We start from the raw sequence: 60,948 nt of genomic DNA, 5'->3' as shown, positions 1-60,948 counted from the left end.
GACAAATATAAGTATTTAGTTTATTAATTGATGTCAGAATGTAAAGAAGATTTCAAGAAATGTACCAAAAGAAAGTATCTGAAATAAATCTACCTTTAATTGAGATGCGCTAACAAGTGTAATTTAACGCTGTTGAAATGTCTGTTGAACGTTAAACATAAAACCAATTTTACCTCAATGCAACACCCCTCTCTCAAAAGCATTCCACCCAGCCGAATTAATAAAACATCTGAATATCCAAAATTTGCAATGCACAGATTACCTTTCATATCGTATTCGTCCACCACCATCAACGGCGTAATGGTGTCATTGTCCTTGCAAATGTCAAGGTCAACTCCTTCAGATGCCCACATATAAAATCTATAGAAAAGCCGGTCCTCGGGCGAGACTGCGCGGGTTATTGTGCAAGACCTCACAGGAAACAAGCACCAGTTTGTCTGTGTGTTCGAGCGAAACGAGTAGCACACAAAGTTTGAACCAAAATGAACTAAGGTGTTATGTTATACACCCGTAAGCAATGTAAATTCGTATTTCGTATACATTTGAAATTCATGTTTACGGAATATCGGAGTTGACACGTACGATCAAAGTGAAAGTTTCTAGCTTCGAAGTGGTAATTTTCCTGGAGATGACCACGCGAACACTTTCGTGCTAGCTAACTTCACAGAACTATTTTTTGTTTGGTGAGTAGCCTAGTGTGGCTGACTTTGACTTGAAACTTAATTTCAGTTTTAAATTAAGGTAGCTAAGAGTTAAGTTCTCCAACGCATTGCAGTTTGGTGGGCCATCCCGATATCACTTCGGATGCATAGACTTATCCTAAAACTTACTATTCACTTTGTCTTGTTGGTGAGTCATCCGGTGTAGTGCCATGGCAAGCACTCAGCAGTCTGCTGTTGATTTTATAAAAAAAGGACGTGCTCTTCTTGAGAAACGCTTACAGAATCTCTCTTTAGTTCTCAACAAACTGTGTGAATACAATGTGCTGGATAAAGGACAAGTTACTCATATTCAATCCTTCAGTGAGCTATCTGATAGATCCAAACATTTGATAGACCTGCTGATCTATAAAGGTGAGGCCGCCTGCTATGAACTTTTGAAGATTTTGGACTCAACAAGATCTAAAACCTTCCCAAGACCTGGACTACATAACCCAGATTTACATCACTGGATTAGCTGTTTTTCCTTTGGCGATGACGTGCTGACTCAAAGTGACACTGGGAAAGGTAATTCATAGGCTATTTAGATCTAATTGTAGTTTCAACTCATTTAAATTAAAATACTTCGTATACAGGAGCCTATAATGTATTTCAAGACAGCCTACTCCCCTGGTGTTAATATCTTTCAGTTGATTATATGAATAATGTGGGATTTGAGTTTGTGAAAAAGAGGAAACTTCAACGGCGGCCGGGGAGTGGTTTGGATGGATGGGTAGTATAGCACAGTGGCGTAAGGTAGTTACGACGGGCCCCAGTGCATGCTACTATGACGGGCCCTGGTGCACGCTAGTTATGAGACACGCGGGCGAACGCGCACACACACACATACACACACACACAATCACACCATTAGGCGTATATATATATATAACCAACGATGTGTTGGATATTATGGTCGAATTAGTTATTTCGGCTATTGGCTATTATTAACAAGTATTGGGAAAGTAGACAGGTCAAAGAGAAAGCTATCAGAAACATGGATAGCACTCTTGACGGTAACGTAAACAGACGGACAAAGTGCTGAAGCGTTCTTAAAAACTCTGATGAAAGGCACGATTTGGTGCGGCAGCACACACCAGCTTTACCCACATCTGAAAAACACATACACAATCAAACAGGCGCTCGGAGGCGACCTGACTCCGAAATTGTAAAAAAAAAACTTGCTAAATAGGGGGACGACAGCTTGAATGATAGAAACGTTAGTGCTATGTCCCTGTTGTAGTGGTTGGGCGATGATGATATGACAAGGCAAAACGTCTGTCTGACCACTACAACAGGGATATAGCAATAACGTTTCCTACACAACTGCTATAATTCAGGGCCTGTTTTAGAGCAGAGATTGCTCAGCAGTCCTCAGTCTCCAAACTTGCCAAGATGCTGATTGTGGATTATCACTCCGTAACATCCACCTTCGGTGAGGTGTGCACTGCCCTGCTATGGTTTCTGACATCTGTGACAGTGGCAACTGCCGAGTGATCCTTTTCCAAATTGAAACTCATTAAGACCTACCTGAGGGGCAGCATGGAGCAGGAAAGGCTGAAAGGGTTGGCTATCCTGTCCATTGAAAAAGCATATCATGCATCACCACTTTTATGTTTGAAAGGCATCGTTCGGCTCAGTCAGCCTGTCGGTCTTGACGTTCAGATTTTGCGCCTAAACTAGCTATATCGTATCGTCTCGGCACATGATCAAATACAGACTTGACATTGGACAACAATATATATATAATATATATTACCCAGCAATCATCATTTAATATCTGTATATGACAAAAATACCAAAGAAAATAAGAAATTATTAATTTAATTGAATATTTGTTTTAATAGTTTCCATAGTTTATGTAGGATAAGTATATAATTGTGTTATAGATTGCTACTGACTATTTCCCTCCCCTAAAATAATAAAAACCATGACAGATAGATTTGCCATTTCGAGGGCATATATACCATGAGTTAATCTTTTACAATTCATCTTTGATCACAGGCGGTTTACATAGCGACACCGTGAGACAAACACTTCTGAGAAAAGCATTGTGGGCTCGCTTTGCACACGGGCCCCAGTGCAACCGCACTTCCTGAACTGTCTATAGTTACGCCCCTGGTATGGCATGCGGCACCATGAGTTTGTGAAAGACCCAGAGAAACGCAACACAAATATCCGACAATGCAAAATCTTGGACGATTTTGGAACCCGTGCTGGACGCATTTTTTAGGTCTCTAAAAGAGGACATGTCCGGGCAAAAGAGTACGTCTGGTCACATAATGTAAATTAATCTAGATTAAACCTCAAATTGAGATTACTCTGTAGATCTTAAATATAATTTACAAACAAATACCTCAATGTACGAAAACATACACTTTTATGTACAAAGACTTACTTAAATAGAGTCTTGACATTGGACAACAAGATATATATATATTACCCAGCAATCATCATTGCACATCTGTATATGACAAAAATACCAAAGAAAATAAGAAATTACCGTGAGACAATTATTAACATGCATTAATGTAGGCCTACAAACATGTTAGTACGTATGCATATGTACATGTGTGTATGCATGAACGGATTATGAAACCATGGGCCGCTGGTCCTAGACATGTAAAAGGTAAAAGGCCCCCCACCTTTGCGCGTGCCCGCAAAAAATTGTTTGCTCTCAAAACATCACTTAAATGGAATAAAATGTTTTTCAACTCTGAGCTCCTGGGCCCTTGGGCCTGGGCCCAGTAGGCCCGTTCAGTAATCCATCCCTGTGTGTATGTATGTATGCATGTTGATACCATTATTGGGTAGTCTGTCACTTCTATCCTTTTCTCTGTCACTCTCTCTCAGAAACAGACACACACAAACACACACACACACACACACACACACACACACACACACGCACACACACACACACACACACACACACACACATGGGAAAAGTTCAGGGTTAAGTTCCCCTTTGGTACAGATTAGGCTGATTTATTTGTCAGCATGCTGCCTGCCCTTTTCCGTCGATCTCTAAATGTGAATGAATGAAAAAAAGCTACGTACAAGTACACATATCAGGGTTGCACCTCAGGACACTTCACCATAGGTTTTTTCTTTTCTTTTGCTTAGGTGGTGGTCCATGTTTAACTTACCAGCAAGATCTGAAAAGGAAAGCAGTAGAGATTCTTCAAGAAAAATGGCGACACAGTATGAATTTTCTTAAAAATGAAACAAGAGAAAAAACATTCAAATACACGCCACTGGTTTTAGACACAGATGCCAGTGAGGTTATCAAAATCAAGTGCAAGGCTCACAAGAAATCTCGCTCCAAAAAGTTGAAGACCTACATTCCAACAGACCGGAGGAACCTGACCCCTGAGCATTTGCTGATGAACAATGAGAAGAAAATTCTACTCGTTGGTAAACCTGGAATTGGAAAAACAACAGTTGCCCAACAAGTTATGAGGCTTTGGACTGAGCAGGAGGACAATCAGGGAAGATATGTGTTCTACTTTGACGAACCTTTGATGCAAACAATGTCTCACTCTTCAGCTCCAACAACTCTCGCATCCCTTCTTTTTGACAGGTATCTCCAACCTAAAGAGGGAAAGGATGAAATCTTGAGAGATATTGAGGAAAATTCTGAAAATGTCACCATTATTTTCGATGGCATAATGGATGTGATTGGCAACTCTGTGTTGAGAAGGGTGCTGGAGAAAAAGCTTTTGTGTGAGGCTAAGATTTTGACCACATGTAGACCAGAGGCTGAAGCTTCTAGCATTCTCACTGACTGGCCATCCTACAGGGTCGAGGTTCACGGGTTCAATGCTGCCTCCATACATGCATATTTTGAGTGGATGCTGGGTACAGAAAATTATGCAAAATGTAATGCCTTGAACAACCCAGAGCTCTTCAGCCTGTGTCATGTCCCAATGTATGCCTTCATAGTGACTGCATGCATGCCCCTCAGTCCATCAGATGTTTGTAAACATCCATGCACTATAACTGAAATGTATGTGCAGATCTTCCATTATTGCTTGAAAAGAACTGGCAAACAAAATGCAGAGAACATAAACAAGTACATAATGGATAACAAGGGAGACATAAGGTTTCTAGCAACAACCTCTTATCAGTCATTGAAGGCTAAGACAGTCAACATTGAAAAATTAGTCTGCAAAGATAAGGGTGTGCAGCATGCTTTTTTGACATCACTGACATCCAAGGTTTCCTCAGCATCATACACAACTTTTCCAGCATTTCTCCACAACACAATGCAGGAATTTTGGGCAGCTCTTTTCTTGCTGATGGAGCCAGATAACATCAGCAATGCTCTTAGTCAGTGCCACACTGAGGACGGGAAATACCTCAAATACATTTTCCCCTTCTTGTGTGGACTTCTGTCCAAAACCGTGTATGAAAGTATCAGCTGCCTAGTTTCTGAGGAGCAAATACAACACATAACATCTACATATTTCAAAGACATAATGAACACATTCCTTTACACCCTGGATCAGGAGGAAGAAGATGATGCTGACCTTTCAATTGAGGCTGACAATATCCTTTTTATTTGTCAGTGCCTGTATGAGTATCGGTCTCCTGAAGCCTGTTCAGACTTCCTGAACAGAGTTAATAATGATATCGATCTGAGTGATGAAACTCTTGACCCGAATCAGTGCTGTGGTGTGTCCTATGTCATCAGTCAGGCCACCAAACAAAATGTGGAACTGAATCTTGTGAACTGCAGCCTGTCTGAACCGGGCCTAAAAATGATCCTGGGGTGTCTGAATAATCTACATCGCCTCAGGTATGTTGTCTTTTTGCGCTTGGCATGGCCTGTTTACCATGGTTGATCAATAAATATGATGTCACTGAAAACAGTCTTGTGTTTTATAGCATTTCCCCCAGGATCCAGCACTGGATATGGACCATTGCCCTCCATGCTGGACCGGGAACTGACTTTGACAACTTGTTGAGACTGCTTGGATCCAGTATGCACCTAGCAGTCCGAGATCAAGGTGACCAGGAATTGCTTGAGAATGCTCAAACAGTCCTGGCACAGGCAGGATTGGCAAAAGTACAACTCTTTCTGCAGTTGGATCCAAAACATGCTCTCCTGTCTTCATTGCTGGACTTAATTATGGGGAATTTGCCTAAGATTCCACGTATAAGGTGAGTGGTGAAGTCCATTAGTGGAATAATTTCATTGCCATAGATTTGTGGTTGACTAAAATTGATTTCTCCAATGTAATTTTGGCCACTTCCATTTTGTCTTAATGTTAGAGTTTGTAATTGTCAGTTTGTGCTTGCAACAATTTCCATCCTTATAATTACAACAAAGTCACGTACTTGCTACAAACCTTATATTTTAGCCAATTTAGACAAACTGAATCAGCTTCCTCAGGAATTTTAGGACTGTAGGGAGTTCTGGCAGCCTTATCTCTTACACTCAAAAGTTGTACAAACCTAAACCTTGAAGGAAATAAGGGAGGGATCCACACAAACTGTAACAAGTGGATCAGGCATTGCTGGAAAACACTGGTAATGTTGGTTTTGTCATTAATTATTCATTATTCATTATTCAGGTAGTTTGGTTAAATGGGAATCCAACTCTCTAACCTCTGACTCTCGTGGCTTAATGCGAGGTCTATAATTTGTTCTGGTAACAGACACTCATAAGGCTGTTATTATGCTGCATCAGTAGCCTGACGATGTCATACTCATAATTCTAGTGAGTATGAGTCTGATATCGCTCCATTGGGCTGTGATTATGGGGCGTGTTTCAACCGAACCAGGAGAAAAAATGCCTCTTCGCTCAATTGGTTACCTACAACCAATCAGAACAACGTAGTATGTGACCAGGGCCAGCTGATAAACTAAACTTTTACCGGATCCCGTAGGAAGGAAGGCAAAAACATCTTTTCGATTGACAAATGCCTTGATCGCGTTTCTCTGTTCCTCTTTCAAAATGAATGCACTGTCAATGTCTAAATGGACTCGAATCTATACATTTCAGCTCTCCAGCGGCAGCCATGTTTGTTGAAAACGAATTCAACTCGTGTGTTGGTGACGTGCTTGATTACGTTACTGTTGATGATCTGTCCATCATCGTATAAAGCCTGCCTTGACAATTTGATTGGTCCGGCAATTTCTGTCCGAAAATAATTTCTCCCCAATGGAGTAATGCCAGATCGAACTTCCCGACTTCAAATGTTGTGGGCGGGGCTAAGTTCGGTCTGGTATCCAGGCTACTGCATCAGTGCACTTTTGAAAAAATTTAAGAAGACTTTTCAAAAGATGCTTTACTTCTTGTTTTATTAGACAAGTCCTTTTTTCTTCAGAATAGTTTATCCATTGTATTATACATTTTCATTAAATCTTAAATGACAGAGATAGTACCGTGAGTATTGGACCATGGGCCTATTTGGATCATGTTCATGCTTATTTGTGTATTCATAGTTTCAGTTTTTCTGAGGATCAAGCCGTGTCAACAGAATCACGGAAGAAGACGGTGAACTCCGCACAGATGGATCTTTACCTGAAGGGGGCTCTGCTGGAGGTGGAGAAATGTCATGCCTGTGTACAACACCTACTATCAGCGCTGAGATACACACATTCAATTTCTCCTGTGGACCAGAGTGAGTTCATCCAGATGCTGTACTTTCATGCCAAATCGTCCAAAGGCAGGTCCATTCTACCAGCATTACAGCCAGTTTTCCAGTCCCTCCCCACCACTTGGGTGATAGACCTGTCTGAAGGAAAGACATCTCCCATCCTTGAAATAATGAGGCTGCAAACTTGTAAGAAACCGGTTGAGCTGAGGGGACAAACTGAAGACGAGAATGAACTGAAAAATGTCCTTGAATGTCTACCTTTCATTACACAGCTGCGGTAAGTGTTGATAGTTGGTGTACATTGGTGGAAGTGCAGAATGGCAGAAATGGAATATAATATTCATAATTATGTTTTCCATTAGTGTAAATTCACCTGTAACTATGAACCGTTGTGTTTTCCTTAGCTTAGAATGAGCCCTTAGTATCTATACAGGGAGCGGGTCCTCTTCCAAAATGTCCACCATGTTACACTGCCATGTTTCTACAGTAGCCCAGAACAGACAAACCAAAACACTGACACTAGAAAGAGACTTTGTCATTTTTATGGCACCTGATGGCCACCAGAGCTTCTCCTACACGCTTGGAAAGTGAGAGGGATTCAGTTGGTTGCAATCTGCAGCCTCAACGCTAGATGCCACTAAATCATACATACTGCACCTCTATGTCCAGTCAGTCCTAATAAGGAATAGGCATTTCAATCAAAATTGTCATTCTTATTATCAAATACTAATTGGGAATTATTTGACTAATGTTTGAATACTACCTCAACCCCTTCACACAAAAAACCCCCCGCTAAAATGAGGTGCAGTGTCAGGTAATGAATATTTTTTTGGGTGGAGTTATGGTATATGCACTACATTTATACACCTAAAAGCAGCACTTTTCTACTCATAAAGCACTCAAAGCGCTTTATAGATTAATGCCGCAGACTTCTACCCATTAACGCACAGATAAGGTGCAAACAGCGCACATCGGGATCGGTTGGGAGTTCAGTGTCCTGCACAAGGACACTTTGACTGTCAGGGCCGGTGAGGCCAGGTAAAAGTAGTGAACTCAAAAGCAGACAGGAACAGCAGGAACGTTTAAGGTGTTCTTTAATATTGAGAAGCAGTCAGGCAAGACACCCAGTTGGCAACAGAAAAGTCAAAAATCCAAAAGTCACAGCAGAGGTACAGGTAAGGTTCAGGCAAAATCCAGTAGTCAAAAACAGGCAGAGGTTGGTACACAGGTAGGCAAAAATACAGGCAGCGGTACAAAAGGGACTTGGCTTGACTCACGTGGTAACACAGAAAGAGGTTGGCAACAGATTGGCAGATGGGCAAAAGTTTCCAAAACACAAGGCAATAATCAGAGTCCAAAAACAGGCATGGGTCGAGAATAGGCTTGGTTGAACACAGAATCCAAGAAGTAGCGTTCCAACTAGGCTCAGGAAAACGACACGATAATCTGGCACTGAATGCCAGTCCTGGTGTGCTTTTAAAGCCGTGGCAAACAAGGAGAGTGGAGTTAGGTGTGGTGGAGCAGGCACCAGTGATTGGGTGCCTTGCTTGTCAGTCAGGAGACAGGGCAGAGGGACAACCTGGCACGGAGCATACGGAACAGCACTGATAGCCAGATCACAGACTACAGAGGGCGTGAACCAGTATTCGGGATCAAACTAGCAGAACACAGTTCCACACAGATCTTTTTGACAGCTGTAGTAGTTTTTGGCTTTCCATGTTTCTCCTGTTTGAACAGTAACATCCAATCTCACAACATTTTAACTGTGCCTGGTAGTACTCAGACTAACTAATGCCGTTTGGCAAACACCTTTTAGGTGCATTACTGCCACCTTCTGGCAGAAGTAATGTGTTACTTACTACCAGGTGACGGTAAAAACGAGGAGAAATATACATTTAAATACAAGACGATAGTTGCATAAACAATTTTTTTTTTTTTTGCATTGCATTGAATTTATGCCATTAAGACATGTAAGACAAGAGTATGTCAGAACACAAGTTGCATTTAACAGCTGGTTTACAAGAACTGAATGTAACACCACCCCTCTTCCACCCCCTTCCAAATATATCCTCTCCCTACCCTCCCACAGACAACTATTTGATTTTTAAATACTTATCAGGACCCATCCCTAATCTTAAAGTGCCGCAAAGTGTGAAGAATATTAAGTGTTATATGTCCATTACCTCAAGTTAATCTTAAAGTTAAAGTTAGTCTGAGTTCTATGATGCCTGCTTAGCTTGAGTTCTGTGATTTCATTACAGCCAGGTTTCATTCATCTTCACTGATTCACATGTGTTTTGTAGCTAGTTCAAAAGCTTGTTCAAAAAGGTTAAGAAAGTACAAAAAATAGCTCAGATTGTTGTGGTGATTTTTCCACTTAATATTTTATTAATTTTTTAAAATAATTTATTTTGTCAATATGCTTGTAATTCCAGGTTCAATGACTGCATAGCTATCCAAGATGACGACACCTTGGCAGCAATACAAATTCTTGTGAAGCTGTTCACACAAGCAATCTCCATGGGAAAAGATACTCTAAATGCACTGTTGACAACATGTAGCTACTCAAATTTCCCTTTTGCTGGGGAAGATAAGGACATGCAGATGGTATTTCTGTTGACCCTCTTTTCAAACCAAACAGAAGAAGGCCTCCTGCCAGCATTGCTACCCTTATACCAGTCAGTCCCTCCTGTTTGGGTGGTGGACCTTTCAAACGGGAAGATGTCTGTCCTCCTTGAGATTCTCAAACTCCAAGAACTAAAGAGACAAGTAGAACTTAAAGACATGGAAGAGAATGAAGAAGCAGTGGATGAACTCAGGAGTTTTTTGCAGTGTCTTCCATACGTATCACAACTGAGGTAAGTTGCCACACTCCTACAAAAGAAATAGGCAAGATATGTAACAATGTTTTTGGTTGTAGTGGTTATTTTTGTCAAATTGTGAAGAACACTTAGAAAATAGCAATTTCTACATTTTAAATTCATTTTGATTATTGATATCCTTGAAACAGATTGTTACATATCTAATTTTCCCAAAAGCATTTATGAAAAAGAGGTATTTGGCAACTTGCCAATGTAAGAGAAATTATCATGGATAAGTAAATCTGAGAAATTAGGTCACATCACCCAGCCCTAGTTTAACATAAATGTGTTAATTTGTGATTTACCCAACTGACTGTTTTCCAAAAACAGTAACTGTAGTCTGTATTTCCCCAAATTCAGACTTTTCAAGTTTTCAACTTTTGTTATGTTTTAGACTAATTCATTTTTTCTCATCAGTGTACACACACTCTGTTCATCCCCTTAGCAATTCAATTCATTTCAATTGTATTTATATAGCACCAGAACAATACAAATACAATTGTCTCAATGAGCTTTACGAGCCCAGAGCCTGGAACCCCTTAGAGCAAGCACAATGGAAACAGCGACAAGGAAAAACTCCCTGTTAATCAGGAAGGAACCTTAAGCAGAACCACAGCACATAAGGGGGGACCCATCTGCTTGAGGTCGGCCGGGAGGAGATAGGAAGGGGGGATGGGGGAGGGTTGTGTGGTAGAAGGGGCTTAGCAGTGTTTCATCACTTCTGAAAGACCACATGCATAATCCAGTTTATGTCTACCAAGATAACATTTTGGGCTCAATACCAGCATCACACCATGAGTAGCTGATTTTAGAGTAAATGCAATGTTCTTGCTCAGTACACCACCATGCCAGACTACAGTCAGTGTCATTTTGATTGACAGCAGAAATTTCTTAATCCAACTCTACAGTTTCAGCGAGAGCCTCTCTGACTACAGTGCTGCTCGTGATCGAGTCCTAGAGCTGATCACCCTTGCATCCTCAGAGGGTGATGAGTCCCTGAAGATGCTGTCATCAGTGTGCAGCTACCCAACGTTTCCCTTTGCTGAGGAAAATGAAGACAGGCAAAGAACGTTCCTACTGGACCTATACTCTCGTGCAGTATCTGCAGAAAGCAGCGTTATGCCATTTTTAAAATCGGTTTACGAGTCGGCCCCTAATGTTTGGACAGTGGACCTTTCTGATGCAAAGACCCCACTGCTCCTTCGCATACTTAAACTTCAAACAGTGAAGAAGCCAGTGGAATTGAGAGGCTGGTCAGGAAAAGAAGAGGAACTGTCACGTCTTTTGGAGTGCATCCCTTATGTCTCGAAGCTCAGGTGAATACATAACCATCATGGTTAACTAATGTGTCAATAATAGCCAACCGTCATCCATGACATTTCATTGTGGTTTTGAACTGTTCCACTGGATTCAAGTTGCCACAGTGACACTGTTGGTGTTCATGTGTGGATACAAAATGCTGTAGGGATTTTACCATAAACAGTACAAAACAGGCAGATTAACTTCTTATTTATTAAAGGTGGAACGGAGAAATGGCACCTGTTTGTGCCAATTGGCATCTTTCCGCTATCTTTGACAATTAATGATTATGAAAATGCAATATAAATATTAATGCCTTATAAAAACCCAAATCAGTCATGTTTCTGTATGATCTGAACTTAAAGTGAAGCTATCTACCTACTATGTATTTTGTTAAATGTGTTAACTGTGTTAATCACTGTTGTTTCAGAGTCAGTACCAATTTTTTTTACAAAAATCCCAAGAAAACCATCCAAGTCTTTCTTGGCCTTTTCACTCTGGCATCATCATTGGGAGACGAGGCGCATAGAAGACTGTTGTCAGTGTGCAGCTACTCAACCTTCCCCTTTGCTGAAGACGATGGCTATAAGCAGACAGGTTTCCTGTTGGATCTCTACTCACACATTTGCAGCCAACAGACGCAGATGGAAAACAACAAACTCTCGTTTGTTGAGAAGATTTTCCAGACAACCCCTACAATCTGGAAGGTGGACCTCTCTGACGAAAACACATCTGCACTCCTCCAGGTACTGAAACTACAAACAGTGAAGAGACCAGTGGAGCTAAGAGGCTGGCCAGAGGATGAAAACAAGCTCAGGGATTTCCTTCTTTTTCTTCCCAATGTGCCAAAACTCAGGTAAGATTTACACTGGCACCTTAAAAAGCTAAAGTAGGTTTTTTGTATGATTTTTAGTGTATATTTCTTTTGCTTCCCAGCTGTGATGAGAAGTTTCTCCAGTCCCTATCTGAGTTCTTATCTGTGGACAGTCAATGGGATCCAAAGCTTGTCTCTTTGCTCCTGAGACCAACGGGATTTGCCTTTACATTAGCGGGCTTGTTGCCCAGCAGAATCTGTAAGGCAGTGGGAGAAGTTTTGAGCCAAGACCCAGAGGAGAACTTCTCACTCACTCTCATCCCAGAAGCAATTTCCTGGCAAGGAGCTAAGCTGCTTCTCTCCAACGTGACCCATTATAAAAAACTAAGGTGTCTTTTTTAAATATATTTGGACTAGGTGTTGCATAGATTAAGAATATTCCTCCATTATTTAGTTATTATAGAACTGTTGGCTTGTGTCACAAAGGGTGTTTAACCTGCATTTTTCTGGTCAACACCTAATCCTAAAGCATTTGTTAAAAAGCTTGTATGTGCACAGCTAAACAGCGATAATACGTGCAGTTAATGAACAATGATCACCCATTTCGATTTTCTACGTCTGGCTTGGCTTAATGCACGATGATCAAGTGTTTCAAATGAATCACCTGCAGCAACAGTTTATGTTATTTAAAGGATTGAGTCAGTTGTCACTGTCATGTCATTACTTTATCAATCTGCCCACAGCACCTTAGACACCTAACTTAAGGTAGCCATCTGATTACCTGTTTTCTAGTATCTTGGCTTCCATTACCTCATTTTTAAACACTGTGTTAAGTAATGCATGTCATTCGCATGTGTTCCTCATACATTTTGTATTCTAGGATGAATGAAGTCATGACACTGAAAATGGCCAAAATGGCCAGGAGATGTGGCAACTCAGTTATCATTGAAGAACTTCAGCTCATGCTAGACAATCCTGCTCCAGCAGTGACATCACGTTTAGCTTTGCTTCTGAGAGTATGGACCATTAGAGTACTGGATCTGACAAAATGCCAAATTGATGGCCCCTCGCTCATTTGTCTACTGTGTCTCAACAGCTCATTTTCCATACGGTTAGTCAAATGTTATCCGGTGTTGGCACTGAAGTGTTTGTTGTCACTGAAGACTTACGTCTATTATACATCTTTCTTTGTTTTCACTGTTTGCATACATGCTTGTTGATTTATTTGTTTGCTTGTGTGTGCATGTTTTTTTTTCAGAATGTCTCAAGAAACTCTAGAGGAAGTAGTTGAAGCAGTGTACTCAGCCCAGGATGTTGGTCTCACCCAGCTGTTAATGGAGAAGATTGATGGGGATCTGTCACTATGCAGTCTGTCCTGGGATATGCTTCAGTACTTTCTACAGCAGTCCAAAAGACCCATTGCTGTAGACGTTGGGAAAATCAAATGGGATGTGCTCAACATTATGGAAGTTCTACAGTCTCAAAAAGAAATACACTTCAGAGGGTCAGTGGTACAAAATTGAGCATTTGTCACTAGCAATGGAGAAAAAAGGAACCTGTCAGTTATTATAAGCATTTCATAACTACTTTGGTTTCTGCAGAGTAAACAGCCAGTTTGTGAGCGATACCCTGAGAGAGATCTACAAACAACGTGCAGGCCACTTGGTGACTCAGCTGGTGAAGTCATCTTATAACCAGATCAATCTAAGGGAGAAACAACTTGACCCCAGCGACTTTAACGCCTTGCGCTTTGCACTCCACTACAGTGATGGCATCAGACTTGACCTCACCAATGCTATCATCCCACTGGAAGAGCTTGGGAATGTCCTGAAGTTTCTAGACAGAGTGTTGGAGCTTAGGTATGCCTTTCATGTTGTTTGTGCATAAATGAGGGCAAAGTTACACATTTTGTCTGTTGTCTTTTGTAACATAATTTTTGGTGATTTAATGGATGTGTCTTCCTATCAGGGTTGACCAGAAGCTGTTGATCAATCTCATCCATACCAGTGTGGTTTCCATGAACCAGAAGGAGGAAACAGTATCTCTCTTGAGAGCATTGCAATACAAACTGGATTTCTCCAGCCAGGATGAAATCTATCTTAGCACTGCAGACTGCAGGGCTATCTCTCGTGCTATCCGTTGCTCCGTCAGTGACATAGAACTTACCATACGGGACTGCCAAGTGGAGGAGTCTGGAGTGGAGGAACTATTTCCAGTTCTGCACAAAGTAGTTTTCAGGTAGTTCTCCTAAATGGTTCAGCTTTAACACATTATTCGGTCTATGTTTCACAAATTGTTACACAAACATACTTTTCTTTTTTGTGCTAGATTTGATAAAAATCTCCTCAGGCAGTTTCTGTCTGTCACACTGAGCGATTGTGAAATAGACTCAAGGAACCGTGCCTCAGCCATCTTAAAAGCTATTGGGAAGGAGTTAGACCTCAGTCACATTCAGCTGGATGGTCAGCTCTGCACAGCACTGGGGCTGGTCCTGAAGCAGTGTGAAGAACTGTCTAAGCTGGACCTCAGTCACTGCGAACTCACTGATGAATCCCTGGACCACTTACTTCCACATCTGCACAAAGCGCAAATTGTGAAGTAAGTGTTCAAACACTCACAAAATCCCTTCCATAGCTTCAAAGTGTCTGAACTTTTCACCTTTGGCAGTTACAGTTCTTGAAGCTGAAGCATTAAGAAGGTAATATATAGACATATCATTTCATACAAGCACAGATCGGCGTACAGTCAGGATGTGAGCATAGACTAACTTCAATGACATAACAGACAGCCAATGAGGGTGCAATGATTTATAACTAATTGTATTTATAATTGTTTTGTTGCGGCGGAGAGTGTGATGCAAGGCTGAAGGAGCTCAACAATAGAAGCACAAAATGCACACAGCGTACAGTATTTACAGTGCTCATTATCGTGACAGTGTTGATTTGACAATGATTCATATCTTACCTAACAAGTGGAAGTTGGCATTGAAAAATATGTATATATATATATATATATATAATGTTTTTTGCATATGCATACCTGTTAAAGTTCAGTACATATAAAAATGATGTAGCATTGTTTCTCTGCAAATACGATGCCAATCATTTTTTCTGTTGATAAACAGTAATGGTTTTAACTTTGACTTTAGAACTTTCAGGATATAATAGTTTATAACTCTTAAAACACCATATTTGATCTTATATTTGCTCTTTGGGGACTGTAAAGGCCCAGAGAGCTGTAATTAGAGAGGGCTTGTTAATTCGGAGAAGTACTGCTACTTCTAACATACATGACAGTCCCCTCCACCATTACTCCTGGTAAAGATGAGTAAAAAGAGTTTTTTTCTCTTCAAGTCTGGACAACAATAATATAACTGACCAAGGAGCTCAAAGGCTTTATACGGACATGGCAAACATCCACTATACTGGGACAGTCCGGTGAGTATCAGATTGTTTATCAGTTTGTTTTTTGTGCTTTACATTTTATACTACCACTTAACCATACTGTGTTTCTACTTAGCCTCTTTAACAACTCGTTATTGGATATTGAAGCCTTTGTGATGGACAGTCGCTTTGAAATACTGCCATGTCTTGATGAGAATAAGAGAACCATTCAGCAACAAAAACAGAAAATCAAAAGTGATCCATTGAAAGAAAATCCATCTTCCAAGGCTGCTCAAAAGGTAGTGTTTACATTAATTCTACATCTGTATTTTTTACTTTTGTTCTGAAGCATTCTTAACTGATTAGTGATCAAACCTACACATACTGTATGTACACATAAGTACTTTTGCAAGCGTTGTCTTCTTGCTAAATGGCCTTTCAATACCTAGCCTTTCTTTTTTATCAGAGACAAGATTTGATGGAAGAGATTGACCCAGAAGTATTAGTCTGTCATGGCAAGATATCATACAGGTACAACATAAATTTGGACATTTTTATACTCTTCAAGCGAGATGGCATAATTCTGACTGGTTCCCTGTTCCCCTGCCTCCTAGGTTTCAGACATCCACTGGGGGAACATTTCAGTGCAAAGCTACTGGATTGGTGTTTGGACTGAGGAAACAAGCGTGTGTGGAGTACCGTGTAGTCCCCTATGATAGGAATATCCTGTCCAATTTTGAACCTGCAGGACCTCTGTTTGACATCACATGTTCCAAAAGAGACATATGCCAACTTGATCTGCCACACTGTGAAACTGAAGGTGAGTTACTACTGCACCATCTCCTGTAACCACTTAAACCGTAATCTGACACATATTTTTGAGATTAAAGGTTTTCATTATTTTTTATTTTATTATTATATTTAGTATATTATTTGTTATTACTTATGTTTCTTTTTAAACCATCGTCCATGTCTGTTTCATCAGTGGAGGCTATTGGAGACTTGGTTGTGATGCACATCTCCTCAAAAAGATCCAAGATTCTTATACCAACAAAGTTTACACAAACACATGTAGCTGTTCAGGTCCACGGGCTTTGTAAGTTTGGGATCTTGCGGAGCAAGCGCAGAAAACAGCGGCCGTTCGTCCGCTTACTCGGCCAAGTGCTTCTCTTCCTTGAACCCTGCATAACTGATATCGAACACAGGCTTTGGGTGTTCCTGTTGTCTCGAAATGTGCCTCCGTCTGAGGTACAGCAGCTAACCCTTGCCTTTCTATCACTCTTTATTTCTGAGAGAATTGAGCGGTTAGTATTCAACCTGTTTGTAACTATCTGGCACAGATCCAAGAGCAGCAGAAGGAGTATGTCTTCATCAAATCGAGCTCCAACTGTTCTCTAAGACGCAATGGGAAGTACAAGTTGATCTCAGACTCAGCAAGCCACACAGTGCAACCCAAGGTGAATGACTGAGCAGTTCAGGGATATTTCCAAAAGCCTGCCTTATGTTTCATCTACATCATGTGTGCCTGTGTTTGTTTCGTGTGTGTGTGTGTTTGTGTTTGTGGCTGAAAATGTGTGTTTGTACTGTGCGTCTAAAAGCGAGGGTGTCAGAAAATGTGTTGTATAAGCCAAGGTGTTGTGTTATGTATAAGTTAGAATTTCCTCAACAATGACATGTTAATATTATTTGTATCTGTTTTTAGACTTATGTTTTTAAGTCTGTCTCCAATGGTTACCACCACGCAGCATTTGAAGTTTTCTTTGACTGCAATGTGACTGAAATGCGTTTGAAGATTCAAGACAGGCAAAAGTCCAAACAGTCTTGGAATCGTCGTGTGGTTTTCAAGGCAAATTATGGTAGGTTCCACTTCTAGTTGTAGCATACTTCAAATCACAGAATTCTGTTTGATCATATTTTTTCCACTGCAGATAACCAGATCAAAAAAGAGATTCAGCATGATGGACAAGGTGAGTTTCTGCTGACATAAAGTTACAAAACCTATTTTTATAGGTGTGTACAAGTACCATGCTGTTTAATAATGAGACTGTATGAAACAAACATCCAAAAGGAAAAACATGACTTCAACATTATCACAGCCAATAAAGCACAGCATTTTTTTTGTATTCCTCAACTACACAGCAGTATCTCTTTTATGATTACAGAAATGCAACCCAAAACAAGTATAGTTCTAACCTGTTCAACTAGTAAAATTTAGAATTGTATGTTCTTGTATCTAACACAGTAAATTATGGAATTTGCATGTTTATTTCGCCTTGTTTAGGAGGACCTTCACTCACAGAAGGTGATTGGCGGGCTGCTTTATGTGACATCCTGGAAGAGCTGGACGAGGACCAACTCAAGAGGCTGAAGAGCCTAGTGAAGACCCCCGAAGGCCTGCCACCAATTCCCAAGGGTAAACTGGAGAAGGCAAAAGGATCAGATTTGGCAGACCTGTTGGTCGAGAGCTGGGGGTTTCCGGACTCAGTCAAGGCAACTCAGAGCTTTATGAAGAAGCTACCTCGCAATGATTGTGCTGTGACATCCAAGCTAAGACCTTTTGTCGAACAATTTGGCTTTGTACAGAGCCAGATAAAAGTCTAGAAACATTGCAATTAGCCCTGCAATGAATATTCAATATTGGGCTGGGCAAGTTAACTCGTTATTATCGCGTTAACTCATCAATTATTTATCGCCAACAATTATTTTATTGCGCAACGCGCAGGTTTTATTATTTATTTTATTTTGTAAAAGTCTGTTGCTGACTGCTGCGGAACCAGAAAAGAAAATAATTGGCGGATACAAAACATGGAGAAGGGTACGGAGCTTTTACATGGCCATTTTCATTTTAAAGTTCTTCCAGACGGCAGAGTCGACAGAACCAAAGTTATTTGTAACCACTGCCAAGTTGAATTTTCTTATCACCGGAGTACTTCCAGTCTAAAATATCACCTAAATGCAAAACACACAGTTGATACCAGCAAATCATTCAACAAAACAGACAGTGGAGCGAGGCTTTGGCAGACTACGTACACCAAAGTAACTGCCAGCAGTGAACTTTTTGGTGCTTCACCACACTCTAACATTAATGCCCTGGCAGTGGCAATAAGCTTTAGTTTTGTGTTTGTTTTGAAAACATTGTTTAAGTTAAGATTTACACAAAGTATTTATTTTATTTAACTGTTACTATATACAAATGCTGATGTTAAGTGTTTGCACAACAAATGTTATGGCACTTTAGTTCATATGGCAGGACATTTAAAATAACAATGTGAAGTTCTAGGAATTGACAAACTGCACTGAAAGTGTTTTATGGTTTCTCACTCTAAGGGACATTTGGTACTAAACATAGACTGGTCACGCTGCTCCCTGATGAAAGTAAAATGTTTCTGCTGTTACCTCAGAAATGGCCTGTTTTAATGATATGATTGTGGCTCAGGATTTTGTGGCCAGTTTTTTTCTTTTTCATAACGAACAGGATAACATTAATGCCCTGGCAGTGGCAATGAGCTTTAATTTTGTATTTGCTTTGATAACATTGTTTAAGTTGAGATTTACACTCAATATTTTATTTAACTGCTACTGTATTAAAATGCTGATGTTAAAAGTGTTTGCACAACAAATGTTATGGCACTTTCGTTCATATGGCAGAACATAAAAGTGCGCTATACACTACTTTTGAATTCATTATTGGTTTTTGCGTATGCAAATGCAATTTATCAGGGAAATCATGCGATTAATCACGATTAAAACTCATTTTTATATATTTATATTTTGCAAATTGTTTTTAATATGCATATGTACAGTATAGGCACAAGGGGCGGCTTGTCCATAAGGGCGATTGGGGCTACGCACTGCCTAGGGATAAGGAAAAAAAAATGTATAAACGCAATATCCTTGTAAGTCGCATAAATGACGACATGTAAATTTAAATGTATTCATTTTTTTTATGTCGGATTCTACCACTAGACCTTCTGATCTGCCTCTGTATGTCATTGTCGAATCAGGTAACAGTCATTCAGTCAGCCTAAAGTCGTGCTTCAAATGGCCCCGCCCCTTCTGGGGCGATTTGGGGCGAAATGAAAATCGCCCCAGACCTCTCCCATTAAATCCATTTTTTTCACAAAACAGAGCTCTCACTGCATTATATATGGCTCCCGGGAGGGCTCGTCCCTCCATGTCGTGTCATAAGTAATGGACGTAAAAGCCTATACGAAGGTCATACAGCTTTCGACAGAGGCATATTCTGTCAAGATGGCTCCTGTTCAGTGCAACAACTCGATTCGCTCTTTGACAGAAACTCCTCTTTAGTCGGCGTACTAAGATAAATTGACAACAAAACAATTAGGACTTCCTAGACCAAATGTATCCATTCAACAGGTTTCTACAAAGGGAGGGAAATCCTACATCCAAGAATTGGAACGAAAGAAAATCGCGATCGTGAAGTGGCTAACGCGGTCTGTATTTCTATATACCAGTCACTTTTCATAGGTTTCACAGTGTGTTTCACAGTTCGCTTCTTGCACTAACACTGAATACTTTTTTATGTGATGACTTATTTTGCTTTTGTAAGCCAATACTTTCAAGATCAGTCAATAAATATTGTTTGTTTTGACTTATATGTTACCCCTTCTTTATGTTGTTACTGGACATATCATGTGTCCTGTTAAGTTATGTTACATCATACAACATTTGAGACATGTGGATAATGAAAAAATGGGATAATTTAATGTGGAGCCACATCATGTTTGCTTATGAAGGCTCCTGGATTCAACTTTCTTCCATAGCTTTCCACCTGTAACTTGCTACTCTAGCTATGTAGCAAGAGGGGACATATTATATGTGTTGCTCAGTTTGCTGAGTTAATCAGCTAACTTAATGTACCTACTGAATGGGTCGCCTTAATCATTATCAAAAATTAAAATTGCCCCCCCCTGAGGAGCCGCCACTGATAGGCACATATGTGTGAATACGTAAAAGAAAACTATGTAGGCTTTGTAATGTCCATACGTTAAGCATCTAGTCAGATTTTGGTTTCTTTTTTTCTGGTGCTATGTTGATACTGAAGATGATATCGTTATAGATTATATTCAGGTGTTTTTTTTAAATTTTTTTAAGGCAACTGACGGACTTTAGGCCTAATTGTTTTAGGGGATTTCAGGTTGACATTCACATAATATGAGATGTGCTTCACTTGAAAGGGTGTCACCCTCTTCCTTTATATAACGTATATTTATTAGTGCTCAGTCACACAGCATTGTGGGATATTTCAGGTGAATTTGGTTGTTAACGTACATGTTTTCAACTTCAGGATCAAGGCCAGAGACCGTGCCAATCATGCTTACTAATGGCGAACTCAAACTCGTGCCCTACTCCTTTCTAGTGGACCAACTACATCTATGGCAATGCGACGAAAAGGAATGTCAATAATGGGGAAACTGATGAGGGGAGCTTTCAAGCCTCTATGAGAGCGAGCAGACAGTTGGCACTCTGGACATGACCTACAGTATTCTGCTATGTCACTATGAAAACTAGGCCAATAAAAACCTGTTTAAGATTCTTTTCTCAGTCTTTTCCTTGCGTAGATGTCCTGACCAAGGAATGCTATGCACAAGATGTAACAGCTCTAAGCCTCAGGCACAACCAACTGTTCTTTGTCTGGACTCACTCTGTGCATTTTCCCGTTATAAGTGACAAAAACAACACCTCCCTCAATTATGGCTGCACTAGCCTCATCTTGGGTTTTAACAGAGGCAAAGGTAGAGCTAAGGGTTGGGTCTTCCTGCAAAAATGTAGGCACAAGGACTTTACTGCCCTCTAGTGGTGGAAAGGAAGGACTCTCCAGCACAGTAGAATTATTTTTGTTTACCACTTGTTTGTATACCCATTGTTCTTTCCCTTCTACCCGTGGTTAAGGACTAAGTGGAGCTTGTGTATTGGTATTTTGTGTTTGATGTAATGTCACAATGCCTTTTTTTTAGGTTGTATAGCCTTTTTCACTCTGGCAGGGGGACTGCCAATGGAAACTAGCCTTTTGGCTATAATTGGGTGCATTTGCATTTTAATGTTCATGAATGTACACTGTCCCTCTTGATCAAATAAAGATAACTTACTAACTTACTTACAGAAGTACCCACAACTTTAGCTCTACGTTTCTCTGCCTTAGCCTTCTTAGGTTTGCCACCTTGACAACTATATGGTAATTCTGACCAATAATCAGGGTCTGTTTTCTCTCTGGCCTGTGCCCTAGTTAAAACATAACCAGACGCTGTACCTGTATCTGTAAGGACTAGCGAATCCTGGCCTAGAATCACTGGGTACGGGCATTTATCCAACAGCCCTACGGTTAACAAGTACTTTTGACCATTAATAACAATGTGGACCTCGGCTTAAAATCAGACTTCAAACAGGACTTCACAACAAAAGATTGACTACTACCTGAGTCAACTAATGCCTGCAGTGTCTTGCCTCCTATCTTGACGGGGACAGTTACATCAGCTGGGGTGAATGATAAGTGTTTACTAGGGCCAACTAGGGTCGTGTGGACCCAACTGGTAGCCCCGTCTGGACTGCCTGGCGGCCACGAAGGTCTCCACCAGGTCCGCCACTTCAGCCGAGGTTTGCGGGGTGCATTCCTTCACTCATACCTGTAGCTCTTGGTTCATCATGCCCAGGAACTGCTCCAGTACGATCAGGTCACAGATCTGGTCCTTCGACTTAATCTCTGGATCCAGCCACTTCTCCAGGAAGTCTTTGAGCCGAGCGTGGAGCTCCTTCGTCGTCTCTCCCTCCAGGATAGTCTTGGAGCGGAAACGCTGACGATAGGTCTCAGCTCTGATCTCCAACTTCCGGGGTATGGCTTGCTTCACTGAGATAATCATGGCTTTCTTCTGCGTTCATCGCTACAAAAGCAGGTCTGGCCTTACCTTTTAACAAGGGCACGAGACACAATGCCCAAGTATCAAAGGGCCACTGACTGGCTGCCACGAGCCTTTCGAACGTCGTCAGATAGTGCTCTATATCTTCGTCCTCGTCATACGGGGACATTCTTGGGGGTTTCATCCCCTGATGGAGGTTGCGAGATGTGGCTAGGCCGATGGCCGTGGAGTTCAGGGAGCTCTGTAGTCCGGGCGCTGGTTTATACATTGTAAAGTGTGGTTATTTTAACAGATGAAACAATGAGTATGGATGTTTATAAACTGTAAAGAGGTGTAATGGTTGAAAATAGCGCTAGTATAATTCACCGTTGTGTATGATGTTAATGAGATCTTAAACAGCAACGCGAATAACAGAGGTTTGTATGATGAATTACCTGGTTAACACACATTTAAACACTGCATACGGGCACGGATAACAAACATGAAACACACACCGGCAAACATTTGCCTTCAGTCTCTGTCTGGAATGGAGGCAGCGCATCGCTGCCATGACGGTAGTCACAGTGCTATACAAATAAAGTTTATTATTATTAGTATTATTATTATTATAAAAAATTTCGTCGGAGGGCAATACGGATCCTTATTGACCGGTGTGGAGGGCAATACGCGGGTGGTATGACTACGCATTAGCCAATCAGAACGCTCGTACTGCTGGCATTGGCAACGGGTTTTGTGCTTCCAATTCACATCTGTCATATCATTCCGCAAGTAGTCCGTTCACTTCATAGATATTGTAAGTAGACGATGGGTTGACTCAAAAACGATCCGCATACGGATGTAATTCTAGAATGTTGATTGGTTAAGATGAGTTACCAGGCAGGAACGGAAAACACCATTTATTTGATTGGCTAATACCAGGACCTCTACTTTTCCCGCTGAGCTGCAACGTCGTTTTCCTGACATTTAATGTGGTGTCACGTTTAACGTTGCTGTTCAACATTAATAGCAACTGAATTACACGTGTGTTAGGTGTAATCTGTAGCGTTAAATAACATAAACTGAGAGTGATTGATAAAGGATTTATGTTACACATCACAAACACACATAATCGATGGGTTTTTTGTGTGAAAGTTATTTAATTGGTTAGCTTAAATTACAGTATCTTACATAGGCTGACATGGCTACGATAGCTAACTAGATAGCTACTGTACTGTGTTTGGTTAGCTCAAGCTAGCACTCTTACAAACACACATACATACACACATACATACACATTGGTTAGCTTAAATGACAGTAATTTATGCAAGCTGACTAAGTTTGGAAGACTTGAAAACTTCAAGACCTGAAGACAAAAGATCCTTTTTGAAGACAAAAGCCTCTGTTGAAGTTACCTAAACTTCATCAGCAGATTACACATCCCCATCCAGCTAAGGTAAGTTGATTTACTTGCATTACAAATAACCTCAGGTAATGTTACAAGTCGCCAACAGCGAGCCTTCCCTTTAGTAGTGCTATATGCTTAGTTACCATGCTATTAAATAGAGGACCTTCACTTTTAATTTCGTGACATTTTTCTTACAAGTAATGTTAGCCCACAGTAGCATAGCCTGCTGTCAAACGCTTCTGGTCAGTGCGCATTTGGCACGAATCAGTCACGTTAAATGCAGCGATCAGGGATTGAAATCTCCCGGTGCTATTGCAATAGTTTCGATGTTTTTGCTCTTTTTCACGATGTGTTAATGACATTGTACATTGTAGCATAGCCTGCTGTCAAACAGTTGTGGGCAGTGACTGAGGGAAAATAAAGCACTAGGTTGCGCTGCGCGCCAAAACTTTATGGATGACATTTAGCACGTTAAATGCAGCGATCAGGGATTTAAATCTCATGTTTTTATGTACATGTACATTTACAGACTTTCTATGTGTTCATCAAACTAATGCTGTCATGTTCTCTCTCCCTCTTCTCGTTTGTGACAGTGTGCTACGTTGTGTTTTGTGTGTTTGTGAAGTGTAAGTGACATATTGTGTTATATTTAGACATCCTTGAGAGATGGAGAGTTTTGCACGTCTGGACGCTATATTTTATTACCTTGCAAATGGTTCCCACCAACTAGGAAGTAGTAGGATACAGATGTCTTCTGTCGGTAGAGCAGCAAAGCAGTATGTGTTAGATATGGGTATGTTGTACTATGTTAATTCAGGTAAGAGACGTCTGGTTGTACGTACCCCTGAGGAGAGGGACAGGGTACTGTATGAGTGCCATGACAGTGCAGCCACTGGAGAGCACCCTGGTGTACAGAAGACTGCACAGAAGGCAGTGCAGCATTTTTATTGGCTGACTTTGAAAAAGGATGTAGAGGATTGGGTTGGTTCCTGTGAGCCATGTCAGAGGCATGACAGAATTAAGACTGTAGCACCTACGCTACACCCTATTAAGGTCCAGGGTCCCGGGCAGGTCATGGGAGTTGATTTAATTGGGCCGCTCAAAACGACATCCATGGGTTACATCCATATCATAAGTTTTACTGATTTGTTCTCCAAGTGGGTCATGGCTAGGCCTCTGAGAGGCAAGAACGGTCCAGGGGTAGGACTTATGGTGACACAAACTGTTTTGGCACAGGGTGGTGTCAAAAAGATTATCACTGATATGGGAAGAGAGTTTGTTAATGACTGTAACAAAGCTCTTTTTGAAACCTTTGGGATAGAGCATGCTGTAACTTCAGCCTACCACCCGCAGCGCAATGGGCAAGATGAGCGCTCAAACCAGAACATTAAGCGCCATCTTGCAAAGTACTGTAATGAGGAGCGGAATGACTGGGACGTCTATCTGCAACACGCTGTTTATTCGATAAACACCTCGAAGCAGCGTTCCACAAAGGTGAGCCCATATTTTGCAATTTATCGGGTTCATCACGGCAGCAGCGCCGATCCAAAGGTAGATGACTTTGAGATCGCGAACAGTGAAGAGACGCTGCAGAGGAACGTTGGGCTGGACCGTTTAAGGTGGAGTCCATGACAGCCAAAAGAGTGTCCAGATTGGTTGACAGGTTGAATGTTTGCCATTTGAAGCCATATGTTCGTCGAACAGACACGCCCAAAGATGTCGGCATCGCTTCTGATGTCCAGGAATTGAGTGTATTGTGCGACATCTCGATGGAAGCTGTAGGTGCTGAATGTAGGTATTTCTTCATTTATACATCTCCACATATGTACTGTCAAGTTCAATGTAGAGTGTTGAATGTGTTTTATGTTCCTTTTTCCTAAAAGGTGCAGATGTTGATCACACATTGGAAGTTGTCGTGCCACGTTTCGCGACTTAGACAGTCTGGCAGGCCCAGAGTTCAACTGGCTGACCGATGATGTAAGTAAAACTTAGAAATACATTTTTATTTTACTTTTTTCCTATCATGTTGTCATCAAATTTCTTTTTCTTTCTTGTAGATTGTGAATACGTGCGTTGCAGTGATTGCTGCAGATCACAAACAACGTTCCACTGTAAGTAGTTTCTATTTTCTCTCTAGTCTGACAACTTACCAGTATCTGTTATTGTTTTGTAGAAGTTTACTCTGGGTTTTTTTTGTTTTCACAGGACAAAGCCGTGTTCCACGCCCTTACCACAGACGCATACACGTTGTGGTGTCGTGACTGGACAGCACATAGTTGTGTTACGGAAAGAACTTTAAGCTGTATCAATGGCATTAAGCCAGATGGCGTGGTGCTACTGCCCCGTCTCGTTGGTCTGCGTTAAAATAAAGCTTTACAGGTTTGGTCAGCGGACACCTGGGGTTAAATGCGTTGTACTGTAGCTTTACAGGTTCGGTTAGATAAGGTAAAGTTGTGCCCTGCTGCTGGCGTTCCCTAGTCAATGCCAGTCACTTGGAGTTAGACATGCCTTGCTTCTGTCACCGGTCACATGGGTTAGACTTTGTCTTACAGGTGTGGTTAGCGCACACCTGGGGTTAGAAAGATGTGCCTTGTTTTTACTGTCTTACAGGTGTGGTCAGCGAGCAGTGCGTGCGTTGCGCTTGTAGGAAGTCCTTTACGGTTCCCAAGTGCGGCGTGCTATCTGTCAGCGCACACCTGGGGTTAGACGTGCGTCACAGGTTGTATTTACTGTTTTTTGTAAGGGGACAGGTAAGTTTGGTTCTCTCTCCATTTTCCCCTTTAAATGTATGTTATATGTATACCATGTTCTATGTATGTCCCTGTGAAGTTTGTATGTCTGTCACATATGTCTGTTATACACATTTGTTATTTAAAAGTATCTAAGCATCCTTTTCTTTTTCATTAACCTTGTGTGGAGGCTATCCTATCAGAATCAGAATCAGAATCAGAAAGGTTTTTACTGCCAAGTAGGTTTTCACCTACGAGGAATTCTTTGTGGTACAATGGTGCAAACAATAAACATACACAATAAACAATAAACAATACACATATTAGGTTACAGCAGGAGTGTGCAAAAAAGGGATTAGAGTCCGTGTTGGGGGGCGGGGGTCCCGGGCCTTGTTGATGAGGCCAACCGCAGACGGGAAGAAGCTGCTCAGGTGGCGTGAGGTTTTGGTCCTGATGGACCGCAGCCTTCTGCCGGAGGGGAGTGGCACAAGGAGTTTGTGTCCAGGGTGGGAGGGATCAGCCATAATCTTCCCTGCACGCCTCAGGGTCCTGGATGCATACAAATCCTGGAGAGATGGCAAATTGCAGCCAATCACCTTCTCCGCAGAACGAATGACACGCTGCAGTCTGCTTTTGTCTTTGGCAGTGGCAGCAGCGTACCAGATGGTGATGGAGGAGGTGAGGATGGACTCAATGATGGAGGTGTAAAAGTTCACCATCATTGCCTTTGGCAGGTTGAATTTCTTCAGCTGCCGCAGGAAGTACATCCTCTGATGTGCCTTTTTGGTGAGGGAGATGATGTTTAGCTCCCACTTGAGGTCCTGGGAGATGATGGTGCCCAGGAAGCGGATGGACTCCACACTGTCAACTGGGGCGTCACTCAGGGTGATGGGGTTGGGAGGGGCTGGGTTCTTCCTGAAATCGACAACCATCTCCACTGTTTTCAGTGCGTTGAGCTCCAGATTGTTCTGTCCACACCAGGTCACCAGATGGTCAATCTCCCACCTGTAGGCAGACTCATCACCACCAGAGATGAGCCCAATGAGGGTGGTGTCGTCCGCGAACTTGAGGAGCTTGACGGACTGGTGACTGGAGGTGCAGCTGTTGGTGTACAGGGAGAAGAGAAGAGGGGAAAGAACGCAGCCTTGAGGGGAACCGGTGCTGATGGTCCGGGGGTCAGAGACATGTTTTCCCAGCCGCACGTGCTGCCTCCGGTCAGACAGGAAGTCTGTGATCCACCTGCAGATGGAGTCAGGCACACTCAGCCGGAGAAGCTTGTCCTGTAGCAGAGCCGGGATGATAGTATTGAAGGCAGAGCTGAAGTCCACAAACAGGATCCTGGCATAGGTTCCTGAGGTGTCCAGGTGCTGGAGGATGGAGTGAAGGGCCATGTTTACTGCATCGTCTACAGACCTGTTAGCTCTGTAGGCAAACTGGATGGGATCCAGTAGAGGGTCAGTGATGGCTTTGAGATGCCGCAACACAAGCCGCTCAAATGACTTCATCACAACAGAGGTCAGAGCAACGCCTCAGTGTGGACGGCGTGTGTTCCCCGCCATCCACACCTTTCCCTAATTGAGTAATCACACCTGTAGATATACCCAATTTCCTGTGACGAGCCACACCCAGTGCAATACTCGCCCAAGTGGCTAAAATAAGTAACATTAAAATAAACCTAACTAAAAGGTGGATAGAAATGGCTCCTACACCTTGTCTTGTCTTGTCTTGTCTTGTCCTGTCTCACTAACACCCCACCCATAACCTGTACCTTGACGTGGTGAGTGGGCTTTCAACTAAACAGGTCTTGTTTTGAATGGTGTTAGTAATCATGTTTTTAAAACAAGTATATGCTTTGCAGTATATTTCCACAGGTCTACTGAATGGAACACATCAAGACTCAATTAATTTAGACTGACCACAGCATACAAGACACTGCACCTGAAGACAGGAACCTATCTCCCTGCAATCACCCGACACTGAATGTCTTGCATCAAATAAAAAAAAAAAACATACACTGTCATAGTTTTTTCAATGTTTGCTATTGAATTGTATTTAAATTCGTTCAGATGTTGTTTATCATGTGTGTGCATATACATCTGCACCCTAGTGTAATTACTGCACTTGGTTTGGAAAATGTATTTATTGCTAGCTCTACTGATGGCTGTAATGTGTAAGTACTCAGCTGTCAGTCAAAGTTCAGAGCAGTTATGTGACACTGTCAAGATTATGTCACTAAATAAATAGATTGGTTTCAAAGACGTTAATTGGGAACCTTTTTTAGAACCTAGTTTCTATCACCAATGTTTTCTATACCTCTGTAAAACTGTTGACTGGTTGTAACTAACATTACAAACAAATTGCGAGGAAGGTTGCTCTTTTCTTCGCAAACATTTGTTGTTTGCCATTCTCGGAAACTGATTTCAATAACCTGTAGTATGCATAGGAGTTCAGGGGGCTTAGCATTTCTAGGTTGCTGCATTGATATGCTATATTGTCTTGGATATATTTTGCATTTGTGCATAGTGTTACATACAGTTAGTGTAGCAACTTCGTGACATGAGGAGTAGACGTTCAAGGTAAGAGACGTGTTTATTAATGAATTAAACCCGATGCGACCAAGATAGGATGTCAACAGGTTGACTACCAGGCTAAGCTAACGCATCGTTTAGCTACGTTAGCTTGCTGCTATGTATTTTCCACGGTTGAAAAGTTCGGTGAACAAGTCGGTTGTTTGTTTAGCCGTATGACTTCGTAAAAATTCGGTTAACAAAACAGTTGAGTATTAAAACTTATAACTTCACAGAATTAAAATAAAAAAATAAAACGATCGTTTAAAAGTCAGGCAAACGACGTTGTAGCTCAGCGAAAAAATAGAGGTCCTGCTAATAGCCAGTTCCTGCCTGGTAACTCATCTTAACCAATCAACATTCTAGAATTACATCCGTATGCGGATCGTTTTTGAGTCAACCCATCGTCTACTTACAGATATATATAAAGGCTAGATGTCTCGTCCGCGTTGCCAGCCAACGGAGTCGAACGTCCGCACATGGCGGCCATCTTGCCCCAGGCAGCTCGCTCACCCATAACATTGTGTTGGTAGTGGTAGCTATGTACTTTTTAAATAACCATAACTTGTTCAATTTTCAACCGATTTTTAAACGGGTTGGTTTGTTATAAACGTCAGATATGTAGTTATGACACTGCATACTTATGAATAATTATGTTATTTTCTTAAAAATATCCCAAAAGCATCCCGAATTATAACCATGTTAATAACGTTTGTAAGAAACCAAACCATTTGTAAATCCGTTGAAAATTGAGCAAGTTATGGTTATTTAAAAAGTACATACCACTACCAACACAATGGTATGGGTGAGCGAGCTGCCTGGGGCAAGATGGCCGCCATGTGCGGACGTTCGACTCCGTTGGACGAGACATCTAGCCTTTATATATATCTATGGTTCACTTAACGAAACTGAAATGACTTGAAGTCAGCAAGTAATGGGTTGCTACGCAACACCTGAAACTTTAAAGTTCTATTTCGCGTGATTAACTGAAACTGGTTTTTCTCAGTGGAATTCACGAAATGGCAACAAAATCATTAAAAGAGGAATGACTTCTATTGTTTTGGCAAGTAACCGTATAATAAGCGGGATAATGTATAGTCCGCCGGTCACTATCAGAAAATTCCCTATACTGACCAGCGGATTATACATGATCTCTTACATTGCCTTTACTGACTTATGAAGGTCAGCATGCTCTTCCCTTATTTGATTTGTGTTTTCTTATCTTGTTCATGTTGAAGAATGATTTCTCAGTTGCTGCACAATGAACGGTATTTGCAGAGTATAGTAATCTTGTTCATTGATGACAATATTTCGACCATCTTTCTGTTGAAGTCTGGACAATAATATGTATACTATTATAACTGACCAAGGAGCTCAAAGGCTTTATACGGGCATGGCAAACATCCACTATACTGGGACAGTCCGGTGATCAGTTTGTTTTTTGTGCTTTACATTTTATACTACCACTTAACCATACTGTGTTTCTACTGTACATTTTATACCACCACTTAACCATACTGTGTTTCTACTGTACATTTTATACCACCACTTAACCATACTGTGTTTCTACTGTACATTTTATACTACCACTTAACCATACTGTGTTTCTACTTAGCCTCTTTAACAACTCGTTATTAGATATTGAAGCCTTTGTGATGGACAGTCGCTTTTAAATACTGCCACGTCTTGATGAGAACAAGAGAACCATTCAGCAACAAAAACAGAAAATCGAAAGTGATCCATCAAAAGAAAAAGCATCTTCTAAAGCTGCTCAAAAGGTATAACCCAAACTTGTAAATTAAGTGTTTACATTCATTCTTCAGTTGTATTTTTCACATGTGTTCTGAAGCATTCTTAACTGATTAGTGATCAAACCTACTTACTCAACCTACTCAAACCTATTACCTTCTTGCTAAATGGCCTTTCAATACCTAGCCTTTCTTTTTTATCAGAGACTAAATTTGATGGAAGAGATTGACCCAGAAGTATGAGTCTGTAATGCTAAGATATCATACAGGTACAACATAAATGTGGACATTTTTATACTCTTCAAGCGAGATGGCATAATTCTGACTGATTCTCGGTTCCCCTGCCTCCTAGGTTTCAGACATCCACTGGGGGAACATTTCAGTGCAAAGCAACTGGATTGGTGTTTGGACTGAGGAAGCAAGCATGTGTGGAGTACCATGTAGTCCCCTATGATAGAACTTATCCTGTCTAATTTTTAACCTGCAGGACCTCTGTTGGACATCACATGTTCCAAAAGAGAAATATGCCAACTTCATCTGCCACACTGTGAAACTGAAGGGGAGTCATAACTGCACCATCTTCTGTAACCACTTAAACCTTAATCAGACACCAATTTCTAAAATGTAAGGTTTTTATTATTTTTATTTCATTATTATTTTTAGGATATTATTTGTTATTACTTAAGTTTATTATTTAAACCATGGTCCATGTCTGTTTCATCAGTGGAGGCTATTGGAGACTTGAAGTAGTTAAATGTGTCTGAATCATACTAATACATTTGCTTGCATAGCTACCTGTGGAGCATGATGCACAGAGCTAATGTAACTACAATACATCTTTAATTATCAATGATTGCAGGGGAGTCTTGCGGTGTGGTTCCATTGGCCAGAGGAGAGGCCAGAACAATGAGATTAGACCTGAGGCTCCATGAGCCGAGCCTGATGAGGCACTAATGCTTTCAGGGCTTTCAGCGCTCACTAGGGAGACACAGAGAGGACCGCCAGTCAAAGACAGAAAGTGGTTTGGGGGTGTTGGTGATACTGACGGGGAGAGAGGGAGATTTTGTGAAGTATGGGTGAATACTAGACATAGGAGAAAAAATCGATACAGTGGAGCATTGTGATATTTTCCGCCTGTCTATGTAGCTGGTTATGAAAGTAAGTAAGTAAGATATGCTATGGGCTGCATTTTGAGTGCTTCAACACGACACAAAGATGTTGCCTATAATCAGTGGCGATTTTAGCCTGAAATTTCTGGTGGGGCAATTTTGTATGACGTCATGTCACCGTCACAAAAATAGAGGTAGCTGATTATTATAAACAGTAATAATACTAATAATAATAAAACTTTATTTATATAGCACCTTTCATGCAAAAGAATGCAGCTCAAAGTGCTTTACAGCAAATACATAACGTGCACAAAGACATGACATACACATAAAAATAGACATCAAAGAAACATAAAAACTCAGATATAGTGCCAAAAATAAATAAATAATAATGATATGATAATAATAATTATTCAAATTATAAAATTGAATACATAAAATGCATAGCATAAGATAGAAACTAAAACTGCAGAGATATATTTAATCTAACCCCTTAATATCACAAGTAGATCAAAGTATTTAAATTAAATTAAAAGTATTTATATATATATATAAATGATACTGTTCATGATACTGTATATACTTCGCACTATATATATATATATATATATAGTGCGAAGTGGTAGCTAGTTAAAGGCTAATGCAGTGGTTCTTAATGGTCCTCTCTGAACGTTACCTAAACGTAAATGTGTATGGTTCCCTTCACAGCCGGGGGACGTTCTGCAGGACGTTCCAAGAAGTCTGGGAAACGTTTTCTAGACGTCCTGGGGACGTTATTTAAGGACGTTAAAAGGACGCACCGCGAACGTAGCAGGGACGTTGGGGGTAACGACCGTTTTATCAAAGCTAAATGTGCTTTTGACGACCTTTAGTCGCCTTATATTCATGAGTCATTTAGCAGACACTTTTATCCAAAGCGACGTACAAGGAAACTGTATTTTCAGGAGCAGTTAGGGGTGTCACTGCCCGATCGTAGTCGCTACCCGATCGTAGTCGCGCATGCTCAGACACAAACGGTTTACGGCATGAGGCTCAACATCAACATAATATGGATATTATCCAAGTCGCGGATCCTCTCGTTCACCCTCAACGTGTATAATGCATGCAGATCTGACCCGGTTAGCAGCCGTGCCTCGCAGTATGATTCAACAGATTAAAGATCTGAATGCGTCAGAATGTTCTGTTCTTCTTACAGCGCTCATCCCTGTCTCCCTTTCGCTCTCTCTCCCCTTCTCTCTCTGCACAAACACACACACTCACTTTCAGGGTGCTATCAGGCTCCTAAGTGCCAGCAGTCTGAGTCTGAGCATGCGCGACTACGATCGGGTAGCAACTACGATCGGGTAGGGACAAGGGGTCTAGTGTCTTGCTCAAGGACACTTACAAACTTGGTAAGGAGGAGTGGGAATCGAACCTATAGGTCAAGAGTTTTGATGGAAAAGTACCATCGGATTGGGTGAAAAAGTAAGAACTTCCACAACCTAATAAAAATGTTAGAAACACAAACAACTGATAGGACTTTGCTGTACTTATCTATGACAGATTTGTGATCTGTTGTCTGGCATTCTTTGTTGATTCTTTTTTGTATAACAAATGATCGTATCATTTATTCTTTTTTTTTTTAGATTCATTGATAGCCTTGAGAATCAGGATCCCCTAAAGACATATTATCAGGTCAGGTTGGGGGACATGACATCGCTTCAGTTGCCTCTGTGAGTGTCTATATTCACATGTTCACATATTCACATATTTCATGTATGTAATGAGATTCAGGCTTTGTCACTGTTCAGTTTGACTGAGGTTTTGGTGTATGGATTCTTGTAGGCGTGTGGTGATGAGAGCTGGGGTGACTGGCGTCTCCATCTTGCCATAGTTTTAGTGCACTCTGTCTGGTTTGGTTGTCGCCAGGAGACTGTAGTGAAGATGGGAGAAACCCTGGGTATGAACCTACATAAAAAAACATCTTCAGCATTGATTTCAAAATTATATTTTCATACAAAGGTTATAATTTCAATAAGATATATTGTCTCTCCCCCAACCTCACAGCATCTAAAGGACTGGCACCTGCTGCCCACTTTTGTCAGATGGTGCTAGAGTTGGAACCTGAGCACATCAGTAAGACTTCTCTCACTGATCCGGTCACAAAGTGGATGGAGGTCCTGAGCAGGCTACATTGGGAGCTTGACCCTAAGGTCACACAGGACCCTGAGGTACTTCTACCGGACTCAGAAAACTCGACTGATGTTACACTTCACTCACCATTCCTATGATGAAACTTTCCCTCAGTCTGTTAGTGAGGAATGGATTGCACCTCTCCCTGAGGATGAATGCAACCAGCTGATTGGACCTGTTCCACCACCTTTGAATCAAGAGATGAGGGAGGAGCTAAATGCTGTGTTACCTGAAAGCCCACACCAGTCACAGCTTGAAGGGAAGGATCAGGGAAATGCTCCTACTGAGACCAGGCAGAAAGCTTCCAAGGAGGTTCGCATCTACAACAGTATACCTGACAACTCAAGTGATTTTATGCTTGCATCATGTGTTGGTGTTGGTGTGATGTCACTGAAGCATATATATATTAATTTTTTTGTTTGTCTCAAAAATCTTGCTTTAGATGTTTCGGATACTTCGGGTGCTTTGGTAGAAAGGAGATTGAGTAGGTCTTTTTCCCAAACATCTGAGCAGGTAAGGATGTTTTTTTTAATTATAATTATTATAGTCTTTTGAAGATATTCCTTTGGTGTTCTTTGGGTTCATTTTGGAGAACTTAACAGTTTGTTTACATCATTCTCTCTCCTCAGGTTGTTCCAAAGTTTTACTTGGGTATGAAAACATGAGTGTAAAACCGCATAGGCCACCAAGCCAGAGCGGAAAAAATGTGAAATGTCTATTATCATTACGACTGGACATTAATTCATTGGGTCTCAAATAATTTAAGTGGCATGCAAGATTGTCCCATTGTTTTTCAACGGGATGCATGTGTTGCTATATTGTCCAGTCTCAACTGATTTTCTGCATCCTGCTATAATATTCTTCAACAATCACTTGGAGCCTTGTTGAATTTAAGTTGTTGTGACATGAACTTCAACTTGCTAGAAAATAATATTCAGTTAGTTGCAAACATGCAAATATCTGATATGTGATAAATTATTTGTGAGAGAGAGATATGATTTTAGATTGACGCTAGGGCGTCCATCTGGCTGCTACAAGGAGGACGAGCGCTTCCTGCAGACCATAATGGACGCCAACAACGTGATTATGGGTGAATAGTTTTCACTACTGGCCGTGGGCTGATACAGCTTATGGAAAAGTAGATGCTGAACAGAGGAGGTTTCTGTAAAGGAGAAGCAGTTTCACCAACAAAAAGGTGGTTATTATCCTGCCACAATTCAACTTCCTAATAGTATAACAATCTGTGAAACAGCGCCATTCTCACCTGAGGTGAAACGATGAACTTCAATGAATCACTGTTTCACTACCATAGATATTTTTTTTATTACTTTCCATGTAAATATAGCATTGCTGAATCAGGTACTCTCTTTTCCTCCTTCTGTTTTTTTATCTCTGTAATATTTTTTTTTCTCTCTCTCTCTCTATCTCTCTCTCTCTCCCTCTATCTCCCTCACCTCCTTTTTGTTTGCCTCCTCAATAATTTCTCCTCTTCACAACTCCTCCTTGTTGTCCCTACTCTCTGCACCTTAGTTTCTTCATCTTCTTCTCCTTGTTACTCTGCTCATGTATTCTATCATTTCTCATTATTCCTCTCAACACCTTTACTTTAATAACTTCCTTCATTTTTTCGTTTTCCATTCGGTGGTCGATTGTTGTTCCTCAGTTTAAACTTTCTTGTTGGATAAAAGCGTCTAAATAAATAAATAGGAATGAATGTAAATGTCAAATCTATCCATGTCTTTCCCTTGAAGCTGCTGCTGGCGGGTGCGGTGCGTATTGCAGATAAGCTGAAGTCGGGGAAGTCGGTGGTGGCTGGGAGCGCACGCGGTTCCCACGGTTTCTGGTTGTCACCCACTGTGTGTGTGTGTGTGTGTGTGTGTGTGTGTTTGTTTACATTAATACGTTGTTATGTATCATAATGTTTCTCTATCTCTGTATATGTTTTAGCGTGTGTGACATTTTTGATTTTATACTTCTGAATTATTTTAATATGCGTATAAGTGTTTTATTTGCTGATAAATTGTCCCATTTTTCCATTGTAATTTATAATATAAATTATTTTACATCCTTTATCCATTGTATGCCCTCTGTTGTGTCTTATGTCCTCGTTTATTATTATTATAAACCCACTGATAATAATGTAAAAACATCAAGGAAGTTGCACATGTGTTGTGACGCAATTACATAGACTAGGCCTATTATGACGCAATTACACGAAACATAAATTGATCGATACAAGCTTATTTCTGACACTAAACAGATAATAGTACCCAGGGCGCATCGGTTCAGATAATTCTTAGTTGATATCGCTTACGCACAATACTGTAGCCCATATTTATTTCGTAGAACGGACAAGGCAAATATGGAAGAGAGCACTGGTTCTGTTGTGGCTTCAAACTCTGACTTCCTATTCGAGGATTTTGTTGAGGGGGTGCTGCAGTCCTCCGCAATTGCAATTGCCATTGGACAGGTAGACAGCCAAATATCTGCCACCTCTGGGGCCGCTGCCTCAGTCATCTCTGAGGGGCGACGGAGCCCTCAAACGCGGGAGTACAAAATTAAGGTGGCGTGGGGTGATCCCCAGTCTCATCTGTCCCCGGAGATTTATCCGACACCTACACCAACACCGGCCGTGGATGGAGATGAGGCGTCGGATTTGTGCGGCTCCTCGTCCAGCCAAGGATTTGGACGGAGCGAATGTTCCTTCCCCTTCGCCCATTGCCCTGTTGTGGAGGAATCTTTTCGCCAGATCAAAAGCGCTCCTCTTGAGATATATCCCCATATGGCGAACGAGGCCACACAACGCCCGAGATCTGCGAGCTGCTGCTCGAAGTCGAGCCAGACGTTGTTCAGCATCCCGGAGGAGAAACACACTGATTCAGTGGATGTGCTGCTGCCGTTCAGAGAGGCTGTTTGTCCAGAAAATGAGTTGCCCTCTGATATTCCTGACAAGGACTCGGTCGTGCAGACCATGGGGGACCAGAAACGTGTTTCCTTTTGGAAAAAAATATGGTCCCGGGTCAGGAGGTCTAAGCGCAGACAAGCTAAAGACTCTCCACTTCCAAATTCTGAGGTCAGTAGGCTACACTTTTCATTCCAATATCATTCTTATTTTAGTAATGCGCCTAAATGTAAAAAGAAAATGTGAGGATGATTCTAATTTGTATGCATATTTTATTCTCAGGGCACGGATGGCATTTCAACAAGTTGCTGTTTTCCCTATTTGGCCTTTCTCAAGCTTCTCTTTAAATAGCTTCAAAATAAATCCACCTTTTGTTCTTCAAATTGTTTGTCTCATTTTTGTTATTGCATCAAATACGTCCTGAAAATCAATATGCACATCACTGCAAATTATCATTTATCACACAGTAGTGGGGTGCGCTATTACAGTATATACATAATAATTCATATCAAATCATATAGAAGCTGGGGCGGACTGGCCATCGGGGATACCGGGGGAATCCCCGGTGGGCTGACAGGGTTGGGATGGTCCAAAATACCGGCCCACTCCGCTCACCAAACGGCCCTTCCCTCTAACATCGCCGGCACCTACGTTATTCTATGCTACACAGAACACATATTATTGACTCTATTTCCAAAAACTGCTTGATTTCACTAACTGGAATTTATACTACTCCTTGCGATCTGTATTCACACTCATGGTGCTTAGTTTTCGAAACTATTCTGAAGTGTCTTCTTTACTCATCTAATGTCTTCCGTAAGTCTAACTTTGTTTTAGGCGTTATTAAATGTCAATCGCTCTAGCCTACTCAACACTTGCATCACTCGCTCTCAGACACCCCTACACACACACACACACACACACACACACAATCACACACCCAGCATGCAACACTGCTGATACCACTGATGTTCACACCCCATCGTATGTTCTGTACTGTTCATTTCTACAATATAGTGGGCGGCTTGTCCATAAGGGCGATTGGGGCGACGCACTGCCTACGGGAAAAGGAGTTGTTTTTTTCTGTCGGATTCTACCACTAGACCGTCTGATCTGCCTCTGCATGTCATTGTCGAATCAGCCAACAGTCACTCAGGCAACCATAGACATAGTATACTGATAGACATAGTATAAATAATTATTTTCTGCATCAAATACAAATAAAGTCATAAATGTTATAAAATGCAGTTTTCTGGATTTGTTTGTTGATATTCTGTTTCTCACTGTTAAAATACACCTACTATTACAATTATAGATCACACATTTCTTTGAAGTGGTCAAACTTGCGAAATCGGCAGGGGTTCAAATACTTATTTTCCCCACTGTAGTTGGTTTTGACTTATATGTTGCCCCCTTCTTTATGTTGTTATTGGACATATCATGTGTCCTGTTAAGCTATGTTACATCAAACAACTTTTGAGACATGTGGATAATGAAAAAGTGGGATATTTTAATGTGGAGCCACATCATGTTTGCTTATGAAGGCTCCTGGATGCAACTTTCTTTCATAACTTTCCACCTGTAACTAGCTACTCTAGCTATGTAGGTAGAGGGGAAATATTTATGTTGTGTGCTGCCATCTAGTGGACAAAAAGGTATTACTGTATGAGTTAATCAGCTAACAACAAATTGATACAATTGTCTTGCTTAATGTAACTATGAATGGGTCGCCTTAATCATTATCAAAAATATTCCCCCCCCTGAGAATTTTTTCCAGGAGCCGAGACTGGTTCCTACTAATTCTACCCTCTGATTCCAGTTTCTTTATTGTGTGGTCTTTCTCTGCTGACATTCATTCCTTAAGGCTCTGTAGTTATAAATATAACCATCTGATACTAGCCCAGAGTTAAGCATATTCATCTAGAAAACTATACCTACCTTGGAGTGTTACAATAGCCAGTACAATAGCCAGTGTCCATCCAGTCAAATTGGTGGATCCAAATGTTATTAAACAAAACATATATGATGTAATCTCTTTGTAATCATCCAAAATAATGTTAAGTGTGTGGGTAATTTTCAAAATAGGTGACCGACTGGTCGATACGTGCGATGCATTGAGTGGGCAACTCGCTGTGTATTGAGTGGGCCGGTCTGACAGTAACTCCCGGGCCACTTTTTTCCCCCAGTCCGCCCCTGTATAGAAGTGTCTACCTCATTACAGCATTTCAGAATATGGTTTTGAATTCATATAGTTTTAGCTCCTGTACACTTCATGAAAATCTATTGATACCTCTGTTTGGGTGATTGACTGTCACTTTCAGTTCAATCATTCGGAGACTTAAAATCCTAATCTCCATTAAATCCAGCTATTTGGCCAATTTAAATGCTATCATTCAGATTTATTCTCCCCTCTTGACAAATTCGTTCCTCTGATGAATGTCGGTTGACTTTGCCTTCTCGCCACAGCAAGACGAAACATATAATTTGTAGTATCTTGGTGGTTGTCCCTTATAATGTATTAAATACATGTATATTATTTTATAATACATCCTTTGTCCATTGTGCCCTCTGTTGTCTCTTATCCCCTCATTTGAAATGCTTCTTTAAAAAAACTATGGCCTTCAGTCAGGAAGTTTAAAAGTAGCCAAACCACTCCAAGACAAGACAATCCACTTACACTTACGTGGTCAGAATTGATAGTTTTGATTCCAATATCATTCTAAACCTTATAGCCTAATTCGTTTTAAATTGTATGCATCATTTATTCACAAGACAAGGATGAGATTGCAACAAGTTGTTGCTTGCCATATTTGGATTTCCTCAAACCCCTCCTCAAATAACTTTACAGTAAACATGAAAGGGTTTTTCCCTCAACTATGTTTCATTTTGGTTATTGCATCGAACGTGTCCTGGAAATGGATGTGAGTTGGCTATGTGTTGTCTCTAACAATACATTTACAAGCATTGAGTTCAAAATTTGTGTTTGAGTATGTGGTTTTGGTAAAGCATTTTAGTTAACAGTTACTTACTATGTAGGCAATTATAAGGAAATGAGAAAAGCTGCTAGTTTGTGGCATACTGAGTTAGCTGCTCATATGACTTATTCAACTTAAAAAATTACTTCAGGTCATATTGACAATAGACAGTTACTCAATCATGGAAGAGTGGTGCTCTATGAGAAGAGTGCTGTTATATTAGTAATTAGCCTATTAGTAGTCTTCATCTTTAGCCAACTTTTTATTCGGATTTTGCAGATGAGGTGTTGGAGTCACGATCACCTCTATGATGTGCAGAGTGCAGGCCTCCTTGTAATTCCAAGAATATCAAAAACCACAGTAGGAGGCAGAGCCTTTAGCTACCGAGCCCCCCTCCTCTGGAACAATCTCCCTGCCTCCATCCGAGATGCAGACACCCTACCTATATTCAAATCAAGACTAAAGACATTCCTCTTTAGTGCATCCTATAGCCACAAGTAATTGCGTCAACAAACCCATCACCTGCTGGGCCAGCCAGTCAGCAAGCATAACTAGACATAACTGAACACATACATTTTTAAATAAAAAAAAAACGTATATCACTGGGCTACAGACAGCGTATGTTGTACCCTGCAACCCTAACAAAGCTTACGACTAAAATCTCCATAAGTACCAAACCAAACTAATTGCTAAATGGCAGCATAACTAAACATAACTAATGCTAAACCAAACTAAATGCCAAACCAAACTAAATGCTAAATGCCAGCATAGCTAAACACATCTAAAACACATGCAATACCCCCCTAATCAACATAACTGGGCTACAGACAGCGTATGTTGTACCGTGAAGGAGTGCGGAAGATCCCGGGTACAGCACACGGCGCGTATTGCGACTGTCACCAGCCAACTAAATACTAAATAAAATCCCCATACACCCAGCCAGGCAGCCTCTCTCTCTCCCTCTCCCTCTCCTTTCTTATCACATTGCTAATGCCTATAATAACCCACTCACTCTGTTCCTTTTCTTTCTCTCCTAATCTAGACTATCTTCGCCATGGGACGCTGCTGTAGTCTCTCCACCCGGTCTACCTGCAGAAACCCTCGACCAATTGCACCCACCGCCACCGCACTGCCGTACACTTACTCTACCTCATACCCTATGCTAGCATTTATATACAATATATATTATTGCCACCATCGACATGTTTCTGTTCCTACTCCCCTTACTCCTGTAATAGTAACCCTATCAGCACAGTGTATTTACCACTGGATGTCTGTATATATATTATGTACATCTACCAAATGCAGGCTATGTACAACACCTGTTGTTTCCCTTCCCCTTCTACCACACAACCCTCCCCCTTCCCCCCTTCCTATCTCCACCCGGCTGACCTCAAGCAGATGGGTTCCCCCTTATGTGCCGTGGTTCTGCTTAAGGTTCCTTCCTGACTAACAGGGAGTTTTTTCTTGCCCGTGTTGCCATTGTGCTTGCACTAAGGGGGTTTCAGGCTCTGGGCTCTGTAAAGCGCCTAGAGACAATTGTATTGTTATGGCGCTATATGAATAAAATTGAATTGAATTGAATGTGACATCGCGGCAGAGGGACGCTCAGGTTTTGAAGCAAAAAATGAAGGTGGTATTTGATGATCATCTCAGATACATACAACTGATGTCTGTTGATGGGATTGGATATCAGTCGGATGCACCCTGACCTTGACATTGAATTTGGCAGTGGTGGATAACTTCATGCCTTTTAATGGCCAGTCAGGAGGGTGATCATTTTTTGAAAAGCTTACTTTCTGTCTTCACTACAATAGCAGGGGCACAGCTACTATTTTGGGCCCTATATAAAAAAAAAATATTGGGCCCCCAAACCTAGACCTTCCACGTAGGCTGCAGTTGCTGTAAGCGCACCCACAAAACCAACTTGACAACCCAAACCTTGATAATGTACCTATGTAGGCTGGTAGCTCTAGTGTAGTCTAGTGTTAACTATCTAATACCCCATATACTGTACTCCTAGCAGCCCACTGCCAATGACCACTGATGAGTTGTCAGAGGTACATGAAAGGCATCTCTCAGTGTTATTTTCTAGCAAGAAAATCCAACAGTACTTTTGGCCAATGTGTTTCTTTTGTTTCTCCTGTATAGTTTGTCAAACGGCAGCAAACACCTCTGTAAAATGCTGTCTCAGGCTACTGACAGACTACTATAGACCACTATATACCCTGCTACTACTATTACTCACCACTGGGGGTCAGTATTTACTTACCCAGAGAACTAGGATCCTAGTTCCTCAACTTGTCTCCTTCATTCATTGATGCACTATATGCAGTTGAATTTGCTGTACTTGACGATCAATTTATATAAGATTATATGATGCATTAAAAGAAACATGCAGTGTAAATGTAAATTTAATCGAGAAATCTATTAAATGAAAACAGTGAATGAAACTCAGTATTCACTAACTTCAAATTACAAATAAATTGAAGTACGATAATGAAAATCATCAGAAGAAATGTAAACTAAATAAGGGTGGTGTATAGGGTGTATAGTAGCTATATATTATAGTGGGTGGAAACTATACATTTGTTCTGTCCTTTGGCTTCATGGATTACTCTGTGAGTACCCTATATTATCACTGAAATACTGCTCACCATAGACATATATAACGATATTCTCATATATAACGATACAACGATACTCTGACAATATTCAAATATGCTGTGCATATATAGAAATACAGCATTTTCATTTTCAACGTCTGCCTTAATTGTGGTGTAGCAAGAAAGATCATGTTACACAAACTTGTTAAACTTGTTTGGTGCCACCGTCCGCCGAGCCACACCGATCATCAGTTGGCATCTTCTCGGGTGTACTCTGCGCAACATTTTCTTCTTCACACGTATTAAAAATCCCGAGACCCTTTTTAAACAAATGTCACAATGTCCAAGGACAATAAGTACCCACAGATAAAAAAAAACATGAAGGAACTACAGCATAACTACGACCCGGAAATAAAGAAAGGATTGAGGAGGGAGGGGGGAACAACCATAGACATATATAACTATATGTATATAACTTTATATGTCTATGCTGCTCACCTCCTTTTCCTAGATAAATGTTGATAATGCTGAAGCTGCATCTGTGCATAACAAGGCAGACCTGATTAGTAAACTAGCAGTTAGCTAGTCAGCATGTAGTTAGCTAGCTCTAGCAAGAGTGCATGCTAGCTACCTAGCTAACTAGCTACATATTCACTGGGCTACATTTGTTGCACTTGCCTAATTATCTGTGGAGTTAAAGTAATCACAACACCACTGCACACTGACACTGCACTAACTTAGCTAGTTAGTTAGGTAGATTATCAATGCAGTGGTTAAGTCATAATAGTAGCTAATGTTGGCAAGGTAACTTCATGGGCAGCTAATGAATGGTCGATCAATAAACACAGCTTTCTTTGGGAGTGACTATTGGCCACTTTTTACTCTCTCGCCTTTCTGTTCTCTCTCTTTACTCTCTTTGCAGACGACATGTCACAGCTTCTGACAGTTTACATAAGCTATCTGGAAAAATGGAGAAACATACAACACTTTTGGTTTTATTGGTAAACTGCAAGTCGATAAATTCATAATATTAATGACAGTAATTGCTGTGATAGCGAAAGGCCTATTGGGAAGTGGAAAAAAGTGAATAAAAACAAATGACAAAGGATGACTTTCAGTCAGTTTATTAGATTTCACCATAATGATCTCTTCCAGTAATGTATTGCCAGTGAGCTACAGTGGAGAGGTTAGTAAAGATCTGTGTCGCTAAAAACCTTTATAGCAGAATAGAAACGGCATACTCTCCTAAAGGTGGAGATTGTTACAAGATTGCACCTAGTACCATCATAAGCCCTGTGTGTGTGTGTGTGTGTGTGTGTGTGTGTGTGTGTGTGTGTGTGTGTTAGTAAGAGAGTGAGAGTGATGGTGTGTGTGTGTGTGTATGTGCACAAATGCAAAAATGCATGAGCCTGTTAAGTGTAGGTGTTTGCCTGTGAGTGTGTATTAGTTCTCCAAAGGCAGTCTTCATGCTAGTAAACAGGGACTGGAGAATGATGTTCGGGATGCTGTAGAGTAGGTCTATTCAGATCTAATGCCATGATACACTTGACAATGTTTTGGTCAGGACATAAAGCCTCTACGTGTCAGGAACAAGCATTCTTCTCTATACATCTTATATTAATGTTGCTCCATTTGCTCCTAAATGTGCAAGACGGGTACTTGCAAATTGCTTACAACACTGCCAAGTGTAAACTGGCCTCAAGGTTGACAGTAGGAGAAAATCATTCAAGCTGTTCAATATGCAGCCTTATATTACAGTTGACTGGTCAATGGAGTGTCTGTGTGTGTGGGCATGTAATTGTGTATGGCATTGTGGTGTTGGGGCAAAATGGCATTTCACTGGCAGCGCATCACCCAGGACCAGAAAATCAATTATCCAAGCCTTTGAGGATTAAAAGAAAGAAAACCCAAAGCTATCCAGTAAGAGAACCAACCGTCAGTAGCTACCAAGCTAGGAAAAAGTCCAAAAACATGCATGTCTGTACAGTTCTGTGCACACCATTGCGTATACAATCAGTGAGGTGTTGCGGCCTCTGTCCAGTCATCATCACGGAGCCACATTTCGAAACCACGGAAACTACAACCAACCTCGAACACAAGTTATTCCACCGAACCAGTCCCGACTCAGAAATGCAGTTACATGGCAGGGTTAACAAAAGGTACCAAACAAATGAATTTGTAACAGTCTTGCTTTTTGTTCATCAGGATGTGTTCTATGTGTCTGGATTGAAGCCATTCTCATGTGATATGGTACAAGAGATGTTGAGTATTGTCAAGACACTTCACAACATTTCAAAATTGTCACAGGTCACAACAGCTTTGTCTAAATAGGTGGTATTTTTGGTAATGCCACAGACCATTTTACTACCGGCTCCATTTCAGGATCGCCAAACATACACAAAACATCTCCATAACTTCACATCGGCATAAACAGAGAAAGAAGGCCAAAAGTGGACAAACGGAGAGGCAAATCTGGTCATTGTTTCTACTTTGGTGTTGTTGATTTATTTTATTCTAGAGCAGCACCAATATATGCTACATCAGACTGCAGAACAAACTACTCAACTGATACCAACAATCATGCAAAGAAGTGGAAATGGACCTTCAAAATGGCCAACAGTTGCAAGAGTTACATTCGGTAAACATTCAGTTTCATGGGCTAGATCTAGCACATTCATAGTAGGCAGCTCTCGTGCTGTTGGCACCCACTAGTACTTCATTCCCCCGGCATGAGTTGGCTGAGTAAGGCTTTCTAGGGGAGAGGCGGTGCAGTGTTGGAAATAACAGCATCGACGGGCAAACGGAGGTCAGCAGAAGGTGCACCTTATTGGCTATGGTCATGTTCCCATGCCCTGAAACAGTCTTCTGTCCACCCATTTAAAAGGACTGAAGCACCACGGTCATCTGAGGGATAATGGTTCTGTCCTGTGGTGGTCATTTGCCATTTACTATTTACTACTATTTGCCATGATGGCTACTTAAATGTCAAAAGACAGCCCAAGTGGTGAAAGATTTGATGGTATGTCCAATCTACTAATAAAAAGCTTCTTAGGAAAAAAAAAACATTTCATGTGCCTGAGAGGTGTTTTTTTTCAGATTTTTAGCAAATTCAAACCCAGAGCAGAACAGGGGACTGTTTCAGTGAACCGGAGAACAGACCAAGGAGCTGTCGAGTGAGCACTGGTTACAGGCGAGAGGCTACAGGTGTCTGGCAAGACTAGACAGGACGAGGCGTGGTAAGGCCTAGAGTCAGGTGAGGCAAAAGGCGCCACGAAACCGAAACGGGTGCAGCAGAGTCCCAAGCAGGACAAAAACAGTTGTCCAAAGGTGAACAAAAAAACCTCAATTAAAAAACATTATACGAAACAACCAACACAAATGCTAAGTTCAGTTATGACAAAGCCACTCCATCCCCTGGTCTAAGAGGGAAAGGGGAAGGACAAAGTGAAACACAAACACTTTCAGAAACATATACACACACACGGTTATACAAAGTGGGTATATAAGGACACGTAAAAACACAGCGATTCGAGTAAAAACCCGTAGATACTCACACTGCGATATACAAGCATAACAATCCCTAACCTCCTACCCAAGCATCCAGCCGCAGCTGAAAACCAGAGTGGTCTGAATAAGAGAGTACTGAACATAATTAAGACTTCAATAATAGCTTCTATGTGGTACCGTACACTAACACTGACAACAACTCCAGTCTCTACATTGTTTATTCTGTTACGTTAACTTCATATTCACAGGAAACTCTATAACTTCACATTCAAGATTGCCTCTCTCCGTTTGGGGAGAGGTGCTCTATCACAGACATCTGAATAGAACTAATAAACAAAATGTTCACCAAGTCCAACGACCTCCCTTGCGCCATTTTTTTCTTAATTTTTATCCATACCAAAAGCAAATCATACCAAGCAGCTGTGGGTTCGTATTCAAAGTTTACGTTTTCGATTGTTTATCTCCCATTTTCACTTTTATTTCTAAATCAATTAGAAAAAAATGTGTGTCGTCTATGACACAGAAACCTTCAACCACTGCAACAACACTCTGTAAAAGCGAGGCAAATATATACAGCCCATGTAAAAACCTTATAAACACAATAGGGGTAAGAGTTACAAAAGGGGGAAATCTAATGGAATCTTTCGTTTTCTTTTGAACAAGTAAAACCCAAACGAAATAAGTGCACTTCCATCAACAACCAGTCAAAAGCCTCTCTTACAGCATGTGCTTGCGGAGGTGCCACGCAGGAGTCAGATCCTAATTATTGGCTAAAGTTTTTAAGCTAACTGAGCGAGTGGTATTCTCTTTTATGATTATCCAAACTTTTTGGTTCTCATTCAAAGTCCAATTTGCTGGTTGTTCACGTTTGTAAATTACAGCAAGGTGCTAATTTTGACATATTGTTTCATAGAAAAAACACACATAAGATAAAATAAAATAAAAACAATGACAGTTAAGAGTAAGTGTTACCCTTATCATCTCTTCAAATGAAACTTAACTTAAAAATCATGCTCATCTTCATTGTCTTTCAGGTGGTTAATTAGGTTAATAACATTGTAAACAGGCATTGTTAGTGGTGTTCAGAGTTAAGAGGGCAAAATAAATAAAGATATATGTACATAACGTTTGGGTAGGTGAGACAGGGGCCGATGGTAATTCATTGGGGGAGGTTTGTTTTCATTTGTGGAGAGGGGTGATACCGTACACATGTCACCATGGAGCAGTGCAAGTTATTTCCCTCTTGTGGTGGTTGCTGGTACTGCAGTTTAGACAACATTTTCCTCTGTGGGAGGTTCTGCGTTGGGGGGCTGAAGAAGAGTCTGTTGCACTAGAATCATAGAGAGAACCAAGTTAAATTCCTGCCTAATATCACTGCCAAAGGTTCCTTGTCTGTGGCTCTACTTGTGAAAGTGAATTATAAATGGAAAACAAGTCAATGATGAGCTCAATTAGTTTCTCTGTATGTCCTGAGGAGTCTTCATTAAGCTTTGGCATCTGGATTTTGCAACTGATCCACCCGTTACTGCTGACACACACCTTTAGATATTCGACACCCCAACAATAGGCCATAATGTCCTCACCCAACCTGTTCCCACACAAAGAGCTGCTGGCCAGTGATTAATTACCCTTGTACCCCGGCCCCTCACCCCACTATCCACCCCACGGTTACTGAACACCTCAGGTCTGATTAGACCCACTACCACTAAACACAGTTTCTTGTACAATCATTACTGAGTGTCAAAAACTGAGTGCCATCGTTGCACATTTAAACCAATGACTGTGGTTATAGAGCATCCATCTATGTTCTGGTGATACTTTACACTCTTTTAAAGTCTTGGTGTGAATCAGCACTCACTCATCCAATAAGGATGAAAGACAGCAGTAGTCTAAGGTCTAGTTACAGTAAGCGCCCTTGTGGCTGGAAACTGGTAAGAAAAATATGAGCAGGGTAAGCAAGTGAGTGAAACTTCCTTCTTCCTCCGTTTTTAATTAAGTTTCCTTGAGCAAAGCACTTAACACCTAACTGCTATAGAGAACGAACGTTGGATAACTGACCGTAAAGGGCAGCTCTTACGTATGAACGTGTGTCAACAGTACAAATGAAGCAGAGTGCACCAAAGTGTCAGCCTTTTTCTGGACATCTGCATTAAGTAAGTTTGTTTTTGCAGTTCTTTAGTTCTCTTTACCTTGGGGCTCCGTAGACACAACAGCGTCTGGATTTTCTGCCTTCACCATGTCAGTATTCAAGCTCTCTGTGAGAGAGGACAATATGAGGATGAGACAGAGTCAAGCCAAAACAGCCTGCCAGATCATTATTTAATATCTTCTCATATTCTACCCACAGCTTTTCCCATCTTTTTCTTTTACGCCTTCTTCTAGTTAAAACATTATGGGCCTTAATTTCATTGGGCAACAAGCACCGCAAATGGGCTTCGTGCATCAGCAACCAAGCATTGAGAATAGGTGAGGATACCTATATTTGCTAATTTCATTGATGTGAAGCAGGGCACAGTCAAGCATAAATGGGTTGAGTAATTAGTAGAGGTGGCAAAGAAGTTATTTCTTTATCAGCCAATTACAATGCTTCAACCGTACCTTATTAACGTTCACACGGAGATCAGTAATTGTTCTACATTGCAGCAAACAACACTTTTCCGGTTGTGAACGGAGCGGTTTACACCAGAGGAGACAGGGAAATTATTTCACGGAACAGGTGTTGCTTTGAAGGAACTCATGTATGCATGGAACTCCCACGGCTGTGTGCGGACAGCCCCCAGCATTGCGCTGTTTGCGCATAGAATCTTGCTCATGTTATGAAATTAGCAAAAGGATTTTTCCAAGTCATTAAATTTGCTTTAGGTCATGCTTGGCTTTTAAAGTGTTGCCAGCTGCATCAATGAAATTAGAGTCCTATGTGTATATGCTCTCAAAAAGAAGGAAATATTTCACATAAAAGCAGTGAAGGCTCAGACAACTGATTCAATATTAATGATTAAACATTAATCAGTCATCAGTGATAATGTTTTTACATTTTACATTTCCCTGGGGAAAAGCATCAAGAAGACAAGTACACTGGACTTACGCTGTATGGAAAAGCATAACTTCTTCTTCTGGTAGGATATGTAGCTGGTGACTGCGCCAAGCAGTGCCATGGCCACAGCGCTGACGATGCCCGCAATCGTGCCTGTCTCTGCCATAGTGCCATCTGGGGACACAAAGGTTTTGGTGATGGAAGACACAAGATGACATTTGACCAGAACTGCTATTTCAAGTATTTATTATACTGTCTATGGTATAGACTATATAACATACCTAATATGTTGCCACACATATACACTATACATTCAAACTTTATGTAGTTAGTGTCTATGGTATGTGGTGGAGGAGAGAAGATCTTACCGTATTCATTATTATCTAGGTCATTACTTCCAGCTCCCCCTGGGCCTCCTGTCAGACATACAAGGACTCATGGATAAGCTACTGCAGTGGTTTTACTTATTTTAAGTAAAGAGGTAACATCTTTCATACTTTGTTAATTACACACCATTATTATATGAACATATTTCATTTTAGTTCATCTGAATAACCTGATGAGGAGTAATGGCACTATACTAGTAAAAAAAACTGATTATCCGATTATAATCATCACCTTTGCCTTTGTCAGGTTTGTAGTCACCAAGATCATTCAGGTCATCGTCACTGAACTGGCCACCTGTATAGGGGAGAGACCACTGTTTAGGGTTCTTAAAACATGTGAACATGCGGTTGATTCTGTTAAGAGATATGAAAAACCTGACCACCTTAGAGAAAGGAAACAAAGATAGGGTCCCCGAAAAAAAAAAAAAATACAAATCAGAACTGGAGGAAGAAAAAAAGATTAACCAACTGACAAGATCAAGTGGGTCACACGAGATCACAATGAAAAGACTACATTTTTGAAGGCACTCAGAACTACAATACCCATGCATGACTACTGGTTAGTCATCCCTGTGTTCAGAGTTAGATACAGCCACGTGGAAGTTAAAGATTATTGATTAGTTCAGTGAGCTTGCTGCGTTTTGAGCGACTGTGCCCATTCTGAGAAACCTAATCCCCAACATGACTTCCCAGTGGGCTGTGTTAAAGATGACCAAGACAGTATGGGGGTGAAAAATCTGTAGAGACTTTGGGGGGAGACAGGAAGCAGAAAGCAAAAGAGAGCAGAGAGAAGACAGGCATTCTCCAGGGGTGGGTTCACTACAGCAGTTCAACCCAGACGGGCACACACGGGGTGGGGGTTCTTACCACCGGTGCCTCCTCTGTTATTGGGCTGGCCATCGCCCCTGCCCTCTCCGTCATACCCTTTGTCTGACAGGGACATGAGACGCTATCAAACCCTCAGGGCTCCCACACTTTCAGTCACATCAAATTCAAAGACTTTCATGCACCTCTTCTTAACTGTATTTCTATCAGTAAGTGTGTTGTTTTAACAGGTAAAACAAACAGAATTAGAGCCCAACAAAGTTTCTTAATGAAACAAAAATACCCATCAAAATTTTAGATTTTGAAATTTTGAAACTTGAGTAAGAGTAAAGTAAATTCATATGATGATATTTTTTACACCTATTAGGCATTATATTCAAATAACGTAATATAGCCATCTGCACAAATATATCACATTAAGATAAAATTGCATAAAGAATAAGCTGCTGCTGGCCATTTGGGTGCCCCCAAAAAGATAAATAATAAATAAAAATAAACATTATTATTATAGTTGTGAATCTCTTAGCATAATTAAAATGTAAACAAAAACACAAAAACAAGTCACACAAATGTTAACGCAAACAACTAAACCAAACAAAGGGCCTCTCTACCTTACAGGCTATACAGATATGCTCTTCTTTATTCAGTTGAAATTTAAAAATAACACATTTTGCTCATCCTCAGATTCTTTGCTTGTATTATAATGTAAGCAAATAAGGAAATAAGCTAATATTCAGTTCAAAATAAATGTTGCCAACTTGATGCGGTTTGATGATGTATTGATTAATGGTGTATTGTCATGAGGCTACGTTCTCATATATGGACTTTTTACCAAGATGATACATGGGAGGACTGTTTTTGCTGTGTATGGCTGGGACATAGTTAAAGTAATGTGAACCTAATAGACTACTACAAAAGAATGTCCATTAAATATTGCACTAAACTAAATGAAGCTGTGTCTTTGGTGAGTGTAGGAGTACGAGTTATGCTATAGGCCTACTTTGAGGAAGGACTTTACTGGCTGCGTTGCGTGTAAGTTGCGACTGTGTTAACTATCAATTTTAGAGCATGGTTAGAACGTGCACGCTACCTGCGTGAGACGCGAGACTTGAGTTTCGGTGTGGAGCCTATTTCATCCTTACATAAACTTTCACTGCATTTTCGATGTGTGAGCTATATGTTACAGACATGACAGAAATATTAATATTAATATTATATTAAAACATTTTAGCAATTGCCAGTGGAGGTGGATGTGTGCTGTATAGAAACCCAATGTAGGCTTACATAATATCTATAAGTTATTAGTTTCCCGTTATGCTCTCTCTCTCTCTCTTTCTCTCTCTCTCTCTAGCCCTCCCTCTGAACGAAGGCAATACAAGTCACGTGACTGTTTTCTGGTTACAACTGGTCAACTTTCTGATCTTCACTTTTTGGACCACTCGTCACATAAATGTTTACTTAGCCAAAGCAGTCGACGCTGTAGACTAGAAACTGTGCGTGTGTAAATAAAAATAACTTCTACTTAATATAGAAGTAGGGAGACGTGTGAACATTTTTCAATTTGATAAGTTCAGTTTTGGTTACTCTCCAGTACATTCAAGGTGGAGATGCTTTTTGCTGGCATCAGCCAGAAGAGCGTAAAATCTCAATTAAATAAACTTTCAGAAAGTTCAACTAAGCCAGTAGCTCGCTAAGAGAAACTCACTTACAGATCAAATACAGCAGCTGTCGATTTCAAATGTCCTTTCACTCTGAATTTATTTAAAAATATGGATTTTTTTTCCATTACCAATAACAACATCACCAACCCCCTCCCCCGGCTCACACACACCATAGTCACAGCTATTTGACTCAAAGCCAGTAACCTAACTGAACATAAATGGTATTGATTTTAACGCATGCCTGCTTTGGTCAATAATAGCTGCAGTGGAAATGGACTGTAAATTCACAGGTCGTTCCTAACATCCACAGAGTGAAACAAAAGAGACAACAAAACAAAACAAAAGAGTTCAACAGTCTTCACTAAGACTTGCTAGGGCCCTCGTACAGAAATATAATGTGATTCATTAAATTCATCTATCAGGTCAGTGGTATGTTTAAATTTATAGTTAAAGTTAATATATTCAGCAGATACTTTTACCCAAGGTGACTTAATATATAATATATGCATAATATATGAGCGAGATAATACAATAACAAATGCAAGTGATAACAATGACTATGTAGTTATTTCCTTTTAATTAGTATGTATTTCCAGTGTTGAAAATATATTATGTTATACACAATAAACTAATAATCTTAATGCACAGTATGATATACTATATATCACATAATGCATTGATGCTGTGTAGGGGATGACTCACCTCCTTTCCCGCCCTTGCCCTTTCCTCCGATGTCATTGTTGGGGTTCAGAGCATCACTCAGGTCGAAGTCGTCAGGCCCTATGAGTCATCCCAGCCCAACCCAACAGTAGCTGTCAGTCCAATTCAACCAGTACCTCATGCACACAAGCATACACACTTAGACACAATGGCAATGGGGGAGGTGTCATAAGTGAACAACAGGAAACTAGTGGCAGGATGAAAGAGGGATGGGTAGGAGGGTGCCACGATAAATCTCAACGTCGAGTAGTCGTCGTTAACGCTGCGCAGCAATGAAGGCCTATTTATAGAAAGAGGATGCCTTACTGTGTGTGTTCTAGACGTCTAGACAGATATTTTTACCATCTTAAGCAATTCCGCTTTGTCGAGGTCAAACTAAACACTACCTCTATAGTAGACTGCCCAGGGGAGTCTTCTCTGGTCGAACTCTCAAAATGAGAAAAGGGGTTGAGAAATCCCTCTACATAACCACAGCGCCGACCCACATATCATCGGCAAAGTAGGTTCGGAGTTCGGGGAATCCTATTGTTTGTAGTGGGAGCAGTAGGTGAAGAATGATTTAAAATAGAGGTTTCCAATCCCGCTCCTTGTGGCCCCTCTTGCTCTGGACGATTCCCGTCTTTCCCTGCCCTGTACACACCTGACTGAACTCACCACTGGCACCACACTTTAAATGCTCTCATTTCAATCCCATGTGTTGAGCAGGGACAGAAGACGTGGTCAGGAGCGGGCCGAGGCATGACTGATGTCATAGCGATCAACTGATGAAGTGAAGCTATACTGTAATTCAATTCAATTCAATTAAATTCAATTCAATTCAATTTTATTTATATAGCGCCATAACAATACAATTGTCTCAAGGCGCTTTACAGAGCCCAGAGGCTGAACCCCCTTAGTGCAATCACAATGGCAACAGGGGCAAGAAAAAACTCCCTGTTAGTCAGGAAGGAACCTTAAGCAGAACTGCACATAAGGGGGGACCCATCTGCTTGAGGTCGGCCGGGTGGAGATAGCTATACTGTAAGCACTCACCTTGTGAATTAAGGAGAAAGGCAAAGCCAGAGAGCCAATGCCCAGGCCCACCAAAAAGATCTACAAATACATTACAACGATGTACTTTTAATCATGACGATGTTCTATCACTTCTCATGCTCTCAGTGGTGAGAAAGGTCTTGAGGAGATTTTTTGGATCACTCTGTGCACACATAATACTTGCGCATTACAATATGACCATAGACGCATAGACAAACGAAAGACGATTTGTCACAGTTACTCCAGCAGTGCAGACTGCAAAGAGCATCTGCACTGCGGGTGGGGGTGAGAGAGTAGGGGAGGGGAATTGGCAGAGGGGTGGGGAGGTTCCAAAATGTCTGCCAGGAGACTCATTGGCAAATGCGCCCATTGGCAGCCACACATGGCCCATTTTCAGCATGGGTAGACAGGATCAAAGCTTCTAGAGCGAGCCTGTTTGTTTATGCTGGTCCTCATTGTGGTTTTGTTACGGTTCGGTATGGTCATGGGGGTAAAGCTGGGGTGACAGTGGGACCCCGTGGCAACCGCCACCCCAGCTGGGGGACGCCGTCAGCCGCGCTGAGGGAGGGACTGAGAGACCGCTGTGTTGTGACTCAGACAAACAGCGTGAACGTGCTCTTTTTCGAGGCTCACTGAGACAGACAGACAGACAGAGAATGAGACAACAGGGTGAAAGTGAAACACTGATGAGAAGATGCCTCCCTTTCCATCAAAACGGTCTGATGTGGAAAACATAGAACATATATGTGTGCATCCATGCATACGTACACAGTCATGCCGTACATACAAAATAATACAGTTCCATTAAGTACTCGCACACAACATGCATTTACACTTAAATATACATATGAATATGCACACATTTATGTTGTATGTACGCTTAGTTTTCACACATATGATTGGGACTTATAGAGACACAAACACGATGACACATGGCACCCAGACGACGCGGGTCTACGCGGGCCGTAAACTAGTACCAACCAGGTGCGGCACTGTGGGGCAGACTGGTGGTTCTGGTCACCCTTGGAGTGGTGCGGGGCAGCAGACCTGGCCGGACCGTGGCCCCGAAGAAGTCGGAGTCGGTTTCATCTGTGTGAGCGAGTGCGCTGCTTGGTTAGTGGGGGTTAGAGAGCGACGCTGGGCAAAAGCACTGCACTGATCAAGTGTCTGACTATCCAGCTGCTCCGGACGAGCCACAGGCATGCATGTCTCTCTCTGCACTAACAGACTTCATTAATAATGTGTATGTATCTCACCAACAGCAGAGAGGAATCTAAGGTATGCAGCAATGCAGGTCCTGAGTTGGAGGACTGGTCTAAATCATTTAGTATAAAATGTCCACATTTTGTAACAGCCTGCCAGTACCTGAATATGATTAACTAAGCCATTTCTTACCCCTCTTTTAAAGAATGAAAAATATCTTATTATGTAATTAATATAAGATTAATATCTTATGTCACAAACATTAAGCAAAAATTCGTATTCTGACAGAAGTGAGCAATAAGAGGACAAAAACATAACGTTGGTATATTGTGCTGCCGTTAACAGGTTATGGGTTCATTCATTCCCAACTAGTGTCCACCATCCGCATCCTTCAGTTAGATGTTTCGTTAACACAGATGTGTGTTTGTGAAACAGAAGGTGGCATTTTTTTCACCGTGAAATCGTATTACTGGTTTTCTTTGCTGGAAGCATTAGGCTTCTTGGTTTGAAAGAGAGGATATCTTCCGCTGGAATCAATATCCATTGACAGGAGACGCTATCTCCAAGCCCCTCAAGGAGCAACTTTTGTGTGTCGGTAACAAGATAACATCTAATCGGCAGCCACAAGGGTGAATCCACTGCCGCTGCTCTCACTGGCAGCTTTCCTTCGAGTTGAGTTGAGCACCCCACGAGGGAAAACAATGCCCAGGGCTCAGGTTTCATTGGGGCTTTGGAGTTGTCAAAAAAAGGATGTTTTTTTGTGTTTTTGTTTTTATGAACAGCAAGTTTGTCATGTTTCGTTTAACCCACAAGTTCCACAAGACTAGCAACGGGTGAAAAGGAAGAGGGGAAGTAAGCGGTTTCATTCTGCCTCACAAAGGAAATCCTGTGCAAATGTTTAGTAGGTTAGTAGTTAACACAAAGGGGGGAGACTGACAGTCACACAGGTGTTTGACTCACGCCAGGCCTATGTGTGGCCCAGGCAGATCATGTGCTCTTGCTGCATACCTGGCTTGGGCTTGGGCTTGACTGGTGCTTTGGTCTGGGCTGGAGGCGGAGGCGGTTTGATCGTGGGCGTGTCCGAATCAAAGGCTTCGGCGAGGTCCAGTTCTGTGAAGTTAAAAAATGTTTCTTGATAAACCATTTGTGCAAAAGCAGGTTTCAATTTATTTATTTATTTTAAACAGCATAGCAATCTTTCAGTGCTGCGTTGTCACTTTCTCCACAGAACTGCTGCAGAAGCAAACGTTAATGTATGTCAAAAGCCAATTACCACACTAATTAGACAGGACGACGCACAGCACATTATAAGCATCTCATTAACACCCAGCTATATTAAACATAGCATGTTTTACAGCACAAGCTGCACCGCACTAAGTAGGTGGTAAATAAATCAATTAAGGTTATTTACCGCCTCCTGTAGCTCCTCCTGCAGGTCCACTGGGGGGCTTAGCTGGGGCTGAGGAGAAATTTAAAAACATGGTTACAATCGTGTAATATTTATTACAGTCGGTTAAGAGCACATTCATAAGGCATAACAGTAGATTATTTAGCTTGTTCCCATGGAAGAACCCATTGGGATTGGGGAACTCATTGGGGTTCTTCTCAGAGCTCTCAAGGTTTCCTAGTGGTAATCTGCAGTGGTTCTCATGTCTGCATGCTTTGCTGCTGTTCTAAGCTCTTCTGAACCTGTTTTAGCACAGAGAACCGGCTGAAATCTTTGTGTGAGATGAGGTTCTGTGCTTCACCTTGCACATTCAAAAGGACCCATGAAGACCCATTAAATTTAATATCAGCAGACTATTTGTAGAACATGTCTAAGAATACCCACCAGTTACACATAACAAATCAATTTCTTTTTAATATCATTTGGCAATTGTATTGTATGGATCTAGAGCCAGACTAATGCATCTTCCACTCATATGTAGTTAGGTCAATAGTCCCAATGCTTTGTCTACAGTCCAGTGATGGTGATGAGGTCATGGAGTCTTACGTACGTGGTGTTGGGTCATCATCATCGGTACCCAGCGCATCGGCCAGATCAAAGCCATCCTCACACCGCACTGTGACAAAGATGAGAAGAAAAACACAAACAAACAGTCAGATTAAAAAAACGAAAACTAGCAGGCCTGAGGTATATCAAGCTAGTGTCACCCAGTCATGTGTGGACACACGTGACCTTTACCCTAAAATGCCAGACACTGCCTTAGCGAGTAAAGGAGCAAAGGGGAAAAAAGGAGTGAGAGAGTGGGCGTACTCAAAAGGGTCCTCAGATGGGGACTATGGCCAAATTCCTGAGGTTTTCGAATGTATCAAATTCCACCCCAGCTAGATTAGTAGGGGCCAAGAAAATGGCACTCGCCAGGCCTGCTCTTCATTCTTTCTGCCTATAGACAGAGGACCTTTTGTGTTCATACGGCCCACATAAAGAGGTTTTTTTTTTTACCACATATACTCCATCATGGTGGAGGATCAAAGAGAGGAGAATCTATGGGGAAGGCACTGGATTAAAAAAAAAAAGATATCTTCAAAGAGGAACCTCTTTAACTGATCTGCTTTTATATCAGCCATGATAAGAACTCTGTTTTAGGTGTTTGTATTGAGTCATTACAGGTCAAAGGTTATCTTCTACAAGTCTCCATTTCCCTTAATCTCTTTGTGGTGGCATGCATTACCAGTTATTGATCTAAATTAGGACTCATTTGGCCGGTATCACCACATTAATCAGTGAGTTAGCTGTTAGGGCTGGTGGTAAATTTCAGCAAATAAAACAATAGTCAACCGGCATGTCAGTTTACTTAAAAAAGACAGACAGAGAAACATAAGTGTGTCTGTGGCTTTGTGCCTTTAAAACACAGCTATCTCATGCAAGATGGTACTGTTTGTCCACAGCAGCTTCCTGTGGCTATTTATAGCATGGGGTCAGTCACCAGCACACTGCACTTGTGTACGAATCGGCTAGCCTGGGTCAGAGCCACATTACTCCCTTTACCTTATTCTAACCTCTACCGGCACTCACACACACACACACACACACACACACACTCTCTCTCTCTATCTCTATCTCTCTCTCTTTCTTCCCCCCCATTCTTTGCTTCTCACTAATCTCCACCAATGCAGTCTTTCACTCTGATTCTCCATTTGAGACCTCAGCCCCGAACTGTATGCAGTCTAGTCCAGGATTAGAAACACTGTTAAAAACACTCGCACCCTACTGTACGAGCCAGGAACCGTCTCAGCAGACTTGATTTCTTTGGTCACGTGACAACACCTAATCTACAAGACCCACTGCTCAACCACAGCAAGTCCCTATTCAGGGATTTGTCCTTGGCCACACTATCAGTTTTGCCGTTTGCCGGCTTAATGAGCTGAAACATATTTAAGTATTCCCAAATTTGCCAGCGGGATGTTTTTTAAATGCTGCTTAACGGCGAACCCTGTCCACTCTCAAGCTGGGCACGGGGATTATTAAAGATGCAATGCAGAGAGGACACTGATAAGACTGGGTCAGACAGACTCGCATATGAAAGCAGCCGGCATATGCCTTTCATGTTCACGGACGAGCAAAGGTTTGGCTCTCAGTGGGTATTCATTTGGAAAGAAAATGAAAAGAAAAAAAAAGGAATTCTGACAGCAGGCCTCACAGCTGCCCTGCGGTGGGTTGATGAGGTAATAAATAATCAATTGCGGGGCTTGTTCAGGTGCGCGTGGCACATGGCACACATCTTGGATTGATCTAATTACATCGATAATAGAGGGTGTGGCAGAGGGAGAAAGAGAGAGGGAGAAAGGAGGCGTTCATTCAGGAGGAGGAGCAGGAGGACAGGGGGAATGGGGGGGGTCTGATGCTGTCGAAGCCTGCCAGACACACAGCTGAGTCTTAGCGTCGCTACCCCGGCGTTCTATTCATCTGAACAAGGGGGCTTCTTTTGGGGCAGGAGGTGACGGTGGGTGGGGTGGGGGTGTGTGTGTGGGGGGGGGGGGGGCAGAGGATGGGATAGTGGGAGTGCGGAAGGGTGGGCGACATCTCACCCACCTCAATGTTAGGAAATCTAGCACGGCGAGTCTGGGTGAGGAACAATGGCTTCAATTAAAGCAGTGATTACCTGCACTGAATACCAAAAACCTGGCAGACAGGCTAGCCTGCTGCTCGGTTAAACCCAGACATGAAGGGGTGTGGGTGTGGGGAGGGATCCGCACTCCTTCCCCTCACCATCCCCCCTATCTCTAACCGTGCCATGGGAGAGCAATTCTGCTTCATCTACCCGGCACGTCTCTCAGTCATGGCCTCTCCCTGTGTGTTCCGCAGTCTGGGAGGGAGACGGAGAGCGAGCGTCGCCGGTACCTGCCTGGTTGTGCCGTGCGCATGCGTGGGGATGGGAGCAAATCCCCTATGCGTTACCTGTACGGCAGGGTGAGACACACTCTACCAAGTCATTGTTACAATGAACCGGCGCTGCCAAAATGTCTGGTGTGCCTCCAGCAGCCGGCTTGGGTGCTTTGCCATCAAATTTTGGCACTTCATGCATGGCCCCATAATTCATGGTCTGTGTAGGGTGTTTTTTTATTATTATTATTTTTTTCTGGAAACATGGTCTTTTTCATGGTGACTGGTATGAACTGATTCCTAATGTCGCTGTACTTGTTCAAGGAAATCCATTAAATGTACATTTTCAACAAAAACCCAACTTCCTTGCCCATTTCCCATTCTCTGCACAAAGACACTGATTTTGGTGTGCACAGGACACAAATGAAAGAAGGTTGAACCATGTCAAATATGCCAGCCAAATGAACTGCCAATGCAGCGATGACAGATACAAAAGGCTTTGACATACATTTGTCCTCTTCTCTTTCCAATTGTCAATAATTGACTACTGGTCTTTCTCAGTGGCCGCCTCCTATAGGGACCGTTGTCTTACTAGACTAGTAAGATCAGAAGATCAGATGGCAATTTTTTTTTTAAATCTTCGTCTATTTTAAATGCAACTTACAGGAGTAAAAAAAATACTACATTTTCAACTGTCAATAACCGTTGGTTTGGAAAGATATAGGCTAGGCTTCCCTCAGTCACTGCCAGTGTTTCTGGACACAATGTTCCACAGCTGTTTAACTGCAACTCGTAGACTATGAATGGTAACGTTAATTATATTGTGCACCGCCTCTCATTTGCAAAGTACCGTTATTCAGCATCCAGGTTTCAAGTAGGCTACGGCCCCATTCATTGCTCAACAGCCGACAAAAAATCTGATGAACTCGCATGTCAGAGACCTCAACAAAGAGGGGCGAAGCGCTTACCTTTCACTGCGAGCAGAGACAACAGTGCGAACACAGCCCATGCCGAAAATCTCCTCATAGTCTCGAAGTCCGATAGGAAATTTCCACCACGTTGGAAATTGTAGCTCAAATGTAGGTAGATTAAAAACGAGTCTCCACTAGGCCCAGCTGTTAGACGAGACGTATCAGAGCCGTGTACTTTGATCCGAGTCCACCCAAGGCAGCGCGACAGTATGAAACAGTTAGCTGCAATAAAGTCTGCAGTGCGAATGAGCATGAGCAAGCGAAGTCTACCGAGAACAGACGAAAGAGGCAACGTGGAGAATCACGTTACACCAGCGTTGGGCGGTTCCTCCGCAACTACCGTCTACCACTGTTCATAAACGAGAGATGTGAATTCAAGCCTACTAATCGTTGGTTTGGTTTGTTCCTTCCCTGTTACCCGATTCATTTAAGCATAGATTTGTTTGACTGCACTCACAAAAGGGGTGATTATTTTCAAGCAAACATGACAATCGATGAAAGCTGCCCTTTATAAAAAAAATCATATTCAGCAAAAAAAAACGGTTTAGACTG

The 60,948-nt window shown here is 41.5% G+C and overlaps 2 protein-coding genes across 6 annotated transcripts; one reads left to right on the top strand and one right to left on the bottom strand.

Moving 5' to 3' along the window:
- The first annotated feature begins 457 nt into the window (after nt 1-457).
- On the top strand, nt 458-19,123 carry LOC116224652. 2 transcript variants are annotated; one of them, XM_031585096.2, is made up of 22 exons: nt 458-1,226; nt 3,825-5,499; nt 5,589-5,864; nt 7,152-7,583; nt 9,742-10,164; nt 11,076-11,483; nt 11,897-12,322; nt 12,403-12,669; nt 13,161-13,391; nt 13,539-13,784; nt 13,882-14,139; nt 14,249-14,518; nt 14,609-14,878; nt 15,634-15,717; nt 15,800-15,962; nt 16,130-16,194; nt 16,278-16,483; nt 16,649-16,911; nt 17,004-17,120; nt 17,366-17,519; nt 17,592-17,630; nt 17,945-19,123. In XM_031585096.2, exons 1-22 carry the CDS (start codon nt 872-874, stop codon nt 18,262-18,264), a joined length of 6,948 nt encoding a protein of 2,315 aa, XP_031440956.1. In that variant the 5' UTR covers nt 458-871; the 3' UTR covers nt 18,265-19,123. The 2 variants fall into 2 exon arrangements, with proteins under 2 accessions (XP_031440956.1, XP_031440957.1); XM_031585097.2 differs by lacking the exon at nt 458-1,226 and having other exon boundaries at nt 5,427-5,864.
- A 24,715-nt stretch (nt 19,124-43,838) lies between these two features.
- Nucleotides 43,839-60,771, bottom strand: cd99l2 (CD99 molecule-like 2). 4 transcript variants are annotated; one of them, XM_031584798.2, is made up of 12 exons: nt 60,394-60,771; nt 57,096-57,161; nt 56,510-56,557; nt 56,107-56,208; nt 54,877-54,984; nt 52,846-52,923; nt 50,525-50,587; nt 49,890-49,952; nt 49,640-49,687; nt 49,323-49,445; nt 48,427-48,492; nt 43,839-47,567 (listed from the first exon to the last, which is right to left on the bottom strand). In XM_031584798.2, exons 1-12 carry the CDS (start codon nt 60,647-60,649, stop codon nt 47,506-47,508), a joined length of 1,083 nt encoding a protein of 360 aa, XP_031440658.1. In that variant the 5' UTR covers nt 60,650-60,771; the 3' UTR covers nt 43,839-47,505. The 4 variants fall into 4 exon arrangements, with proteins under 4 accessions (XP_031440658.1, XP_031440659.1, XP_012688282.2 ...); XM_031584799.2 differs by lacking the exon at nt 50,525-50,587 and having other exon boundaries at nt 60,394-60,769; XM_012832828.2 differs by lacking the exon at nt 54,877-54,984 and having other exon boundaries at nt 60,394-60,764.
- Nucleotides 60,772-60,948: the final 177 nt, after the last annotated feature.

Source organism: Clupea harengus, chromosome 18, assembly GCF_900700415.2.
Source record: "Clupea harengus chromosome 18, Ch_v2.0.2, whole genome shotgun sequence".
Classification (NCBI taxonomy): Eukaryota; Metazoa; Chordata; class Actinopteri; order Clupeiformes; family Clupeidae; genus Clupea; species Clupea harengus.
Note: the sequence above shows the minus strand (reverse complement) of the source record. Positions and strands in the feature narration are given on the sequence as shown.

Bases quoted from the DNA above. Each gene is read 5' to 3' on its own strand.
- LOC116224652 (XM_031585096.2), top strand. From the start codon at position 872: ATGGCAAGCACTCAGCAGTCTGCTGTTGATTTTATAAAAAAAGGACGT. The intron at 14,519-14,608 runs GTAGTTCTCCTA...TTTTTGTGCTAG, and splicing joins CTGCACAAAGTAGTTTTCAG to ATTTGATAAAAATCTCCTCA. The intron at 16,195-16,277 runs GTACAACATAAA...CCTGCCTCCTAG, and splicing joins CATGGCAAGATATCATACAG to GTTTCAGACATCCACTGGGG.
- cd99l2 (XM_031584798.2), bottom strand. From the start codon at position 60,649: ATGCTCATTCGCACTGCAGACTTTATTGCAGCTAACTGTTTCATACTG. The intron at 56,558-57,095 runs GTACGTAAGACT...ATTTCTCCTCAG, and splicing joins TGATGATGACCCAACACCAC to CCCCAGCTAAGCCCCCCAGT. The intron at 54,985-56,106 runs GTATGCAGCAAG...TCGCTCACACAG, and splicing joins CAAGCCCAAGCCCAAGCCAG to ATGAAACCGACTCCGACTTC.